Source organism: Gymnodraco acuticeps, unplaced genomic scaffold (assembly GCF_902827175.1).
Source record: "Gymnodraco acuticeps unplaced genomic scaffold, fGymAcu1.1, whole genome shotgun sequence".
In the NCBI taxonomy this organism is placed as follows: Eukaryota; Metazoa; Chordata; class Actinopteri; order Perciformes; family Bathydraconidae; genus Gymnodraco; species Gymnodraco acuticeps.
Window position 1 is genome coordinate 97,183 of NW_022990224.1, and position 72,089 is coordinate 169,271.

The following is a 72,089-nucleotide window of genomic DNA, read 5'->3' on the forward strand; positions in this document are numbered from 1 at the left end:
ACACAGGAGCTCAACGGAGTGTTGTTCCTGCGGGGGGACATGGACCGCGGTTGACAACGGCTAATTGCGACTCCATTCGCACGTATGGCGTGAGGTCTATGTGTTTGTGTATTGGAGGACAGCGGTTCAACTGGGATTTTGTAACGGCATTTGTATCCTCAAAAGTGGACCTGGTGCGCGGATACCACCAGGTGCCCATGCATCCCCTGGACGTTCCCAAGATGGCAGTGATAACGCCGTTTGGACTTTTCAAGTTCATGCGGATGCCTTTTGGGCTCAAGAACGCCGCTCAAACGTTCCAGCGCCTGATGGATTCGGTGCTACGGTACCTGCCGTTTGTGTTCGTCTACCTGGACGACATACTCTTCGCCAGCGCTTCGGTGGAAGAGCACCTGTCACACCTCCGAGCCCTTTTCATGAGGCTCAGCCAACACGGTTGATAATTAATCCTGCAAAGTGCCAGTTCGGGGTGTTTGACATCGACTTCCTCGGACACCGCGTCACTGAAGGCGGTGCAGCACCCCTGTCGGCGAAGGTTGAGGTTCAATCAATCAATCAATCAATGTTTATTTATATAGCCCAATATCACAAATGTTACATTTGTCTCAGTGGACTTTACAGTTTGTACAAAATATCAGTATGACAATACGACACCCTCTGTCCTTAGACCCTCACATCGTACAAGTCGGAAGGTTGAGGCTGTGGCAGTGTTTCCTCGCCCGCTCACGGCCCGGTCGCTCCGTGAGTGCCTGGGGATGGTGACATTCTACCACCGTTTCATCGCCCGGGGTGCCCACATTATGCGGCCGCTGTATGAGGCTTTGAAGGGTACGACCCCCATCCAGGCGATCGACTGGACGGCGGAAGCTGAGTCTGCTTTTACGGAGGTCAAGACCGCATTGGCTCAGGCAGCCCTGTTGGCGCAGGCAGCCCTGTTGGCACACCCATCGTCCACGGCTCCCATCTCCATTACCACAGACGCATCGGACTACGTCGTTGGTGCGGTGCACAAGCACTGGGTGGAGGGCGCTTTTTCAGCTGTCAGCTGACGCCCAGGGAACGCAGGTACAGCGCTTTTGACCGAGAACTCCTTGGACTCTGGCTGGCCGTGCGGCACTTCCATTTTTTGCTGGAGGGCCGTGAATTTACGGCGTTTGTCGACCACAAGCCGCTCTTGTTCACCATGTCAAAAGTGGCAGAGCCTTGGTCTGCACGTCAGCAGCGGCAGCTGTCTTACATCTCGGAGTTCACCACAGACATTAAGCACGTGGCTGGCAAATCTTACCTGGTCGCAGGTTGCCTCTCCAGAGTCGTCATCGTTGCCGTCCAGTTGGGCCTGGACTATACTAGGCCCTGAAGAAGGAGGGCGTGGGGCTGTGCTTGGAGGATGTGATGTTCGGCGACGTGGCTGTGTGATGTTCGGCGAGACGTCTCCTGTGTGACGTCTCCACGGGCCTGCCGCGGCCAGTCGTTCCCACCAGTTGGAGGCGCTCCGTGTTTGAGGCAGTGCACGACCTGTCACACCCCGGCGGTAAGCTTTCGGTGCGCTTGGTGGCCGCGAAGTTCGTCTGGCGGTGGCTGAAAAAGGACGTGAGGACTTGGGCTGGTGAGTGCGTGGCTTGTCAGCACGCTAAGGTGCACCGCCACACGAAGGCCCCTTAGAGCGTTTCCTGGTACCACGTTAACATCGACCTGGTTAGTCCATTACCCTCCTCTCAGGGCTTTTCCTACCTCCTCACCATGGTGGGCTGGACGACCCGTTGGCTGGAGGCGGTCCCTCTCGTGTCAACATCGGCGGCTGACATAGCCCGGGCTTTCATTGCGACGTGGGTGTGTCAGTTTGGCACCCCGTCAGACATTTCCATGGCGAGTGGTTTGGGGGTTAAGCTTCACAGGACTACCGCTTACCACCCTCAGGCTAACGGCCTATGTGAACGGTTCCATCGCTCCATGAAGGCGACCCTCAAGGCCGGCGACCCTCAAGGCCGGCCTGATGGACGGTAATTGGGTCGAAAAGCTGCCTTGGGTGATGCTGGGCCTGAGGACTGCGCCTAAGGAGAATCTGCAGTGCTCCACGGCCAAGATGGTTTACGGTCAGCCGCTGAGGGTTCCGGGGGATTTCCTCCCTAACGCATCGGCTCCCTGGTCGGCGACGGCCCAGCGGGCTTTACTGCAGGACGCCACTGTGGCCTTTGCTCCGATCCCCACTGCTCGGCACGGAACTCAGGTGTCCCGGGTTCCCGTGGAGCTCCGCTCTGCGGGGCATGTGTTCATCCGACACAACACGCGCAGAGGCCCCCTGCAGCCCCCTTGCGATGGGCCTTTCCGGGTCTTGGAACACAGGGACATGCACTTGGTGGTCGACCTGGGTGGCAGAGCCGAGCACGTCTCGGTGGACCGGGTGAAGGCTGCTCACCTGGACTTGGATCAGCCGGTGGTGCTGGCTCGACCTCCGCGACAGGGCCGCTCCACGGCCTCGACCCCTGTCACAGAATTGGGGCCTGCGGTTCCGGTCCCATCTCTTCCAACTGCCGCCCCTTCAGAGGTCGCCTCCCCGGCTCCCGTTCTTTGGAGTCGGGGTGGTCGGCCTGTCGTTCCTCCCCGCCGCACAGACTTTGTGTATGAGTGAATTCTGGGGGGGCTTGTGTGGTGACAGTTACGGGACATAATTCACTGTGTCATATAGTGTGTGTTGCAACCCGGACCGGTTAGTGAGGGTACCGGGGTTTGGGGTTATTCATGCTAGCTGGTTACACAGAGCAACACATGTACTCAAGTCTTCTGGATTAATGAATAATAAAGTGTGCCCTTAATAACATTAGTTTTCTGGGCTCAAAATGTGTCTTGGCTGTTTTCGTTGTGATCGCTAAATTCACCTTGTTTCCCTTTGTTTATAATATTATCACAGTTCCAAGCAAACGAGTGCTTTTGTTTTGAAATCACTTCCGTGAGTTTCGCCCCGGCCCTCGTTCCAATGACCATTTGACCATCTAAGCAAAAAGGCCTCTCAGACGCTCTTCCTCTTACTTGTGTAATAAAGACAAACAAATGGACGGTAGATACACGGATTTACCACAAGGAAAAATAACATTACCAGTGTACTACAAAGGCAATGATATTTATTGTAAACTGGTCGCTCACACACTTTTGCTTGCTGTCCGCTGAGGTAGAAATCTGTTTTTAATTTCACGATACTGTGTCTCAGGGAATCTTAATATTTAAGAACCTATTAATGTGTTATACCAGATTAACGGAAATAATCTCAGCTAACTGACGATACAAACCATTTTTTACCAAAACAAAACACAAGTCTTATAAGAAGCATCTAAATGACCGCTTAGCGAAAAATGCTAAGGGACATTGGCACAGAACTCAAGATAAAAGTACCCTTATTACTTATCGTAGCTACACATACAAGATATCCGATTAAACCTATTATTTAGGTATATAGTATCATCACTGAGTCATCCAAACTCGCGGGAAGCAAACACAAACATCACAACACGTACCAAATTTACAGAGCTTCTAGGGAGATCGTCAAACCGTAGCTGTCAATCTGATCAAAAGATATGTTCAATGGTATTAAAACGAGAAAAAACGCGGCTGAATCGGTTAATCCATAGGTTTTTAACGTCTCTGTATAAAAAAAATGATTTCATTTATAATCCATAATTAAATTGTTATGTAAAAATCGCAGAGCAAACGTTAGCTGCTAATGGTAGCCACCAGAGTGGCTGCTGCTTCCGGTCTTGGCTATGCAGCAGTCTAACCATAGACTGTATATATAAAGTCTAACTCACGCACATTACCAAATAAGGACCAGGTGGGAGTTCCCCTCAATTCCATTGGCTCTGACCGTCAGAAAGAGATGTCACATGTCAAAATCCAGCAAGGGGGGCCAGAGATATGGAACATCCACCCAAATGGCCCCAGAAGAGTTTTTTGTTGTTGCTAAAACTGTCTAAAAGGGTCAAATATCACTTGTTTTGCATCAATCTTGATATAGGGTACTTATTATATGTTGTACTTTGGATTCCTAAAGCTTTTAGTCTACTAACCCATCATCCAAGGTTAGTTTTCACCAGGCCCGGTTCTACGGGGGTGCATAAGGGTGCATCGCACCCTCAGTTGAGTCTTTATGAAAATAAATTCAAAGTGAACAAAAAGAAAATCTAAAGTGAAAAATATTACATATATAATAATAATAATAATAATTGTAGTAATAATAAGAATAATAAGAAGAATATAGTCAATGATGTACATCAGAAAATGGTTAAAACAACCAGCTCTTATCGCCAGCAGTAACACTGCATCTACTGCAGGTAACAGTTCAGATCATGGGGACATTACGTTACCCGCGGCCACTGTCGTGGACACTATCGTCCTCCCGCCCGACTCGCCGGCTTTGCCCGCCTCGCCCACGGAGGCGGAGCAGCCGCAGCCGTCTTTGTTGCCCCAAACACCACCACCCCTCGGCGGCCTGCAAGTGCCAGAGGACCTCGGCAAAACAGAGCCTGCCCAGGTATACAGTGGGGCAAAAAAGTATTTAGTCAGCTACCAATTGTGCAAGTTCTCCCACTTAAAAAGATGAGAGAGGCCTGTAATTCTCATCCTAGGTATTCAACTATGAGAGACAGAATGGGGGGAAAGAATCCAGGAAATCACATTGTAGGATTTTTAATGAATTAATTGGTAAATTCCTTGGTAAAATAAGTATTTGGTCACCTACAAACAAACAAGATTTCTGGCTCTCACAGACCTGTAAGAGCCTCCTCTGTCCTCCACTTGTTAACTGTATTAATGGCACCTGTTTGAACTCGTTATCAGTATAAAAGACACCCGTCCACAACCTCAAACAGTCACACTCCAAACTCCACTATGGCCAAGACCAAAGAGCTGTCAAAGCACACCAGAAACAAAATTGTAGACCTGCACCAGGCTGGGAAGACTGAATCTGCAATAGGTAAGCAGCTTGGTGTGAAGAAATCAACTGTGGGAGCAATTATTAGAAAATGGAAGACATACAAGACCACTGATAATCTCCCTCGATCTGGGGCTCCACGCAAGATCTCACCCCGTGGGGTCAAAATGATCACAAGAACGGTGAGCAAAAATCCCAGAACCACACAGGGGGACCTAGTCAATGACCTGCAGAGAGCTGGGACCAAAGTAACAAAGGCTACCATCAGTAACACACTACGCCGCCAGGGACTCAAATCCTGCAGTGCCAGACGTGTCCCCCTGCTTAAGCCAGTACATGTCCAGGCCCGTCTGAAGCTTGCTAGAGAGCATTTAGATGATCCAGAAGAGGATTGGGAGAATGTCATATGGTCAGATGAAACCAAAATAGAACTTTTTGGTAAAAACTCAACAAGACGTGTTTGGAGGAGAAAGAATGCTGAGTTGCATCCAAAGAACACCATACCTACTGTGAAACATGGGGGTGGAAACATCATGCTTTGGGGCTGTTTTTCTGCAAAGGGACCAGGACGACTGATCCGTGTAAAGGAAAGAATGAATGGGGCCATGTATCCTGAGATTTTGAGTGACAACCTCCTTCCTTCAGCAAGGGCATTGAAGATGAAACGTGGCTGGGTCTTTCAGCATGACAATGATCCCAAACACACCGCCCGGGCAGCGAATGAGTGGCTTCGTAAGAAGCATTTCAAGGTCCTGGAATGGCCTAGCCAGTCTCCAGATCTCAACCCCATAGAAAACCTTTGGAGGGAGTTGAAAGTCCGTGTTGCCCAGCGACAGCCGCAAAACATCACTGCTCTAGAGGAGATCTGCATGGAGGAATGGGCCAAAATACCAGCAACAGTGTGTGAAAACCTTGTGAAGACTTACAGAAAACGTTTGACCTCTGTCATTGCCAACAAAGGGTATATAACAAAGTATTGAGATGAACTTTCGTTATTGACCAAATACTTATTTTCCACCATAATTTTCAAATAAATTCTTTAAAAATCAGACAATGTGATTTTCTGGATTTTGTTTTCTCATTTTGTCTCTCATAGTTGAGGTATACCTAGGATGAAAATTACAGGCCTCTCATCTTTTTAAGTGGGAGAACTTGCACAATTGGTGGCTGACTAAATACTTTTTTGCCCCACTGTATTTAAAGAAGCACCCAACTCGCCTGTACAGTGGGGTAAGGCGCTCATTTTTATAGCTCATGGTTTATAAACAGAGATTGGCTGGAATATTCATGTTAAAAACATGCCATCTTCTGCTATGCATGTAGACATTTCGGTTCAAGTAGGCCTACGTCAGATGCCTTCACCACAACTGTACCAGAGTCTCCTGGTACTCATCTGAGTAACTCACTCACTAAAAATGAAATACTATATGACAGTAAAACAAGAATACAGTTTAAAAGGGGAGTGATTTGTAAAATATCCATAAAGAAAAAGTAAATCTGTTTACAGTTCTGTTTCATATCGGTGTTGAGATGTATCCATAGATCTCTTCATTTTGCTCTCAAAGTGCACCAGATTGATGCTTTTAACTTCAATATTTAAAAAAAAATCTTCCCGGGGGAACATGCCCCCGGACCCCCTAGAGGAGATGAGGACCCCCCTAGAGGGTGTTAAGTCCACTCCCCACTTATAAAAATAGCACTTTACCACTGCACCCTCTCTAATCTCAGATGCACCCTGAGTCATTTTGTTCTGGAACCGGGCCTGGTTTTCACTATAAGTAAAACATATTTTTTGGACGAACACTATAATTTACAGTTTTTTACCATGTTCAATCTGAATTTTCTTTAAAAATAAAAAGCATCTATATTTATTCTGACTTTTCTATACATCCAACTCACAGTTTTATCATTACTTTGAGAAAAAAGATTATTAATTTAACCCTTTTAGAAGGGAAGATATGGTCATTTGTTCTGGGAATGTCATTTTCGAGCCTGAAACCTGAAAAACAGGCTCGGGGTTTAACAGGTTAAGCTGGTATGAAGTAAGGGGAATAGTTATTTTTATGTATCTGTCAAAGGGATACATACCTGGTAGACTGGTTGGACACTTAACCAAAAATGTGTATTTGATATACAGAAAACAGCTTCAACACATCTAGACAAATAGACACATTCAATACATGTTTATTAATTAGTTACAATTACAAATGTAAAAACTACGATATGCTTGTTATTTTTGCCTGAAACGTTTGGAACTGTTTCAAATTTGACAAATTTAAAGGGTATAATAACCTTAAACTCTACCTCTACACTTTTACAGTCATTCAATTTTAGGACAAATTGATTACGACTACTGCTGCTACAAGGAATATTACTAACTTGAAAACATGAAACAATGAGTCAGTATTTAAATATCCTCACTCAGCTTGTTTCTCTCTTATCAGCACGCGCGCTATTTGACCCCACCCTCTCATGCAGCAACGAGCGCGTGCGGTGGATTGAAAGAGCTCCTCTATCAACATCTGCAGCACGAGACCCCACGGAGGCTTTCTATTTTTATTCCACAGGTCTGTGCTCCAGTCGATATATTGTCGATTTTCCGTGAAGATAACATTTTAGCATCCTACAAAAACATGAGCTGGTTGAGAGTAGGGGGGGAATGAAGGTGTGCTTTTTCGCGAACTATATGAGGAAATTGACTGGTCTGCTCATCTGTGTGGGATAATATTTTACACACGGAGAGATCTAGCCTTGAAAGCTGAAAGTACTGAAATGGATGTACGCACAGGAAAACAGGAGGCGATGGATGCTGCTGCCTTCACCGCTGAGAATGAAGCTGAGAGCAAGCAGGTGCAGGAGGACAAGTCCGCTGCATCCGGGCAGAATTACCTGGACTCTTGCCCCGTTTGCACTTTAAACTTTCACAGCCGAGAGCCCAAACTTCTTCCGTGTCTGCACTCTTTTTGTAAGAAATGTCTCCCTTCGCCCTCGAGGAATTTGGCCATGGCAGAGACGCCAAACTCCCAGGTGGACAGCGCGACCAAACCACGTTAGTCACTGTTTACAAACAATCACCCATTGATCCATAACATAGTCCTAATCTGTACTGCATGCAAGGAACAATAGAATCACTGTAGATCTATAAAGACTAGTGTGTTTAAGTGCGTACATTTACACACATGGATTGCCTTCGACTTCATATCTGGTGGCATCTCTCATGTTTTCATTAAAGCACATTTCCAATTTGAGTGATTATGTTTGCTTCCAGTGAATGTGATCCGCTGTCCGGTGTGCAGACAGGAATGTATGGAGGTAGATGTGATGGACAACGTGTTTGTGAGGGACTCAGTTGAGACTCCCAGCAGCACAGTGGAGAGGACAGTCCAGGTTAGTGATAACATGCGTTACCATATGGGGGCAGCCTTGTCACTAGTTTGTAGGGTCATGGATATATTATTATTTAATTATAAGCAAGGTTGTATGCCCTGGGCGTTTGAACAGGTTCAATTGGGTTACTTAACAGTATATAAGGTTAACATTATATAACATTATGGTAATAAGGTACTTTGATTTGTCTTTTGTCCACTTTGACATGGATTTTAATGATAATATTATAATTGAACTTGCTTGACGAAACAAGACCCAGCATGATACCTGACCACCTGTAATCTATCAGCCTCTGATGTTTACCTCCTCTTCCTGTAGCTCTGTATGACATGTGATGACAACACTGAGGCGGCTGGGTTTTGTGCGGACTGCGTTGAATACCTCTGTACCACCTGTGTGGAGGCCCACCAAAGGGTCAAATTCACCAAAGACCACACCATCAGACAGAAAGCAGAAGTATCGCAAGGTAGGCTACTTTCAGGCTCCTCCCCTCGCTTTTATCTTCTACATATTTACTAAAATAAGATACAATTGACCTTTATTAATCCCTGTGGGTAAATTCCCTAGTTCAAAAAGCAACAGCGTAAGAATAAAAAACGAGAGGGGTCTGCCTGCAGACCTCCACTCTCAGGACAGTTCCGGTGCAGACCTCCACTCTCAGGACAGGAAGTGCATGCTAAGAATTCCAAAATAAAATCACCACTATCAGTACAGTGCCACTTTCCAAACAGGAAATGCACGCAAATACAAAATAAAATCGTACTGACACTTATTATCTATATAGATATGTATTTATTTATATATATATAAATACGACATCTTGTATTTTAGTTACACCCGCTAGACAACAGTGGAAGGTTCGAGAAACAACCGTGTTTGCCGGGTGCACCGCGGCGGAGGTGGGGAGGTTCCAGCTGGGAACCTCCACCCCGCTGCGGGACCCGTGCGACCCCTGGACGGTGCGTCTTGGTCACGCTTCATATCGGCCGGCCCGGGAAGGAAGAGACACGCAGAGTGGGGGAAGTCCCCCACCCCAACGCAGCACACCCTCCCGGCCATCAGAGTCGAACCCGCAGTTCGGATGAACCGACCGCCAGAGCACCGGCACTAGGCCGGGCCGGCGTGGAGGCCCTCCGACAGTGGGTCGCGTTTGCCATTCGATCAGTGAGAGGAGAGGAGACAAATGCAACAAAAATGGTCAAAATCCGTTAATATATGGATGAGTGGGGGGGCTGGACACAGGCCGTGGGGGGACACCCGAGACCGGGCAATGTCCCCGGTAGAAACCGGGTGAAATAGCCAAAAAAAAAAAAAAAAAACGGGGAAAAGTGAAAAAAAGTGTCCGAAAATAGGCACTCGTGAGGCGGGCAGAGTCCCCTGTCAACTCCCGTTACATTCCTCCATGGTGTAATTTGAGCGAAACACTTTTACGAGAACCAGGCTGGGGGGGTCAAAAGGGCTTGACCAAGGCCGACCCAAAGTGCACGGTGGGCGGACTCATCACCTCCGTGATGAGTCTCCATTGTGATTTGTAAACTTCCATCAAACGAGTCGTTCGGTGGGCGGGAAAAAAACGCGTCAGAATCGTCACTTCCTGTACTGACAGTGGAGGTGTCCTGACTAGTGGAGGTCTGCATCGGAACTGTCCTGAGAGTGGAGGTCTGCAGGCAGGCTCCCATGTAAAAAACAGGACAGCACAGATTCACACAGATTCGAGATTAATACAATTAAAGATAAAATAAAAGATACAAATACAATTATATACAATTAAAAGTGGGGTAGGTAATTTTGGAGAAACCAGCTCGAGTGCGCTAGAATTTGAAAATACACAGCGGGAAAAAATCTGCCATTTCCTTACAGAGTCCCTCCTCCAACACACACAAACGCGCACATGACCAATGAGCGCACGAGATAAGTTTGTGCATAGATGGAAGGCTGACAGGCAGGTAGGCCATCCAGTTATTTTAGCCGGGCCGCTATAATGACTGGTCGTGCTTTTTATAGTAGGTACTACGGCTTCCACAGATGACATTTTTTAATGGATTTTTTGTCAAAGCACTTAAGATATTGCTATCGGGATGTTAAGAGCTTCCATGGAATATAACAAAAAGTGTATCTCGAGCCGGTTTCTCAAACTTACCTTCCCCACCTTTAAGTCACTTTAAAATAAGAAATGAAAAAGTTAATAATCTTGTGCTTTAATATTGTAACATATTTTTGGGGTAAAATGCTTCTAAATTGAACCTAATGTCTTCCTGGACAGTCCCTTTACATGACGCATATATGTCATAACGTTAATACCCTCTGGAGTTTGGCACACAGTTTAAAAACAATACTTTACATTCTTACACAGACCATTAATTATCTTTAAATACACTTTAAGCCTATTAGGCAATGATGGTAAAACTCGAACATTGCTCGTTTTTTTAATGACCTGAACGATAGATGACATTTTCTTTTACCCAGTTAAGAAAGTAATTAGAGCTAATTAAACACATTTCCACTCAATGAAATAATGGAACACATTGCTCAATAAACCCAAATCTTATTATTAAGGGCCAGAAATGACTTGTATGGTTCCCAGAATGAAATGAAATGATCTCTACCCTCCTATTGTTTCCCAGAAGTCCATGGGGTGTCGACTCAGAGGCCGGTGTTCTGTGAGATCCACAAGCAGGAGCCGCTGAAGCTCTTCTGTGAGACCTGCGACCTGCTGACCTGTCGTGACTGCCAGCTGGTCAAGCACAAGGACCACAAGTATAGTCACTATTTACAATATAACACAATATATATTATATTTGGTTCTTAAATTTCAGTTTTTTACATTACTACCATTAATAAACCACTATCACTTATCCACTCTAAAAGACTGTCAGTGTGTTAGTTACTATCACTCATTAAGAACGATTACTATTTATATTATTGAATCCACTGACTTAATGTTTTTTTTTTTGGAGTAGTTACCAGTTCCTTGAAGATGCTTATAAAAACCATAAACAGCACATGGAGAGCATGACCCATCGGCTGCAGGAGAAACAGAACATGATTGAAGAGGTATCCAACTCCATAAACAATGGGTATGTATTTCCCCACACCACAAGATATGTCAAGTGTGCAAATGTATACTAAGAGGAACGCACTTATAGTTTATAGAACTGCTGTTGCAACTTCCACATGTCTCATTACCACAAACAACTGTAATCATGCATACCTCCAGTAATAATGAGATTTCACCGAATATGTAAATACGTGCCGTTTCATTTATCAAATTGTAATATGCTTTTCAGACTCCAACAGGTTCATCAGAACCGTGCGACAGTTCACAATGAAATAGAGAAATCTATCTGCAGTTTGATTCTTGAGATAAACAAGAAGGGCAAGATGCTAGTTAATCAACTTGAGGTGAGACAGAAGCTTTTGAATAAAAAACATTGTTATTTCTATGTTGCATGCTGAAGATTGCTGTGTTTTTTCTAAAGGAACATTACTTGCTTGCAAACTCAGTTACCTGTCTCCCCCCCAAGGCCAAGAGCTCATACCCTCAAGCTGTTTAAACACTGCAGAGGTTCACTTATTCATGTTTTCCAGGCTGTAACAAAGGACCATGAGAGTGTCCTACGAAAACAACAGGAGGACATCGGCTATCTATCCAGACACCTGGATCATGTCATCAACTTCATCAAATGGGCCACAGCCAGGAATGGGGGCACAGCCCTGTTGTACTGTAAACGTTTGGTAAGGTTTATCTGATCATCCATATCTCAGTTTCCCAGCATGAAAAAGCTCAGCTCTGAAAGCCGGTTAGGAGAGTGGTCTCTGTGACGTGATGAAGTGGGAACATATGCCTGTTGTAACGCACAAGAGCCTTCCTCTGAAAATTATTAATAACTTCCCTTCTGTTGCAGATTCTGTTTCAGATTGGAAACCTCCTGCGGGCAAAATGTAGTACCTCGTTTATACCACAGAGTACTGTGCGCTTCCAGAGCCGATCCTCTTATTGGGCCTCGAATGTAGATCTGGGTAAGACATACACAAACATCTGTCTAAATTAAGATAATCTAGAGCCCTGAAAAAGGGTTTTGTTTAGTCTGGACTCTGTTTTTATTTGGCCTTTTTATGAATGAGTATTTTTTAAAACTTCTACTTAAGATGACTGACAAGTACTAGTGGCTCATTTTAAGACTATTGTTGGACTGGTCAACTGCCACAAAATATAGTTTTACGAGGTAAAGGCCATGCTGATCAGTTCCACAAAATGAGTTATTAAACAGGCATGACCTTGCTTATATACAAACATTGCAGAAACAGCATGATGCTCGTGCTAGTTCATCTGATACTTAAGAGTCTCCATTTTTTTCATTTTTTTTCATTTAAATTTTTTAAATTTTAAATGTTTCAGTTATAAGATACACACAGACATTGCCCCAGATAACAGAAAAAAACAACAAAACACGCAACAACAAGCAACTAAACAAGACATAACGGGGGAGGGGGGATGCATGGATGACTTCCTAAGACAGCAAATTGTTACATATACAGGGTATACATACACAAGACATTACACAGGAGATGCCATATTGACAGGGTCAGATAGGAGTGCTGCAGACAATGAACCGTAATCCTCCTGTCTCGCCTCAAAATCCCCCAACAGAGAAGCTGCACGCTCCATATCTATTTTTTACTTTAAAAAAAAAAGGAAAAAAAAAAGTAATTATACTCGCTCGATAGTTACACTGATTTTCAAAAAATCCCATTTGAATCTTGTTTCAATACCATGTTTGGGGCTTTTCATATCTGCATGCAAGTGACATAACTTGATATGTGGGTTCCCCCTTGTTTTATGGATGAAGGCTCGATGTGCCTAAAGGGCCTAAATGCTCTTCAGCTGCAGCAGTTTCAACTCTAGCCTGACAATTGTAATAAAATATTGCTATATTATAAAAGTCTGCTAAAATAAAATCCACATGAAAAGTTTTGACTCTTTTGATGCTTGTCAAAACAAGCCATTTGAAGACATTTTTCAATATGTTGTAATGACACTTTATCCAAAAAAATTTCAACGGATTAAAAGTATAATCAATAACTTATGTGAGAAAAGTGTCATTACAGCATGACATGGTTTCCCTCTTATTAACCCCCACAGTTTCACAAACCATCTACCCAAACGTTCTCTTTCCCACATTCCTCTGCAGAAGTTTTGTCTATATTATGTAATGTGTATCCCTGCTTGTTATGCTCATCCTGTCTTGGTGTGTATGTTCCCTCAGGCTCTTTACTGGTGGAGAGTGCACCAGGCCACCAGCTGGGCGGTTTTCAGGGTATCCCTCATCAGCTCCCCCACACTGCGCTGGGCCCCTCAGGCTCACCCCACAGCTTCGCCCTGGGAGCACCCCATACTACTCTGGCTCAGCTCCAAATGCAGGTGGAGAAGCTAAACCCGCAGGCCAACTGGCAGCCCCAACCACCTCTTCCACCCTGGCCGTGGTACCAGAGTGTCCGACTTCAGCGAACCATCCCTGGGCCCCTGCAAGGAGGCCCCGCCCCCTCCCACAGTATGATGCCCCAACCAGGCCGCAGGTTCATGGTGCCCCCTCCCAACCACGTCAGCCCAACGAGCAGCTTTGAAAGCCCTGGGTTTACGCCCCAGGTTAGTGTGTGAATTCTCTGTGTGTGTGTGTGTGTGTGTCCATTTGACAGACAAGTCCTCTTAACAAGCACCGACATTGGATGGTTCTGTCCTAAATAGAGCTGACAGCCTTCCCATCTTTAGCAATTTATGTCTCTCCTTGTCAAGATGGATTTTAGTCTTTGTTAAATGGATGGATTTGAGTGTAAAACGAGCTTATGACTCAAAATTATAAATTCAAACCGTTAAATCTGCAGTGCAACAGCAGCCAACATGTGACAGAGAGTGGACCCAAGACAGAAACGCTTGATAGTATCTCGTCATCCAAGTTGTTTAGTCTACTCCACAGGGTGTTTTGGTTCCAGCTCTCAAGTGTAGGCTCATTCACAGGACAATATTGCTGTGTGAAGTGCACACATACGTTGTGTCACACTGATTTGAACAAGATGTTATAGCTGCATGATGAACTCTTTTACATTCTCTGTAGTAAAGAAATGCACCAGGGTTTTGCTAGTTTCACTTCAAATCACATATAATTAATGATACTCATGATGATTGTGTTTCTTGAAGCAGACAGTAGTCGTTTTTTAGATTGTTTTCTGGGTTTGCTAATTTGTTTCTCTTAACTATTGTGCAAACAACTTAAAGAGAGATTTAGGATACTTTAAAGTCAGTTACTTTAAGTAAACAGGAAGTCTGCTTTTTTGTATAATACTACATTTCACAACCAGAAGGTGAGTCATAAGATATAGATTTATCAGATTTGTATCGAAATGTTGGATAACAAAAACTGTTCTGACTTTGGCAGAGCACTTTTTATTATTGTGTACCAAATTGTAAAAACATAGGTTTTCCGGGCCTTTAAATTATGTAATGTAATTTATAGTGATGTGTTATTTGAGTGTAGTGTCATGTGTTAAAATCAGTCGGTACACCCCTTTTAGGTGTATCCCAACTAAACTGCATTAGACACAGTAAATTAAAATATTTTATTTAAATGCTAAATGTTTTTATACATTTTGAGAAAGATTAGCTGCACCGGCTATTAAATAAACCAACAAAATATCTAAAATCAGCCTCAAACTTCCTAGTGTTTGGTTTATTCTTTAATCCTCTCTGTTCTGACGGTTGCCGGGGGCGTCAACCCACGCAGCCTCAACAGGGTATTGAAAGAGCACTGTTTCCTCTCCAGATCCATCATCACATGCTTACAGCCGCTGACAGGAATGTTGGATAAAAATGATTGCAGCAAGTCAATCCATCTTTCTGTTTCTCTGTCTCATAGCCTCTGAGGGGGATGGGAAGCAGCTACCAACCCAAACCCATGGAAGTCTTCTCCTCTCCACCTCTCTACACCCATATTACACCACTGCCCATCAATAGTGGCGTCAGCTCGCCTCAATCAGCTCAGACGGCAAGTGAATCCATATATCCATTAAGTATATTGATATATATTATGCTTACAGTGTAGTAAACTGATAAACTGGGTCAAAGTTATGGACCTTGGAAAATATTTCCCCAACATAAACAACATGCAATGATGTGTTTAGATTGAGCCTACATATCTGAATAGGAGGAATGATTCAGGTGGTCCGATGTACATGCTGAAACCAAACTATCCCCAGGGCTTGCCTCCATGTTTTCAACACATAAATGGTATGTGTGTGCCATCTGTCATGTTTACATTTTCAGACTGTATGTATTGCTGTGTTCTTTATAAATCAAAACAGATTTTTATATTTCTCTCAAGTGCAAGGACAGCACAATTCACCAGGGTACGCTGCTGTTTCCCAGGAGGAGAAACCAGGGTAAAGACACATCTGCTCACACACAAAAGCACAGCTTCTAACAATCTAAAACAGTGCTGCTTTGATATGACCCCAGTCCCTTTGTGCTGTTGGTCTCTCCGGTGAATTTTGATTTGACTTTGATTGGTTCATTATTTTTCTCCCAAGCATTGTTACCTGGAAACCTCCAGAAACACATCAGGCCAGTGGAGAAGTGGGCTCAGCTGTCAAGAAGAGAAGAAGGTTGTCACCAGGGCCCATCATAGTCATCAAAGATGAGCCAGATGAGGAGAGTGGCTACGTAAGCGGACAATAGATTATTATTACAATCTATTGATTATCATATTGCCATAGATGAGCATTTTGGTTTAATCTTCAGCCTGTTACTGCAGCAAGACTGCATTTTGGACTTACAGTGTATGATTTAAAGGAAAACAGTTTACTATAATTTGGCCATCTCTGATAACTGTAAATGCTATTAGTTGCCATAACACTGTACTTACCAGAGTTATTGATCTGAAAATGCAGAGATTATCTGTCAGACAAAGCAAGAAACATAAGTGGTTAGACAATTTGTTACCAAGCCAACAGCTTTGCAAGATTTTCTAAGCCTTTTTATCTGGAAGTAGAACCCAAAGCAATGGCAACTTCAACGTGAGTTAGAATACATTATCGGAAATATAAAACGGTCTGTGGCCTTACCACCAAGGTTAAGTATTTTTTTCTCTGTTTGTGGATTTCAGCTCCAAACCCATCAAAGAGCCAGCCTTCCTGACAGCACAGGTGACCAACCCCCAATCAGTGCTCCTCTTCAAAGCACAGTTGACAAACCCCATAGTCCTTCACAGCCTCCATGCAGCCCGCGGGACCAGAGTAAGACTAATGCTCAAAATCACATCCGTACCCTGGGAGGAGAACAGCAGGTAGACCAAGCCCCACTGGAGGACTCTAAAGAGGTCCTGTGTGCTGCGTGTTGGACAGGCGGAGAGCTGCTGAGCTGTGATCAGTGTCCCAGGAGGTTTCACCTTTCCTGCCATGTTCCAACTCTCCTCAAATCTCCCAGGCAAGCTCTGACTGCGGATATGTATTCATGGTCTCAGATGAAAACCCCTTCTTTTGATTTCGGTATTTATACAAATAAGAACGCTTTAGCTTTAAGAAAGAGGCTGTTTTCGGTGTGAGGTTTTCATCTGAGAGCAGCATTATGCACTTGGTGTATATGTTCCCTTACTGGCTTGTTGTGTTGAGTCTCTGGACTGTCTCTTTTCAGTGGGAAATGGTTTTGCTCATTCTGCCGTGATCTGTTGGTGCCAGAGATGGATTATGACTGCGAACCTGAAGCCAAAACAGTGAAGAAGGAGCCAGATTCCGAAGGAGGATTTCACCCTGTGGACAAACGAGTCAGTGCTCAATTTTTTTGTCTTTCGGAAAGTTTTCACCTCACCATTTTTGTATTTATTTGGAAGTTTGTCGTTTCATCCTTAGTCATATTTTACCAAAAATATTGCTCAATGCTCAAATTCTGTCTCTATCCCCACCTTACTATGTGCATTCAGGATAGTTGCATCGTTATAGCGCCCCACTCCTGTTCCTTCATTGGACGGAATCACTCAGAATCCTAGCTCACTCATTGGCTAGGCCAACAAACTCACTTTTTCCTTGTTAATTGGTATGCATTGGAACACAGGGCACATTATTTTACAATTCTCCCAAACAGAAGCAGGTGTTTCTTACACAAAGCACTGCAAATGGACAGTAGCATATGGATGAAGAAAGTGGCTTTAGTTTCTATGCATCATATCTTTCTATTTTGTTCTTAACGGTAAAAGCACTGCTTCTGTTGGAAATATTTGTAAGCTACCGAACAAAGCTTTCCACAGCTAGCAGGTACAAAACTACAAACCACCTTTCAAGTTTTAAGGTTGTGAGAGAGTGAAACTGAGTAGCACTGTTTGCCCAGAAACCATATTAGCTTTTACTGTTGACCAGCTGTTTTATGTAGTCCAAGAACATTATGAATTGATAGTAGTATTGTAACAAATCTCAAATGTATTACATTTGTGCAATTCTGTTTAAAATGGAGGGTCTTAAAATAGTTTGAGGCATATAAAAAAACAATATATTGCCGGACGCAGTGTGTTTTAGTGGATGTGTTTTTATTTTGTATTAGAACAGCTATAAATTGGTGTTGGACTTAAAGTAGATCAGCATCAGATACGTTCTGAGAAGCAATCCTGGTCATGTTAAACGTATTCAGATGCAATATACTATATAGATCGGTGAATTGTATATTCTTTATCAGTTGTACATTAAGACAATTGTCTTTTTTCCACCACTGCAGAAGTGTGAGAGGCTGTTGCAGCACTTGTTTTGCAGCAAGCTGAGTTCAGACCTTCAAGGCCCTGTATCCCCCCCGGTGAGTCTGGAAGCTTTGCTGACTAGGGGCAAAAGGTTCACAGGATTAATGTCACACAGAGTTACTGTGACTGTAATTCTAATGAGGTGTAAAATGCAGTATTTATGAGTAAATACAGAGACATTATGCAACTTTTAATCAGTTTTATAAATATACAGGAATTTGTCCTGCTGACACAGAGTTTGTAGTAATTGTTATTCTTAATGCAGTGCACCTTTTTGTCTTGAACTACCTCGATCTGCATGACACAATGTGTTAAAAATCCCTTACCTATTGTGCACAATCAAGGCATGTAATAGTTTATACGAGATATTACTCATGTGTTTACATCTTCCCATGAAGTTTTATTGTTTTATTATCTCTCTCTTTCTAAATACTGTAGGTATGTGCTAATAACAGGGTGACTATAAAGGGACCGATTCATCTTTCCGCTCTGAGAAAACGACTGGAAGCAAAGCAGAGTCTGTGCTACAAAAGCCCTGCAGAGTTTGTGTCGGACATCAGGCTTGTCCTCAATCAGGTACTGTGGAAATAGTTGTCAAAAATATTTTTTTTGTTCCCCTCACCTGCTAATATACTTCTACTTGCATGGCAGGTGGACGCAGAGGGCAGGAAGCTGGGCGGAAAGCTTAAAGAGCAGTTTGAGGAATACCTGAAGAGCATCTTCCCTGACCAGACCTTTCCAGAAATCAAACAGGAGATGATGCCTTCTGCTCCTCCTGACTCTCTTTTCTCATCTTTTGACCACAAATCCCAGCATGCAAAGGATCCATGTCCAGACTCCCAGGATACACCGATCTGTCCCAGTGGAGAGGGGGGAGAAGTATGAAAGAAAGACATATTTTGAAACGTTCGAAAACACTGCCAGCACCAGCTAATATTTGGTGTGTTCAACTTTATACTTGAACTTGATACACAATCATCTTCAGGCCACAACACATTTGTCCTTCCTTTTCTTTTTCCTTACATTTTCTGGACCAAGCTGCATGGCAAATGTTGCATTCACACTGAATTCAAAGACATGGCAGCTATATATTACTTCAGGCATAAATAATAAGATGTATGCAAAATGTACATACATGCAGAACATTTGGGTGTTTACAGGGTAAAGCGGAACCGGCTATTAAGGTAAGCAGTCTTGTTTTGGTTAAATTACGAGATCAAGTCATCAATTTACTTTAAGTTAAATACATTCATTAGCTCTGAGCTTGCACACTGTGGTTATGTCTCGAGTGTTTTTCCTGTTCAGCTCTCCATGTGTAAATACAGCAGTGTTCAGCGGAAGGATGATAATCATGCAGCTTTGATGTTTTTTCATATGTGGAATAAAATGTGTTACGAGGCCAGTCAAGAAAAACAATGGAGTCAAAGCTGTTTGATAAAACCCAAAATGATTTACGTTGTCAAATTGTTACACAATATTTCTGCTTTGTCTAAATAGATGTTATTTTCTCTTCTATTTATGTTTATTTTAAATAAGGGTTATGGCAAATGTAAGATAAAAGATCATTTTAATTCACTAGCATTTCTTTCCACACCACAGGATTAAGTAACAAACCTACAACTAATCTTGCAGGTGTTTACAGGGTAAAATAAAAGCGTGTTAGTTTACATCTGAGTATGATTAAGGGTAACCAAAAATGTACCACATAAACCTCCTTGGCTCTATAAATGCATGTTAATAATGTCCTACTTTAATATCATTCCTCTTAATCCAACACACTTTAAAGTTAAGCAATGCCACTTCCTCCTTAACAAGTTCCTACAGTTGTGTTGACTAACAGCACCCGGTCCTTTGGGCCCCACAGGGCCGGCCTCTGGCTGCCTCGCTGTGTTAGTGGCCCTCGGCTGATTGACACAGACGTGGCAGGACAAGCTTTGATGAGCTTCAAAGGAACTGTACTGCACCCCCCACAACAAGATTAACACTGTTTGAATGCCATTTCAATTTCCTCCACCTATGAGCTAAGAGGTCATCTCACGCTGCTGTTTTTCGTTAAAACCCAAATGTAGATTGGAGATGGTAGTTTCTGGAAGTTGCCCTCAGTTATTCACAGTGATTTATCCAGCCCTTATTTAGGGCTTTCTGCATTCATTACATGACCTCTAACGGTCTATTATCTATCACCTCCATACACTCAGGCTAAGATAAGATTAAGGACAGCAGTAAAGGAGTGCCTTGTGATGTAACTGTTACATCATAGAGAAGAGGAAGGGGGGGTGCCACATCCGTTACTGATAAATGTCCAGAGGAGTGGTATCTGTGCTGCTATAGCAAACGTCTACCTTTAACATAGGGCACAGTTCTAGGACCATGCACGTGTTTGTGCATCTTTTACTTACAATACTTGACATGACTTTCTCCGGTTTGATTTGTGAACAGTGTTTTCCTACACATCCAAACACTGTTTTTATATCGTCCTGCTAAGTGTTTAACATAAACATGCAAAAAACTGCTACTCCAATCCATGACACACCATGTCTGCTGTTGTTTTTCAGGAGTAAATCACATACTGTGGCATTATAAGTGTGGATATATATATAAAAACTATGGTTTTTACTTTACAATGTAAGTGTAAAGTAAAAGACAGACGGATTACTCCCTCAAGTTCTGGACAAGCTCACTTCCACCCAACAGTGCGATTTATTTCAAGTGGATTTTATTGGGAACAAATAATCCTGGATATCAATAATTACAAAGACAGCGATATCTTCCAAATAAGAAAGAAAAATAACATGATATTTAAACTTAAATCATTCAGATTAGAATGTTTTGAGCAGAGATTGAGACTCAATTTACTTTGACACAGTGCAGTTACCCTTTTATAAGTGCCATATACTTGTGGCCTTTCCTGTATGCCTGGTATCAAGTCTTGGGTGATGTTTCTAGACTGGCTAGACTGGTGGTGGAGACATGTGGCTCTGATTAGAAGATCATTTAACCTCTCGCTGTCACCATGCCCAGAATCAGTAGACTGATTGAATTTGCAGAGGGCTTTAGTTGGTACAAAATGTTTATAATGCAGTCTAGCAATTATTTCTCCGCTCCTTGCCAAATCCTGTAGACTTGTGTGTGTTAGTGTGCAGGCAAGTGTGGCTTCCTTTCACAGTTCATGATCACATTGGCTGACGGTTTGCCCACATTGTGTGGAACTGATACAAAAGCTTCAATTCATTAACTTTAAGGAAAATGCCTCATTTTGTTTGGTATGGCTGTGAACTTCGGTGAAGAGAAAATAGGATCAGCTTGGACGAGAGACCTTTAATACCTCTGTGCAGAATGCAGATACATCATCAATAAGTATTTAAATATAATGGAGTATGAAACAGCACAAAGCCAGTTTGATTGATCATCCTCTTTAAGGTGTAGTGAGCTGAAAATGTAGAAGTGAATAAATAGATATGTGCAGACAGAGGCAGTGACAATCTATTATTTCTTTATTCCCCCTATTTCCTCTTACTAAGATATCCAAAAAGGTTTCAAGGCTTGCAGTCTGGACATAGCCACAAGAGATTTTTTTAAATAACTCGAAACCGGCTCCAGATGTTGAGTAATCAGCACAATCATTAGTCACAGACAGAAAAAGTCTACTTTGCCATTGATGGGAAGACAATTTCCATGTGTGCATGCATACCTTACAACACAGTAGCCTGAAGTCACTTGCAATTCCTCCTGAAGGCAATAAACGATATTTCAGCCCATCTCCCTTGGTAGTATTTCAGGTCTTCTACTTTCCAACACACATAAATGTGTCAATCATATACAACATTTTTAGAAGGATAGGCTTTTTGTGCAAACATTCCTGTCCGAATCTAGTAATAACTTACAGTATAAATTAACTTCTAAGTGTTAAAACCTATGTGTAAGTAAAATATATATTGGAAAAAATATTTGTAATGTAGTTTATTGTAAATGTAAGGGAAGGAAGAGGATTAGGGCCACGTGAGAAGAAAAACAATTCTGGATACAAAAAATAAGAATTCTGAGGAAGAAAAACAATCAGGTATTTGTCTGAAAATGTTCAGATTTTTTTGTTAAAGTCAAGATTCTGATTTCTTTCTTACGGAAGAGGATTATGGCCACACAAAAATATCTATTTTTATATATATTTGTTTTTTTTGGAGAAAAAAGTCAGAATTCTGACTTTTTAGTCAGAATTCAAATTGTCTTTATTCTCAGAACAAACAAAAAAAAAACTTTTTATTTTCACATCCCGAACATATCTTTTTCACGGGGCCCTAATCCTCTTCCGTACATTCTGACTTTAATCTCAGAAAAAAAAGCTTTGGTCAGTTCTTCTTAAATAAATGTGTACACATGTGGCCCTTACCCTCTTCAGTAAATGAGATCACGGTTTCTCACAAAATCTCACAGAAGATTTAGAAATAGAAATAACAAATATGTCTGTCTGTGGCCCCAGCCCGCCCCTCACGGTGTCATAATTGGACGCTCGCTCGTGCACTCACGCTGTAACTGCGACTCTCTCAGCTCCATCACATCCACTTCTGTCCACTCCTGCGGAGTCCCTCTTCCTCTTTTTGAAGGAGCGCTACTGTTTTTGCACATCCTTCACAATAACCAGCCTTTCGGAGTTCTTTTTACCCTCGAGTCAAATCTCCTTTCATTCAATGGGTCCGCGTGTCGTTCTGCTGTGCTCTCTGTTTGGAGTTCTTCTTGGCCAAGGTAAGTTATTGTATGACTCTGCTAAGACCCTTTCTAAGTGTACATAACACAAACCGTGCCAAAGAACGGTGTGAGTATCATATGCTGGTGTGGGTGGGTTTTATATTGCAAGATACGTTTTCACATGCATGTGTGGTAGTAGTGAGATCCGGGGAGGTGATGAATTTGCCACAGGACTAGTCAGGGCATGTGATGAAAGCACAGTCCACAAAGCTGGGTGCTTCAAAGTGTGGCACTTCTCCTATTGTATTAAATATCCCATTATGCCATATATAACATTTAACCACTCATACTTCGATAAGATATTTTCTGTTTCCATTGTTTTGCATGCCAACTTAAAATCTAGGTAGTGATATTAGTAGCTATAAACCCCTTGCAGAACACTCCATTGTGTAAGGAACATTTCAGAGGCTATATTTACCTTTACCTTAAACATTTGGAATACCTATGTTGCAAATGTATTATCTTTTCAATTTACACACGGCATCTATTGCACGTCTGTCCGTCCTGGGAGAGGGATCCCTCCTCTGTTGCTCTCCCTGAGGTTTCTCCCATGTTCCCTTTAAACTGTGGGTTTTCTTCGGAAGTTTTTCCTTGTACGATGTGAGGGTCTAAGGACAGAGGGTGTCGTATTGTCATACTGATATTTTTGTACAAATTGTGAAGTCCACTGAGACAAATGTAACATTTGTGATATTGGGCTATATAAATAAACATTGATTGATTGATTGATTGATTATTACGTGAAAATACAATATAAAGTAAACTGTGCCATTATCATTTGTTTTTCATTTTGTTTATAGCCTGGAATGAAAGTGATTAAAGATGATGTCACAACACAAGGAGTGTTAAAATGATATTTTTTAACTGAAGTTATTAGTTACCCTGCCCTTGTTTCTGTATTTCTTCCCTGGAAGTCAAAGGCCAGGTGCCTTGGTATGCTGTGATGGTGTCAGAGCGACCCAGTGCCTCTCCGGGACAGGGTGGTCTGGACACAGCAGGGTGATTTATACAGATCCTAATGCTCATGGTTGCCTGGTCACACATGGGGCAACTTTCACAGTCAGCAGGGCCACTTTTCCCCAAGATGCCGTCTCAGAAGGGGGTCGTTTCACGGTCAGTTTGGAGTCAAATTCAGTCAAGCTTGGTAGGTAGAAACAAATCAGCTTCGTAAGTGTGTTTATATCAATACGATTGGAAGAAAGCTCTAAAATAAAAGCCTGTAGTGCAGCCTGTAAAGGAAATGCACCCTTCTGTTTTGATGTCTAGCTAAGGCCCTCCACTCTGGCTGGGCGGAGCTTCACCAGTTGATCATTAAGCCTTGTTTACATGAGGCGTCTAGACACAGGCAAGCCATGTGCTGCTCTGCCAAGTCAGAGTGGCCCTCACAACCAGCACCGCCATCCAAGATGGAAATCAGCCCTCTGCAGACAGACAATGCATCACAGAGACAGAGCACAGGGGCAGACTGCATCTCGGCCTCTTTTGATAAAACAGACACTTCTGGTCTTTCAATTTAGGTTTGCAAGATCAGCAGAACGTGGTTGCGTTGGAATGACTCCCTGATGCCTTGTGGTTTAGAGTTAGTTATCAGCAGAGTGCTACTGTGGCGAGGACCCTCTAGTACAGAGCAGTGTGACCAATGGAAATATATTCTTTAACACCTTTAAACTGTATTAGGCATCAATGGCACTAAAAATCCATATTATCCTATAACTAAATGTGTTGCTTTAGTCCTAGTGCAACATCCTGGTGTTCCTCTGCAAGCAGATTGAGGTTTCTAACATACAGACACAGAGAGAGTGAATGTGCGATGGCCCACTTGGTAAACTGATGTGAAAAACTTTTAAAATGCCATCTCATTTCATCCAGCTGCTGCAAGGTTTATTGGCTACAGGATTCTGGGATATGCCAGAAGTCAGTAGTGAGTCAGCTAATGTGGCAGTCTAGTAATAAATCCTCTGTCCAAATTCACTCCTTTCTGCCAGCTTAATCATCCTTTTTGTAGTGGCAGTGGTCACAATGGTTATAAAGCTGTGCTTTGTATTCCTGTAGCTTGCAATTGGGAAGTGACTTAATTTCTTCAGAAAATAACCCATATGTTGATTTAAAAAAATAAACCCTAGTCATTGTTGTGTCTTGCCCCTACTTAGTTCTGGGCTGAAGCCTGCCAGCTATTCTGAGAAATTGAGTTTGATTGCAATGCTTACATTGTGTTGTTACAAACATGATCAATGCTGTTTGTGATGATTATTCCTGTTTGTGCTTCGTCTTTGATTTACTGGTTATAATCAAATTCCTCCTGCCCCTCTGGGAGAAGGCATATCCATAAAACCGAGAACTGCTATTCCAGACACTTGTCCTCCTCCTCCTAACGTAATTTAACTTATTATCTGAAGTTGTTGACTCTTGCCAGACTGCTCACGGCAGACGCTGTGCCTCACACAGATGGATTTGTTCAGTGCATTTCACAATCACTATTTCCCAAAATGCAGGGCATTGTGTCTCTAACCAGCAACACCTCATATGCTATTACAATGGGTCGATTACATTTATTTCATGGTGAGTTTGTTTTCTTTTTTCCAATCTCCTAGGACTTTATATCAATTTTGCACACTTATCCTGGTTTGAGCCGAAGGCAAACAAAAGTAAAAGGAGCCGATCAGCCATAACTATTTCACGTTTGGCAGATCATACAAACCACAGGCGAATGAATGTGATTGGGACGGCTGGTTGTTTACAGAGTCGAGGCATTCCACGCTCTTTAATACACATGAATAAACAGCCAGATAACCACAGAATTGGTGTTGCTCCAGTAAAAAAAAAAAAAGCCTCTCTTGTGTCTGCAACAACAACAAGGTTTTGAATTGAATTGAACTCACCGTGAAGGACAGTGGCAATATCTGTTTTTATTATGGTTACATTTCAAAATCCATATATTCCTTAAGTCTTAAAACAAGAATCCATAATGTCATTAACCAATGCTTTGACTGTTTTATTTGTTATACTTTGTTTTGTCATGAACAAAACTAGTCTATAGGTGAGGGTTCAACACCATGTGAGTATGCCTAGACTGATTTGATAATAGCAGAGGCAGCAGTGTGCCATATAGTGATTATGTTGGTGGGGGTCCCCTCAATGCGGTAAACATATACAAATGTCCCCGTCAGAGTGCATAGTGAACGGGAAGTGCACAAATCTCCTACCTGTGTTCATACACCTTTTGTTGTTTTTTCAATGTTTGTAGGAATAGAGCAGATGTCCATAGAGGGCTGCTGTAAAGATGGCCAGAGCCGGGGCAACAATAACGAAGATTGTGCGGCCCTCCCTCTGATCTCCGAGTTCACCACATGCAGGTGAGCAGGAGCGATCCGCCACTTTGCTCTCACTGACCGCAAATCTATACACCATACGGTTTATAGAGCGCTCAGGAGACCAGTCTGGGGCTTATTCAGATTTACAAGTCATTAAATGCAGCGCCATTTGTCACAATCTTACATTTTCTATCAGCACCACAGAAGCTTATGCAGTATTGGCCCCGAGGGATCTGGCCCGTACCATAAATGGGATGTCTGAAGGCCTTTAATATGAGATTGCTTTATTACCGTCCTTACTCCTGTAAATCTCCAAGCACATTATTCACTTCACGTGAGAGCAGGAAACAGTAATAGTGATGGGATAATAACAGGCCTGCTGGTAACCCTAGAGGGTGTGCTGCCACAGGTTCAGGGACCATAAGCCGGGGAGATCTGCCGCTGTGAACACTGATGGCAAACACATTTACCGTAGCCACCCCAAGTGATCCCAAATTAGTCTAAATTATAGTGTGTGAGGGAAAGAGAGGAAAGGGCAGAGGTTTGTGGGGGTGCGGGGTGGAAAAGGGGTGAGGGGGGGTCAGTAGAGGGGCTGTTTCAATACCCAGGAAATACCTTAGAGGTGAAACGCAGCATGGAGTGAGGATGGAGCGAGGCAATAACAGGAAATCTGAACGATTACTTCAGACACCACAGGAAAAAAAAAAATGATGGAAGAGAAAAGAAAAACAAGAGCACCAATGTGTCCTTAAAAGGTTCGTGCGCCTTGATGTGAATTTGAGATCAGTAGTAGTTTATTTGGAAAAAATATTTCTGGTAAGAGTAGATAAAGAGGCTATTCGGAAACGAGAGTGGAGCAGTGAGTCATTTTTTTCTTTTTGTGTTGTATCATCGCAGTGAGACAGATTTCCAGACAGAGTATTAACTGATCCGAAAGCACTTGCTGACAATACAATGAAATCTGATCAAACTGACACGTACATTATATTTTGATAATAGTGGTCTCGTGTGAGCAGCTGTGCTTAATCCAGATATTGCTTTTGACGCAGGTATCATAGTCATACAGTGTTTTATTAAAGCCCTGCAGAGATATGAACTTTACGATCATCATAAGCACCGAGATCAGATTTGAGATCAGGTTGGATGTCCAGGAGGAGTTGCAGTAACAACGTGTTTCTCAATAACGGTTCTGCCCTGGTGATGTCATTTACCAAAAGCAAACTGTATCTACTGGCAACTGTTAGTCAACGTTTCTCACAGGACACATCATGCTTATCCAAAGGGAGTGGTTTGTTTTTATGATATTATAATAAGATCAATTCCTCTAAAAGCTACAATCCGTAGGGACATGTGGAGGTGGCCACTATCTTGGGACTGAAATGTTGATTTTAACTGAGAGTGCTGCTCATAACAGTTTAGAGTACAATGACGTCAGTAGTGGACTAGAAAAGTGCTCAAAGAGTAAAGATCCCTGCCAAGTGTGTCTCCTGCTCCTTTTCCAAACAAAGAAAAGTTGAATCTCATTAAATGGTCCCTTATGGCTCTCTTACAGTCAAGATGGCAACAAAGATAAACAACATTTTGATGTATAGGCTATTTATCTTGTATCGTGTCTAACTTGGAATATAAATGATCGAGTATAGAATGAATCTGCAGATAATTTAGTTTAGTTTATTTATTTATAGTGTCGTGGACAGTCCCCATCGATGAACTGTCACAAAAACAGTAAATGGTGCAGCTTTAGCCGACATGGCTAATTTCCAGCTGTTGTCCCGGGCCAGATGGTAATAGACACCCTTAAAATTACAATATATCAACAGCATTAGTTATAAGAAAATAATCAGACCAAACCTTTTGATGGATTTCAGATAAACAACAAATGTGGATTGCAACACACTAGGTATAGTCTAGATATTTTAGCCTACAGTAGGAAGATGCTTCGTGCTAAAGAAGCAGTTGTTTACGTACGTTACGATCCTTAACGGCTTGTTAAAAGAAGTGAATAGTGACGGTATAAAACAGTCAAATAAATAGTGAATCCCCACAATCACGAGAGGTCAGCATGCACACAGTCCTGCATTTCCATCAAAGCAAATCAAGATGATAGATTCAGTTTCATGCCAGATTAACTGTGGATAGATACAAGACCCACTGCAAGATCCCCTAACAGACGTATGCATTGCGGAAGACACTAAGACGCCTAATGCTAATCCATAGCGTTCTTACTGAACCCATTTATTCACACATTTTCAACTCTGAGATCCCCATCAGGCTTGCCTCAGGCTGATTTTAATGGGATACACTTTAAGGCAGAGTTGTTTTTCACCAAGGACTTACAGAGCTGGAAATAAATGCACCATCTGTGTTTTTTCTCTTGCTGACAGGATAGTGCAGGAGCAGTGCTGTGTGACAGTGCTTGAAGATAACATGTGCACCACTGGTATCAACATGGCGAAAGACCAAGGAGCCTGTGACTCTTTGTTCACCAACACCTGCGAGAAAAAGACCATAAAGGTGTGTTTGTACCTGTACACATACATACAGTACGTTTATGTTTGTTTACATTTGCCTTACAAGCTAAACATATTTGAAATAGATCACAATCTCCCTCTCCTCAATCACTGTCCTGTATATTACTCTGCCAGGCAGCCAGTTTGGATGCAAATGATTGATGAGATTGATCATTTGTGTGTGTGTTTTTGTATGGTGTGTGCACACTGTGAGCAGGATGAGGCATGTCACTCCACGAAGGAATGGAGTTTGTTGCTGTCAGATAGATTAAACATTTGACTAGAATCTCCGTCGGGCTCGCGTCCAAGCACTTTCCACATTTATATGTTATTCCCCTCATTGTGGCCCGATATTTCCACAACAGACTGCACATCATCACATCATTGAGATAAATGCTTGGCAGAATAGGAGGGGAAGCAAGTTGGTGCACTTTCTTAATATGATGAGATAATTGTCAGAAGCCAGCTTGTCTTTACTTGATCGAATTTGAAGTGCAGGTTGGAGTTTATACTTGAATGTAAGGGGAAACTTTGATGTGTACAGTGTTACAAATGTATTGAACATGTACAAACTATATACATAAAAAAAAAACATTTACAAACGTAACTTGACAGGGATTAACTCTAATAAATTACAGGTCGTATCCATAAACTAGTGGCGGTGCCAGAGATTTTCTTTTGGGGGTGCTGTGGGGTAGCTTGACGTTTCATAGAGGGTGCTCAAACATTTAGGGTTTCCCATTAATGTACCGGGTGCTACAGTGGAATACGCACCAAAATGCAACACAAACATGCCCATCCCTCACACTGCACTTTCATTCCCTCCCTGGCTGACATTACCAGGCTGCCAAAAAGATTGATTGAGCATGCTTCAGCCAGAGGGGATGATGTCATCTCATGTCTGTCTGTCTGTCTGTCTGTCTGTCTGTCTGTCTGTCTGTCTGTCTGTCTGTCTGTCTGTCTGTCTGGTCTGTCTGTCTGTCTGTCTGTCTGTCTGTCTGTCTGTCTGTCTGTCTGTCTGTCTGTCTGTCTGTCTGTCTGTCTGTCTGTCTGTCTGTCTGTCTGTCTGTCTGTCTGTCTCTCTGTCTTCCTCCTATTTTTGTCCGTCTAAAAACCTGTTTCATGTAACTCCAGTATTTTACCAACCAACATCATCCCACAATCTCCTTTTTCTTTCCCTTCAGTTTCTCTTCCCTGATAGTACAGATGGCATAATGTTTTTCCTCTCCTTTCGTTGTAAAAAGTCCTATTATGTTAACCCTAGTTATATTTTATAGTTTTGCATCGACTCAGTTGTCTTGTGTCTTATCTGTCAGAGATAAACCATTATTTATTTTATTTTATTTGTATTATCATACATTTGACCTCCTTGTGTCTATTAACCTGATACAATGTTATATATTTTGCTTTATGTAGCCTTCCTTTAAAAGTTCTTAACAAATAATCTGAGGGGAATTTCTTGTTGTTTGTTTTTAACTTGTTTGATGTGTCATTTTGTAAAGCACTTTGAGCTGCATGAGTTGTATGAAAAGTGCTATATAAATAAAGCTTTATTATTATTATTATTACTATTATAAATGGTTTTTTATTGTATTCCACTCTGTGTCCTGTAGATGTGCTGCGACTGTTGTCTCCTGGGGAAGACGACCCTGAAGAAGGGCCTACCCTGTGACCACACCCTGTCGGTGGGCTACCAGTGTGGCTTGGTGTCCCGAGCATGCTGTGTACACGGAGCCGCAGATAACCAGACCACACCTACACAAAAAACGGAATGTTAGTGAAATAAAATGAGTAGAACTACAGTAGGCAACATTTAAAAATGTAAACAAGTTTCTTTAACCAAAGCAGGCAATTTTCATCATGGTCGAACACATAAAATATCTGGAAATATTGGAGAAGGAGCATAAGAATGAGCTCACACTGCCCCCTGCTGGATGTATGTGGACATTGCTTTTAAGGCAGTTGAAAGTGTATTGCTCATGGGCAATCCAGCAAAAACACATTGTACTTTTTTCTCCAAGATTATATTTGGAACAATTTGTGGCTTTTATTGTTGTGTGGAATTGTAATATGAATACCTTTTTGCTTTGGACTTAAGGGTAGCTACACAAGACATTGAAGCTGCCACCCCTTTTTCTCTTTTTTCAAAAATGTCGTAGACTTAACAATTATTCAGTTGCAGCCCTAAACAAAGCATTATGTGAGAATGTCTTAGGGCTGCTTCTTATGATAGATGGATATATAATCATGTTTTTTTTCTCTCATGCAGTACCTAACAAGGATGAAACCCATGAAAATGGAGATAATTCAGTATTAAGTGATCAGTGCGAGGGTATGTTATATTATGGCAATAAACAAGCTTCCCTACACATTCCTGATTTTTAATCTAAAGAAATGCATCGCTCAATTATGAACGTGTTTGTTTTACATTTTTAGGGAAATGTGCTCATTCCTGTGTTGGCAATCACACTTGTACCTGCTTTAAAGGATACAAACTCAAACCAGATGGAAAGAGCTGTGAGGGTGAGGTCTTCAACTGAGAAACATATCAATTATTTTGACAACAATAAGAGCACAAAATAGTTGGGAGGATCAACACAATAAGAGAACCTCTGTTGTCAAACACAGATATCAATGAGTGTTTGCTGGGAGCCAGCAACTGTCGGGGGGGTGAGCGCTGTATCAACACTGAGGGCTCTTTCCGTTGCCAGAGAGAGGTCAGCTGTGGGACTGGCTATGAACTCACTGACAACAACAATTGCAAAGGTCAGTCAAACTGTGCTGTTTGCCTCCGTTACTAACTTACTGTGTATCTTAGCAGGTATTATCAGTGTGTTCAATAGCACTTTTCCCTTTTTTCAGATATAGATGAGTGTGAGACTGGCATCCATAACTGTGGCCCAGAGTTTGAGTGCCAAAACACCCAGGGGTCATTTCGTTGTTCCCCTAAGGTCAAGTGTGGTGGCGGCTTTATCCAAGATGCCCTCGGCACCTGCATCGGTAAGCACCATGAGACATTTGTGAAAAAATCCTGCTCCTTTCCCTCGCCAAAAGTGCTTCTAATGGCATTTTCAAAGATTCCACCATGCTCAAACGAAAACAACCATAAGAATCGAGGAGTTAGTCGAGTTCAACCACTGCTAGTGAACTCCCATCAAATTGAAAAACTGTGCAACCTTTATCATTTATGATTCGGTTAATGCATTGACAAAAATGTTTTAAGAAACCTATTAGTGATAGACACTCTGCTATAGACTCCTGGGTTCTGATTGGTTGTTTTTCCTTTGCCACAGGAATCTTGCATATCTGTTGCATGCATGACTGTCAGGAAATAGTGACATTTCAGCAAATATGCCAACAATTTTATGAATGAACAGTAGACAATCTATGAAAGACAGAGTGCAGATGGACCAGTAAATACGGCTGGTTGACTGAGAGGGTAACTGCAGGGCAAGAGGGAGAAGGTTCATATCTATTGAAATGCAGAGTTAGAAGGATAGGTAAACAAAAGGAAGGTGAATTCATGTTTAGGATCTGGCTGAATTTGTGTCTCCATGACTTCCTGGTCTTTGTCTAGAACCAGCAACAATGTCATCTGTTTCTGTGTTTTCAGATATAAATGAATGTGTCAGTCAGACAGGCCCATGCCACCACGGGCAGATCTGTATCAACACAGTTGGCTCCTACATCTGCCAGAGGAACTCCGTTAATTGCGGTCGAGGGTACCACCTCAATGAGGAGGGCAACCGCTGTGTTGGTAAGGCGGAAAAACTCACCATTCCTACATAACAAAGTATTTTCTAACTACCTGAGAAGCATTCAATGGTTTTCTTTCTTGTTTGCGTCCCTCACTGCAGATATTGATGAGTGTAAGGACCCTGATAAGGTCTGTACAGGTCACGGGTGTGTCAACCTGATAGGCTCCTACCGCTGTGAGTGTGTGGCTGGCTACATCTTCAACAGCATCAGTCGGATTTGTGAGGGTAAGCAGCGGGTCGACTATGTTTGGTGTTCTTACACAAATATAACAGTGTCCAATGAATAAATAAACATGCATACTGTACGGTTAATGGTCAAGATGTGTCGTGAACTTCTTACTGTGGACTGTGTTTTAGATATTAATGAATGCAGACACTACCCTGGCCGCCTGTGTGCTCATAAGTGTGAGAACGCTCTGGGTTCCTACAAGTGTAGCTGCACCACCGGCTTCAAGCTTTCTGTTGATGGCAGGAATTGTGATGGTAAGAAATAAAGAATTTATAATTACAACTTGTTATGCAATACACAGTATGTTTCTTGTACTAGAACAACATAAACCCCTAATCAGCTCCTAGTTGGAAGACCTTTTGTCTTTGATTAGAGTTGTTTTGGTTTAATTGGTTAATTGATAACATTCAAATATATCTTTTTAAAAACAACTGATCAGAGACAGGACTGTAAAGCCATATTCACATGGGCCTAATATTCCCTGGAGACCTCTACTGTAGTCATTTGTCATAAAACAGCAACATCACTGCCTAGTACTCTGTGATGTATTTATAAATCACATGAGCCCCTATTGTAATTGGGTTTAAGATATAATCCAGATTCACAAGAACATTTACCGAAATTGAGAAATAGAGTATATTCAGTGTATGAAATCAACAAGACACCATTGTACTTTGTCAGACCAGAAAACTGTGCAAGCAAATGTTGATGTGGGACATATTGAAAGGAGGTTTACTAATTTTTAAACCAGTAAGATAGAGTTAAAAATGGTCTGTGATAATTTCTTCTCTATAGATTTGAATGAGTGCGACAGCAACCCGTGCAGTCAAGAGTGCGCCAACGTGTACGGCTCCTACCAGTGTTACTGTCGCCGTGGCTACCAGCTCAGTGACATAGACGGCCTGACTTGTGAAGGTAAAGTGTTTTAACAGCTACTTACATGTAGAGGAATACTGGAATATTAAAAAATAATTGTGTTAGCACTATAGCAAACTGCATTATATATTAAACAGATTAATTACAAGCAGTTCAAATTTGTATTTCTTAGATTTCCATTTTGGTTTGACTTGTTTTATCTGTCTCTGTTGCATATTTAGATATAGATGAGTGTGCACTGCCTACTGGAGGTCACATTTGCTCCTATCGCTGTCACAACACCCCTGGCAGCTTCCACTGTTCCTGTCCTGTCCAAGGCTACACCTTATCACCCAATGGGCGCAGCTGCCAGGGTAAGCTATTCTTCAAATGAAGGCATATGTACATTTTAACACAAGTTATCTTTGTGAATGTATTGAAATCACATTTTTCTACCATTGTCTCTTTCGCTCCCAGATGTTGATGAATGTGTAACAGGAACACACACATGCCTGGTGGATCAGAGCTGCTTTAATGTACAGGGAGAATTCAAATGTCTTTCCTTTGTCTGTCCGTCCAACTACCGACGCGTGGGAGAGACGTGAGTTTTCTAGATTTTGTGCACATTTTTATGAACATGACACAATACTACTTTAAATGTTCTCATGCCAATGTGATTGGACTCCTTTGTATAATGTAATATAGTGACATCACTATGTTACACCCGTGCTTCTATTGACTAGCACTCCAACACACAGTACGTGATAGGCTAAGGGGCGGGACAGCTCTAAACGGTTGACCAATCACAACAGAGCCGGCCGGCTAACCAATCAGAGCAGACTGGGCTCTGGTTTCAGACAGAGGGTGAAATGAGGTGCTGCAGCACAGGCAGTATGAGAAAAATAAAGACCTTTTTGAACATTACATAATGTAAACATGTGACAGTAGAGGCACAAAATATCATTATGAAACCTAAAATGAGCATATCGACAGAAAAACTCACACACATCCACAGAGCAAGGCCCATGTTCCTCAAAGCCATATCAGATACGTCACCCTACTGAAAGATCAGAGTGCAACAGTAAACCATGTCAGGCCTTTTCAAACCGACCCCCATTCATGTCATTCAAGGCTGTGCATGTACAGTATGCTCAATGCTGGAATGACTTTGGAAAAGATCCGGCATGTTCTGTTGTTTCAGAATGATGAAATGCATATGGATATTTTTACATTGGCTTGATTACAGTAGAGGCTGTGTATGACCTATGCAGGCACCAGTGATAGGACTTCTTGCATGATCCCACCATGACTGGCCTGTGAAGTGTTTTGCTGCAGAGACTGTTGTTCCTTCCACTGCATGCCATGCACGGGCAAATTAAATTTACACCTGGTCTCTCTCTCTCTCTCCTTCTCTCTGTGCCTGTTTTGTTCTGTCTTGTCCTGCCCTGCCCCCCCACCCTTTCTCTATTTGCAGTCGATGTGAACGCTTGCTTTGCAATGAGTCTGACGAGTGCCTGACCATGCCCCTGAGAATAACCCACTACTACCTCACCTTCCCCACCAATATCCCCGTCTTCACCAACATCTTCCGCATGGGCCCCTCCCAAACCGTGGCTGGCGATGACATCCAGATTGTTATCACCGCTGGCAACGAGGGCGGGTTCTTCAAGACAGAGCAAGTGCCCAGCGGTGGCGTGATGTCGGTGGCAAAGCTCATCAACAAGCAGCAGGACTTCGATCTGTCTCTGGAGCTGAGGCTGCGTCGCTACGGCACGCTCAGCACATACATGGCTAAAGTGCAGGTGTTTGTTACCCAGGAGGAGCCCAGAGTACCTTACAATCTCCTACTAGAATAAACACAACCAATATGAAAGGTTACACAAGTTACTAAACTCTTTAAAAGGATGTGTCATCTTCAATGCAACGTCTTGTGGAGAAAACAGGACTTTTTAACACAGAAGGTATGTGAGATGAGCATACAGTATTTTTCATAGCAAAGCAAGGTTTTGCAATGTCGACTATCCGGGCAATTATAAATTGATAACTCCAAATGATTGATCATTATCGGTCCAGTATGCATGTTTATAACTAAAGATTATCAATGTTTCTTTCATTCGTTGATTTGTGCCACTAGTTTAGGTCTGCCTAAAACTGTATTGGCCTATGGGTTCATGGCCTCGACGCCAAAATGAGCTGTGGGCACCTAATGTTTGCTGTATCCCTTAAGTGTCTATTCAATTTCCGTTTTTCCATCAAATATATGCAAATATTTCCAATGTGGACTGACACTTAAAAAAACAGGGAAACAATAAGCCTCGATCTGACACTCAGAAAGAAAGTGAGTTTGAGTTTCCTAAAATGTCAAACTATTCCTTTCTACACATTAGCAACACACTTACAGTGGGAAATGATCCAGCCTTGTCTATTTCCTTTTCTATTTTGTAAAAAAATACCCCAAATATGTTTGTCACTAAGCTCATGTTAAAGATGACACATCATTTTTTTAAAGAGTGAATTTGACATAACAATACAACAAACTAAATCAGAAAACATAAGCACATGTTTTAGTACTGTAGCATTTCTCATAATCAACTTTTTAACACTAGAATAAGAATCTTTATTGAGCAGTATGAATAAGGTCCAGTTGAATGTATCTTCTTGGAGGTAAGGCGCTGTGCTAGCCGCTAGGTGGCGTTCTAGGTCAGGGTAAATCATAAAATGGTAACGACCCATGTCTGCCTACTACTGAGTGTAATTTGATGATGGTTGCATGATAAAGTCTGACGTTTTGCAGCATTTTATGGTTTATGTGTTGGATGAACAGTTTTCTATTAAAATTGAAATAGAAATAACACATGTTCAAGTAAAATCCAGTTCTTGATGATGGTGCATTGTGGGGTTTAATCAAGGCCAAATCACAGATGGAGGCATGAAGACTTCAACACATAGTTTCATATTGCTATTATCCAACAGCCTCAGTGAAGAGGAAATCCATTAATACATGTAGGCTACTGCACATCTCTAGAAATGCATATGAGTTAAAGTTACCCGGCTACAAGCATCTATACACTATATAGAATTGTATTACACACTAAAATTGGAAAAATCATATATAAATGTATTATTAATAGTATTAAAACATATGTATGTCTTCCGATGATTTGAACGTTTTTCTGCAATCTGTCATTTTTGTAAACTAAGAAACCTACCAGGCCAGTAATTTAAATCAACCATGAAACACAAACAAGTCACATTTCCCATCTATAAGTCAAACCATTCAGTTATATATAGTTTATGGTCATTTATGTTAAATTGCACTATTTATTAAGTCTATAAAGTAATCCCCCACCTCCAAATTCCGGTCAGAAATCAGCCAGTTTTTGTATTCATTATTACTCCTGCTCCCGAAACATCAGTTACCTTTCACCGCAAATACGTCTTTCTTTGGCAGTTATTTCCATACACATCTCTTTAGCTCCCATTACATTTTAGGCTTAATGTGAAATGCACAGATTTCCACTCCATACTGCGGCCATAAACCCCAAAGCAGACAGATAATCCAAATGAAGGCTGAGTAAGTGACACACGATGGGATGCAGTGGCAAAGAGAAGGAAATGTGCACCAGCAGGGGAGAGTATAAATAGTTTGACATGCTGTGAGGCTGCAGCCCGAGGACTGTGGCTTATAATAACTGTAAATTCAGATGTCCTAGGTTCCTGCTGTCCTGAGCTGTCAGGACGGTAAGGATGCACTCGGTCCCTATTGGGGATATCCTTAAAATAAGAACATAGTGGTGCACATAAGGCTTTTTCCTCCCCTTTGACATTGAGTTATGGGCCTCTGGGCTCTGGCCGGTGGTCTGAACAATTTGTGGTACAGCAACATCACCGCGCTCAGAATGAATGATGCCCTGCAGTGTTTGTGTTGGGGCGTTATCAATGTGCTGACTATAAATAATAATTACCAAAAAAATAAAAAGCCCTGTGCTTGACCAGAGGACTTTCATCCAAAAAGTCTGTTTTTCTTTCTGGTCTGCAAGTATTGGGGTTTTTCTCTTGGGCTGGGCCACGTGAGTCATTGGGGAGATGAAGAAGACGTTCATACGCACGCACGCACACACACACACACACACACACACACACACACACACACACACACACACACACACACACACACACACACACACACACACACACACACACACACACACACACACACACACACACACACACACACACACACACACAACCATGTTTGCATGTGCGAAGACACAATTGCAGAAATACACATAAAAACGCACGGTATTTTTGCTACAAATAGGCTATACATGTATTGTCCTGTATTTAGCTCTACTTGCTTCCCCTGCTTTGAGGTGTTCATCCATGTGTAAGGGGCCAGTTAAGTTTGGATCATTATTTTCTCGTAAATGTACTCTATACCCAGACAGATCTTTCACCTTGTCCTCCAGAGCCCCGCTCGGGTCTTTCTGCAGCTCAGGCCGTGGTATTATAAACTAAGAGACCATTTTGTGGGTTTGGCAAGGGCCAAAGCAAAACTTGGACGCACCCGGTAATTGCTAATTACAAGCCCCTACCCAGTGGTGGCTTGACTTTTTGTCAGGGGCTTCTCTCCTCTCTCCCCATGGAAGAAGCCCTGCAACCCAAGCTGTGCCTGGGTTTTGAGCTGCAGCCTATAGGTCCCCTGAGGAGAGCCAGTGATCCACGGCCCATGACTCACAATGTGGCTATATGGCTGCCATGCACATTAACTGGTCTTATACATGGCAACTTGGCTGTTTTCATGACCCAATATAACCGTGTACTGACTTGTCTCCTTTGTGAAAACCAAGCTTACATTTAACATCTTGGATGTTGAAGTCAAGGCTTTTATTTAGTTTCAATAGCTCTCTCGTGATCGCGTCTCCCATCGTTTCAAAGACAAACCCTTGATTTATGGGGTTGTTAGTGACTTAGAAACCTCTCTCAAAGTCTTATGTAGCAGACAGGTAGTGAATAGTTATACTTCAGGTGGCGTTAGCCTTAGGAGCCAGCCGAGGCCCTCCATTCCCGTCGACCTGTCACTGATTAGTCTGTGGAATAAACAAAGCTCTAAATAATAGGATGAGAGCTGCCCTGGGGATAGGCTGGGGAGTTGTCTAGTCATGTTGCTCACAATTTAGGAGTCTTTTAGAACACTCCCTTGCCCCATAAATCCTCCTCAAGAGATTATCTGATGTGAAGCAGGGGATGCTCGGCAAATCCAAATATTTTCCTGAGCAGGTTGTGGATCATTCTTTGTGAGTGTAGTAATTCATTTCCCACACAGCTTGAAAACATGCATCATACAGTAAAGGCACCAATGGCATCACTAGTCTCCACAAACTACTAAGTTTGGCTTCAGCATGATATGGCAATTATTGTCACCACCCAGAATTTGAATGTTATTTATTTTTGACTGATGTATCCAGTAACTTCTGTGTTGTCCAGATATTGTTTGTGGCCATTGCTGTTGTCCTCACTGAGTTCTTGATTACACAGAGGGCTGCTCCCAAGGATGCCCTGTTATTTTAGGCTTTAGAAATCAATGGTGGTTAACTCTGACGTCTTAATATAGATTATTACCTAAAGGTCAGAGGACGTGTGTGTTTGTGTTTTCTTTTGTGGGTGTGTATGTTTGTTCTGTCCTTTAGAGTGGCGAGGCTTCAACGCTCTGACACGATTCGCTGTGTAAAGTCCTGTCAGCCCAATGACGTCGCCTGTGTCCTGGACCCCATGCACTCAGTGTCCCACACCTTCATCTCCATGCCCACTTTCAGAGAGTTCGCAAAGCCAGAGGGTAGGTACAAAGCATGGTTTAAATGCATACTAATAATGGACTTTTGGGTTAACATGCAAACATGCAGCAAAAGTATAAAAAGGGACAAAATATATTCAAGTTTCAATAACAAAAGATTTGTTATAGTTATAATAGTTTTGACATCTTGGGAAATAAAGTTATTCCTTTTGTATATCTTTTTTCAGAGAGTTAGATTAGAAACTACTCTCATATGTTTAGGTCAATTATTAAGCTTAAGCTAGCAGCCGGTTAGCTTACTTTAGCATACAGATAATACAAAAGTTAGCTTGACTCTGTCGTAACGTAATGAACAAAGACAAAGACCAGAAGTAGTGTAAAAGAAACCATTTCCACGAGCCATAAAGATTCTGACAAATGTTCCGCTTTGGACAGGCTAGCTCAACCTTTCCAGTCTATGCTAGGCTAACCATCTGCTTGTTGTACTGTAGTTTCATATTTGCTGTATGCCACTATGCCCTACTACAGATATAAAAGTGGTAGGCCCAATGGTCTTCCCAAAATGTCAAACTTTTAACACAAGGCTTACTTTATATTGCTGATCATCTAAGCTCCTTTAAAGATTCCTGTTAACCCTCAATCCAATAAGCAGGGTTGCCAACTTTGGGTACCTGGCTGGAGTGAGATTTTGATATCATGGGTTTAATTACACATATGCGCACTAAATGACTGCTATCGTGTCAGCAGCGGGACCTTAGCATATATGATATATATTGATATTGTGTATTAAAATATACGAATACACAATATTGGACAGACTATAAAGGGCACACAGTTTCATTCACTAATGAAAGTCAAACACATGCTTGTTTCCACTGTTTTATTGTCTGCCTGTCGCGATAAGCAATTAATTGACTTATCGTACGATAAATAAAAATGAACTCGATACATTTCCATTTACATGAGGATGTGACTAGCAGTTTGAAAGGATGTCCTTAAATTATTATTATATATTATCATTATGTCAGTGGTCTAAAATGGTCATACAACGGTGCCGATAATATTATCGTTTATCGCAATAATTTCCGGGAAAATGCATCCAACAAAATTAATTATCTTGAGAGGCCTATACATGAAACACACACACACAAACAAATCTACAGACTTACTCCAAACTGCCAAATATATGAATTAACACACTCTCACTCTCATATACTCTTTGACTCTATTTTGGCCTAGTAGAACGATAAGCAGCAGACTTTTACTTTGTTATCATTTCTACTGGATCTTAGATCTGCGCATGCGCAATACGGGTGCTGTCTGTTAACGTTGTTAAGAGTGGTGGGGGCGGGGAGGGAGTGGATCGACAGCTTGAGCTGTCAACTCAACATTGCAATTAACCAACCAAAAACGATTGCCGGTTCATCTTGTTTTTGGCGTGAGAATAGTTTGGGCAGCGTGAGAGCGTGAGATTGAGAGTGAAAGCGTGTGTCACACGCCAGATGCGTGAGAGTTGGCAACCCTGCATAAAGGTTAATAGTTGAAGCTTTATTGGGACATAACGTCCTGTTAAAATCATGGGAAACAACAGATTTGTTGACAGCATGATAACTTGTTGGGTTTTTATTTGTACCAATGTGTTCCTCAGCCATTTTGATCTCTCCAACTTTACTTTATCTCCATTAATCTCAATGCATTTTACTGCAGTTGTCAGAATACACATGACTACCACTGACCACCAAATAAGTTATTTCATGATGTTCTCCATGCAATCCGGGCTTGGCTGGCCTACACCAGAGAGAAAGAGCCATGTTTGTTGGATATGAGTAACGGTGGTAATCACTCGCAGACAATGACAGCTGACAAGCATCTATTGGCTGGCATACAGTGCATGTTTCAGACACACTCATGATCAACGTCACGGAGAGTTAAGCTCTTGTCGTTTCTCATAAACTCTGAGTTGGGGTGCAAGGGACTCGAGGCTCTTCAGCTGCACAACAGCATTGCAAAGCCTCAACCTTCCAGTGACCCTCTGAGTGTACAATAAACACAGACCATTTTATTGTCTTTCTCTTGGAAAGAAAAAAAGAAAAGCAAGAGTTGGCACTGGCTTGGCGATGCAATCCCAGAGTGATTATGAGCGTTTATGCTCCAAAACTTTGTTGTCTAATTGTTATCTTCCAACAGAGATTGTTTTCCTGAGAACCTCGGTGCCAGCTTACGGTGACTATCACTTAAGCAGTTATGATGTCAAGTTTGACATCCTCGAGGGCAACGTGGAGAACGCCTTCGACATCATCAAGCGGGTGGAGAATGGAATGTATGTGGGTGAGTACCAGGATTTTACTTTGTGTGTAAAGTCTGGATGAACCAAAGTAGGGCAATCATTTGACAATAGCAGTTTATCCATGCAGCCTTTACAGTCTCTGTGACTGGAAATTGCATTTTCTCTTTAAAGGAGAAAAGGGTTTTAGGTCTCATTTGAAAAATGTATGAAATATATGTGCATTTTTTTAATGCAAATCAAAGTCACATGTGCGCTAGAGAAGGGACAAAAAGAAACAGAAATCTCCCATAAGGAATGTCTGGACGGCCTGTCTGGGCCGCCCGACATAAGAACATCTGACACAGGCCGTTATCGTCTTTGCAGTGTTGTGGCATCATGTAGCTGTCATCATCTGCATGGGGGCTCTTGATGTCTGTGTCTTTGGAGAGCTGTCCTCTGAGTGGCTCTTTGAGATGGACCAAGGCCTGTTTCTGTCTCACCAAATATTTGGCATCGATTTCCACAGTCTTGTGGTTAAACAAAGTACCATTTCATTCACTTATCTACGCCTATGCTTATCCCTAGCAGATTGTTACTTTCCACTATAAGTTATTGCGGTCTCAACAGAGTGCATAAATGACTTGTGTTTTCAAATGCACATGCAATGCACACCAGTGATTGCAGTTGACAAGCATTTCATTACAACTACCTGTTTACTGACTGCCAGCATGCAAAAAGAGCCCTAGCAGCAGATACCATCTCCACTGGTTTGTAACAACAACACATGTTTGGGGAGAAACCATTCCCATCTTTGCGTTTGGTGGTGACCCAGGGCTGCTGCACGCCTGTGGGAGAGCTGAACTGAGCCTTGGCCATGGGAGGATGAGGGTGTTGTGAGCCCAGGGATGACACATTTTTGGGCCCTTCTAGGTGTTTTGGTTTTGTGTAGAGATGCATGCAGGGTGGTAGCGGAAGGACAGCGTCTTGTTCTTCTTCTCTCGCTGATGGATGAAGGGATGGCCCGTCAGTATGAACATCTGTCTTTACAGAATGAAAGCGAGAGAGTGTTTCACTGATTCAAGCAGGATTGAAGGCGCACGCAATTGTTCCTCTCTTGTACACTTGTGCAGAAACAGATGTGAGCTCATCAAACGTACCCAAATTCACACACAAAGACAGACAACTGTTTATAACCAGCAATAACTCACTGTTTAAGCTGTTTAATTATATTGTACTGTATAATGGTATGTTTTTGTTGGAATGTGCAATTGTGTAATTCTGCATGAGTGATTAGCCTTATTTTGTAATACATTGTCAACTGTGTGTGTCTGTGTGCCTATGTGTAAGGAGGATTTAGGAGAAATTCCCTGTTTATATCGGTGCCCATTTGCAAGGGCTTGTATGTATGTGTGTGTGTGTGTGTGTGTGTGTGTGTGTGTGTGTGTGTGCAAGGGAGGGGGGGAGAATACAATTGCAGAGGGAGAAAGACAAAGTGAGACACTGTGATTCAATGAAAGAGGAAAGACTGAGAGAGAAAATATGTGCAGAAGTAATCCTGTGCGCTTTGCTTCATGTGGTTAAATGTATTGTTCCATTTCCCCACGCTAGGCCTCAGTGTCTCGCCGAGCATTAGAGCACTTAAACTCACTACCACATGAAAGGACTGTTTGTGAGGAGCCACTTCTCTCCCAAACCCATTGGATGCTTATTGGATGCAGCTCTTGCATGTTTGCACCAGTTGCCCATCACTTTTCCAAATTGAGGCCCTGTGCACTGGAGCCTTTGGCCACTGACTGCTCGCCGTGAAGTGTGGCGTCCACGGTGTGATGAAGGCCCTCTTGGTTTTTATTTAGTGGGTTGCGCTGCTGGTGCTTTGGCCCGCAGATGCTGCTGTTGCGTAACCATTGTATGAGGCTTGCTGACGTGTCACTTAAGGAAGCTTGGTTTCCAGTATCTCCAGTGTCTCCAACAGTGGTATTACAGCTTGGTGGGATGTGAAGAGAAGCAGACATTGAGGCTCCACTAATGAACAAGTGCGTGAACTTTGGCCATTATTTTTGGCCACTTCTTGTGTTTTCGAAAGGGAAAAAAGAGGCAATTAGGAATCCTCAGAATTCGATGTCTTAAAAAAAAGAGATTCTTGAAATGTTTGATTGGCTGACGCTCTTTTCCGTTATGCTCACTTACTCTTAAAACCAGTCAAATGCACACACAGGCATGCAGTGTTTGCACACACACACATGCATGCACACGTACACACACACATACCCACACCCACACCCACACTACCACAAGAGTAAGAATTGCAGTACTCTTTCCTAGTTTCTGGTCATCCATCACTGCCTTTCCCAGTACTGTCACATCTGGAAGACAACAGCCTGACAGCCGTACGCATCTGTGCAAACACAACAGGCCCTCAGCACTTGGAAAACATGATCAGAACCAATCAAACACTTTCATATTCCAGTGACGTCCCCAGTAGCACAGCGGCGACCGCACAACATCCCTGCAGGTATGTGGGCACACGGCAGAAGCGATATATCATCCTCTCTAAAGACAACATTTGTCATACACATATTTGGAAACTCAAACATCGGAGGAATGCATTGCTCATGCTAGTGCTGTCATAGACTTTTGATTAGGGACAGGTTGTTTGAAAAGGGTTGATAATGGGATGATTGATTTGGACAGTCAGCAGGTGGATATTCCTCCCTTAGAAATCACTGGCTCTGTGGTCTCTGCTGGAAGAATGAGTGCTGCTGAGTCTCTCATCTCTGATACAATGCTGGTACTTTCTTTGTTTTGTTATCTCTCAGTGACATACAGTACATCACGGGGGGATCAATATTGTCTTTTACCCCTCCCATTGAGGGTAGGTCTAGAGATCAAGGTGGGCCTGCTGAGGATGTATGAATTCTTGTAGATTTACTTAAGCCGTTACATATTAGCTGTTTAAATGTAATACGTTTTTGATATAGGGTGGGGACACAATACCAACAATAACATTTCCTCCTGTATGCAATGTGTAGAATATAAACCAAGTTTAAAGTTAAAAAAGCCACAAAACGTGTTTATAATGTGACTTATTTTTTTGATATGTCTAAATCAAATGTACAATACAATCAGAATCCCACTGTGGAATCAAACGGTCAGGACATGAATAGTCATCCCTTGAATGTGTCCAAATGACATCTCTTCATGAGTAATAATTTGTCATGGAAGGATTTCAATGTGTACCATTAATCACTGCTGTCTTATTCTTTTTAGCAGAAAAAACTGATTTATGTAGTATTTATGTTTATCTTACTGGACAGCAATGGATAATAAAGCACCCTCTCTTAATGAATCATAGCCCTTCTCTGGAGAAAGTCTGAGACGCCTGAGCTAAATTCCATTCATATTTGAAATGCAGGTGGAAATATGCCTTTGCGGTTTATATCCTGTGCAGAGAATAAATACCTTATGCATTGCCATTGACACGGGGCTGGCAGCCAGTGAGGCAGACAGTAAGATGAATGGAAGAGGAAGTGGACAGTTTGTCTCTATGCAGGTAGTCATGGTCGTCAGTGCGGCCGTCCACAGTGAGCGGTGGAATGTGAGTGGACTGTGTGAGACATGACTGCTTCAGAGCCAGTGGAGCTTGTGGCTCTGGCTTGTGGCTGTGCTGGTGAGGAGTTGAGGACAGCAGTGGAGATAAGCAGACAACTCGCTCCGTTTTAGAGGCTGTCATCTGGATGAATCATGACATGGCAGCAGCGAGCCCACTAGAGCGCGCCAAGCCCATAAGGAATCCTTGTCTGCCCCACAAGAGATTAGTACAGCTAATCAAAACATGGTCTTCTCCACCCAACAACCACACTGTCAAAAACACAACACTCCCCCAAGGTGGTCCTCCACCACCAATGTGCTGATGAAGAGATAGTGATGCCGATATGTCACGCTGAAAAAAGGTACGCATACTTATAGCACACATTACTTGCAATAAAGCTGTCTTAATAATTTATCAAATACACTTATCTCCCCTGGGTGGGTGATGTATTTCATTTATACTCATCATTATTCTTTGCTGTCTGGCACTGGGATATTTGGAAAATGTAAAACGTGATAGCTCAGTTCGTATCCATTTTCATATAGTAGCGAGCCAAAATAGATAAGAAAGTACTTAAAGGTCCCATGTCATGGCCATTTCTACTGATCATATTTCCATTGTTGAGGTCTACTAGAATAGATTTAAGTTGTGCAATTTTCCAAACTCACATTGGTTTCTCATACAGCATCTCTGTAAAGTATGTGTATTCACTCTCTGTCCTAAACGGCTTGTTGGAGCTCCTGCCCCCCCCCCCCCCCCTCCCTGTGAGCCCAGTGTGTTCTGATTGGTCGGGATGTTGCGAGGCTCGTTGCTGCTCGCCGCTGCTGCGAGGAGCGGACAGGTTTCCGGGTCGGCGATACAGCGAAAACAAGCGAAACTCATCCTGAGCACACACAAACACTCACAGCCGAAGTAAAAACAATAAGTGTGGCTTGATATTGAGAAAGAAAAAGGTTTATAACGCTGTGAGAATGGGTCTGCGGAGAGCATTTCTCCGCCATCCCAACTCGCCTATTACCAGCGTTCAGGGAGCTCTATGCAAGTCAATGGGATGCCCTGTTAGTTTGCCAAGGGATCCTGGTGTGTGAGGTGCTCCGCGGATTGGTCCATTTGGGCCAATCCGGTCATTTGTTGTTGATTTGGGTGTTCACGCGTCACAGAACCCAGGAAGCAAACAATGGAAAATGAGAAATCTCCAACGAGGCGTTCTGGGGCAGCATAAACAGGTCTTCTCTGTGTTAGAGTTTTACTCCCTACAGGGTGTACTTTGAGGGTTTTTCACTCTGGAGACCGTTTACATGCATAAAAACCTTCATAACACACAAGGGGACGGGTAATAATCGGAAAAGCATGACATGGGCCCTTTAAACACCTTATCACAATGCTGTATACTTCCTTCCATTTATAATGTGGAAGAAGATTATTATAAAACATCCTGATTTAAACTCCAAACCATGCAGATCTGCATAACCTTTCAATTCAGTCTCCAATGTCAAATCTATACTTTGACTCCTTAGTTATGGGTTTAGCTTTGTAAGGTCACTTGTAATACAGTGCAAAGGTTGTGGTAAAGATAATGGTGCATGTTGTGTCATCTCAGCTGCTCTGACCCACAACTGCTAAAACAGAAAGTCCAAGAAAAGAACCAACCGATTCCCTACGGCTACTTTTCAATGATGTCACTACCCAATGTGCGACACTGTCCAAAATTGACCCATGGGCCATTTGAGAGATCTGTAAGTATGACTCGCTGTTAATTGACCTTAAAATATCAAGCCACATGTGCTGGCCTTTCAGAGCGAAGCTTCCGATCCCTCTTTGGAGTGGTCAGTCGTGTTTGGACAGCCTGACCCGACGAGCCAAAGTTGTACCAGTGACCATGCCGTAAACACAGCATGGAGTACTCAAGGGGTCTTTGCACTCAGTCTCTGTACATTTATGTTGGCAATTTGAAAGGATTATATTTTGGCTTTGCTGTCAGGTAATCAAAACTGAAATTGCTTGCTTTGCTTATTGGGTAACAAAGGTTTATGCCAACATAGCTCAGCAATATGGTTTGATACAAAACATATCTCAGTTATAGCCATAATGATGATGAAGATACCCTCCAGTACCCTCTTTGCATACTGTAACTCTGTACACCACCTGGATACTCTCCAATGGTTTCACTGGAGCGAGCATGCATAGCACCACAACCAGTGTGTCATTATACAATACTGTGGTGAGGCCAACGCATATTTTTCATTTGTCTCTGGTGTTAAACCCGCTCATTTTGGATTTTGTCATACACTTCCTCGCTGAGTTGAAGAAACCAGAAAACCCAGAAATTGTACTGTTTACATGTTACCCTTCAATATTGCACCGCTCGTGGCCATGAAGGATGACAAATGCCTTCTGGCACTGGCTTCACTTTGTTTTGTGGCAGTGTCTCTGCTACTAGCATGCATTTATTTAAGGCTATTTTTTACTGAAGGGGCTACTTCATGGTGTAGGGAATGTTTTGGAAAGCGGACAGATTGTACAGCTGTTTGTTTGATGGTGGATTTTAAAGCCAGCGCAGTCACCTTTGCACCCTGTGGCAGATACCTCAGTGAGATGGAAAGACACCGCAAACCTTTCCAGCACAACAACTAAATCTCAGGAACGTCAGCCCTCAGATTACATGACCTTGCAACCAATTTGAAGAGCAAATTGTTTTGTTAACCTCCCCGTGTTTATTTATATGAATCTCAGGTTGTAGCCAATCAAAGTCAACCTGTTTTGTGGCTGTTGGCTTTTTGCCTTACAGCCCGGATGAAATGTTAAAGATGAGTATGCGGTTGTGGTTTCACCTCAGGTTCACTGTTAGTATGTTGAGGCCCAGCTGTTAGCTGATGATTTTCCCTCATTCAGGATACCACTTTGCTTTGATGGGAAGCTTACGGAAACACATACACTGACCTTAAGCTCCTTTGTGCAGAATTGGGCCCACATTTAAACAACATAGTTACACTTTTCTCCCTCTCAAGGCTGTGCAAAAAGCCTTAAGTCAAACAAAGGCTACATGTAGAAGTTGAATAAAACATGTTTCGACAATTCAACAAATTGGTAAAGTAACAGTAACACATCATACATTCTTTGGTTTGTTATCACGACCAATTGCGTCCCAAAGGTTAAAGTTGGGTGAAAGTGAACTGTGTTTTTTTTTATTTCACTAGTTTCTAACCATGAATTCAGAGGTATTAGGCACTATAACACCATTTCTGTTTCTCAGAGAACAGTGTAGCCATTGTGCATGTGCTAATTAGACCACAAGAAAATGTACAAAACAAACAAACACATTCCACATATTGCTCTATTTAGAAGTCCTTAATAAATGTTCAGTCCAGACGCAATATGTGTTTTTGTTATTTATTCATGCCGTGAGATTGTTTAGCTTATTTTCGTGGAAAATATTTAAAGGATTTTCAGTATAAAAACCTACCCTGATTGTAGAGTGTTAAGCAGCCCTCATTAGATACAGGCTACACACATTTAAAAGAAAACAGTCCTAATAAAGACTGAATCCAAGTCGTCTTTGCGGTGGTCTATATTGTGCTCATAATATTTTACACATCTTCATTGTGTGCTTGCTCAACTCATCAGTGAAGCCTATTCATTTATTTTGTCTGAGTTAAGTCGACAAATCATGAACCTTCTGATCTCACTTTAAGTTTGCGTTGGTCAACTCAGGAGTTGAGTGCCATAACTTTTTTTATTTCATGTTAGTTAGTCTCTTACTGTTGCTGCTGCTTTTAGGTTTAAGCAAAGGTTAGTTCTTCCTGATGACTCTGACGCTTTGGAAACAATAAAATCTCAGTCCCATTCCCCTCCGTCTGGTGTCACTATGCAACAGAGTCCCAAAACACCAAAACAAAGGGGCACCCATGGTCGAAGTGGGCCCCATTCCACACTCCTCCAAGTGCTTATCGACCGGATCTGCTGGAATCTGCTGTGTGTCCACAAATCCGACTGGGAGAGAGTAAGAGAGCTAAGAAAGTGACCAAGAAAGAGTGAAAGACAGCAGTTTACTTGCCCCTTCCAGAGTTAAAGATGGATTCCTGGAGGAATGCCTCCATGGCTGTATCGCGTGACTGTGACTGCTCCCCTCCATCAAACACATGGGACTCATTTACCCTTGTGGGCCACAGGGATGGTGCCACAAACACCAGGCCCCCTCAAGAAGGGAAGAGAGGGGAGAAAGAGAAGAAGGAGAATGAGTGGGTGGGGGGGTGCCATCATACAATGCCAGTGTCCCAAAGGACGCAGCGGATGGCGCATAATGGATCATCATCTGCCCTGTGGTGAACGACGACCAAATGGGTTTTACTGCTTTATTACAAGTACCACAAAAAGGAGCCTCATAATTCAGAGCGATTGAGGCAATGATCTGTCGTCATTTTGATCCATGTTGAGTTAAACCAATGAGTCATAGAAGCTTGAACAGTCTACTGACTCACTTGTGAATAAGACAGGAAATGAGAAAAACAAAGAGGACGGTCGTAGGTGTGATAGGAGGACAGGGTGCTGATTGTGCTGCCTGCCCGATGGTTGTTCAAACAGGCCAGAGCTGAAATGTCACCAGCCCTCTGCAGAGAAAAGGCCCGCTGACAGCCTGTATAAACACTGGCATTCCCCCCCCCCCCCCCCGTGTAATCGCATGTTCACTTAAAAAGAGTACCCAATGAATTCCATGGGCGTTCAGTAATGCTCCGTTGTAGTATGTTTACTCTCCCATCTGTTTTACCATGATAGAGGGTGTCCATTTAAAGGGTGGAAGGTGGGAGGGGAGAATACAATCCAGATCACTGGGCTTCAAATCAAATCAAAATCATTGTCTTCTGAGAGCGGTTGGTGTAAGGGTCAGCATTAAATACAACTATTTTCCACCAAAGAAATACCCTTGCTGGCATTTATGATGCTGGATTATTCGCAACATCACATATTTTATACACCAGCTAGCGTAAGAAGTTCATCAACATCGGAGCATCTTTTTGTGGCAGCGCTCAAATCCCGACAAACAACCAATCTAACAGCCAAAGAAAATGGTCTTGAAATGTTATGGGACGCGTGTGGCGCAGTGGGTTGTGCGTTGGTGTTCGGTACAGGTTCAAACCCCACTGCAGTCAGCATGTCGTTGTGTCCCTGGGCAAGACACTTCACCCCAAATTGCTCCTGTGGTGATTGTCCACAGTATTGAGTATGTAAGTCGCTTTGGATAAGAGCGTCTAACAAGTAACATGTAATGTAATGTTAAAATACACGCTGGTTTCTATATGCAAAACGCAAGCTGTTACACAACCAATGTAGACAGCTGTATTGAATAAAATGGAAGTTAATACATTTGAGGGAGCTGTCAGACATGCGTGAGACGGAAGACTGGAGAAGGATCCTGAAATGTGTCTGGTTGAGACAGCCTGTGACCGGGACATTGTGAAAGATATATGTAAATTATAACTGTGCTGTGCACCAAAAACAAAATGTTATTATCCTCAATTGTCTTGGGGTGGCAGCAGAAATAAAAAAGTCAGCACTAAAAACCCAAACTATCTGCTTAGCTAGATACTAAGGGTAAGTGAGAAAACATGCTTTGGGTAACCCTTTAAACCTCATGGCAACGAAAAAATAAAACTAATGGAAAAAGTGGAAAAAACAAGCGTATTTTTGCTCACTGCTGCTCTAAATCAACCAATAAGGAATACGAAAAACGACAAATGTATATTGTTGTCAGTCAAACCAAAACCAAGACCAAAAGTCCATAAACGAGACATATATAAGAAATTATCTCAGATTACATTTAATTCATTTCATTGCCAACTGGAGCAATTTCAGGTCAAAGGTCTTGCCCAAGGCCACTTTGACATGGGGATCGAACCAGAGAACCTCCAATTGATAGACCCCTTAAATCACATCCACTCTGCTCAACGTGACATGACCCAGCCAGCAACAAAGTCTTGCCTCTATTGTCCCAAACTGTGGTCTGATATTGATGTTTCTCTTTGTCTTATTCAGGTGTTGTCCGCCAGGTGAAGGCCCTGATTGGTCCATTGACTACGGTACTGAAACTCTCCATGCGAAACCTGACAACTCAAGGTGACTCCGGTCAGAACATCATCAACGTTCATGTCTTCGTCTCCGAGTTCTGGTTCTGAGAAGTGGATGCCAAGTGTTACTATATGTATTAAGACATCTATTGTCAACACTTAAAGCATTGGTTTTGTTATGTCAATGCAAAGATCAGTGTCAAGGTTTTAATGTTATGTTTGACTATATATTTGACAGTTTCTAAGATGAACGGCTACTTGCTGCTTCTGATGAGTTCACTATACCTTGTTTGGAGGACAAGCTCACTCTAACGTACACTCCTGTGTCGCAACTAGCATAACAGAGCTACAAATTGAACTTTATATTATTAAATATCTTTTAAGAAAAGAGAAATCAAGACATTTTTGTTCAAATGGAAAGTGCATGCGTTTGGAAAGGTCATTAAAGGATACGATGATTACATGATTCAACACTATTCTTTTCATGACATTATAAGCCTTTTGTTTTTGTAGCATTCACATTTCCTTTCTTACTGTTTGCATTGAATGAGGTATTTTTTCTATGGAATAAACACTATTTTAGTTACAGTATTTGTCAATTTTATTTATTTATTTTGTATATTCCCTACCATTACAATTTAAAGACGAGTGGTTGAATTTGTTACTGAATTTACACTTCAGGAAGTTAACTACATCCAAAAGTAAAAAGCCATGAGAACATACATATGGAGAGAAGTGAAGAAGCTAGCTGTGATAAAAAAATGTTTTATAAGAAGTGGTTATTTTGTAGAGGTTATATTTTTTCCAAATAAAGTTAAACAAAGGGTAAAAATATCCAAATCAGGAGCATATGAAAATGTTTGGCCACTTCAGTTCATGTGCACTTCCTCACGCTACTCCCTTACAGAGACAGAGGTCCAGTTTTTCACAGTTTCTCCTCACACCACAATCCCAGTTCTCGTTATGCCCCATTATTTCTTTCTGGCCTGCTGATGGTCCATTGGCACGGTAAAAATAAGAAGCCTGCAGTTTGTTAAACGTGAATAAGTACTTACTTAATATTTTAAAGCACATATGGCTTAAGGAGATCTGTCATTATAATGTTGTACATCTGGGTTTGGTCCCTCTCTCCTATGAGACGCAATGTTCTAATATTTCCGTCTTGAATGCTAATCGCTGTATATGTTAACAAGCTTAGAAATATATTCCCAACGTCTTAATGATGACAATTCACCATTAATGTTTTAAAAATGCAAACCTTAAAACATGCCTATTCAAATGTAAGTATATCAAATGGGTTTGTATGACATTGGTAACATGCAGTGTTGAAATGTAAAGAAGTACATTTACTCAAGTTCTATTCTTATTTTGATGTTTTTCTTGAGTTTTTAAGCTACTCTATTACTCCTCTACATTATCAAAGCCAATATTTACTTACTTTAAACTAACTTTATCCGACAGGTATTTACAGATTTAGTATAGTAGCCCATACAAAATATTAATAAACTAATAAATAAACATTGACATATAAGTGTAGGTTAAAATATCCAGAAGCAGAAGGGGCTAAATTAATAATCTTTTTTCTCAAAGTAATGATAAACCTGTGAGTTGGATGTAGAAAAGTCAGAATCAATATAGATGTTTTTTACTTTAAAGAAAATTCAGATTGAACATAAAAAACAAAAAACTGTAAATGATAGTGTCCGTCCAAAAAATATTGATTACTTATAGTGAAAACTACCCTTGGATAGGTAAGGTAGACTAAAAGCTTTAGGAATCCAAAACAAGTGACATGTGACCTTTTTAGAGAGGTTTAGCAAAAAAAACTCCACCTCTGAGGTGATTTGGGTGGAAATGGGGTTTTTACCGTTTATCTGGAACCCATTGGTCAATTTTGGTGATTGACCTCTCTTTCTGACCGTTAGAGCCAATAGAATCGAAGGGGAATCTCCTCACTCACACACAGTCTAAAACAAAAAGGTGTGGGGGCTTCGTTCACACAGTTTTGCACCAGAGTGAAGCTGTCTCTAGGTCTGACTTCTAGAAACGGAAACGCAGGTTTATTGCTTATGGATTATCAGAAATCATTTCAAAGGGACACAGACACATTGGATTAACCTATGGATTAACTTCAGCAGCGTTTTTATCGTTTTAATGCCATTGAAGACCACTTTTGACCAGACTACGACACAGGTGAGCCATGTTAGCGTTTTTAGCTACCTAGCGCCATATGTTTTGATGTCTGTTCTTGTTATTATCTCTGCGAGTTCGTATAATTGAGTGATAATGAGGGTACCCTTCGATTCTGTGTCACCTCACAATGTGAAACGATGGGTTGGATGTGCAGCAAAGATACATAATAAGGTTTTGTGAGTGAATTTCGGTGCAGTCATCTGTTGTAGTCATCATTTTTCGCTCGTTGCTAATTCAGAGGCTCAGCGTTAGCATTGTGGGGTATTTTTTTGAAAAAAAAATTAAAATGATCAGTTAGATGAGTTTCTTCCCGTTACATGGATATAAAACATTCATAGTTTATTAAATGAACATGCCCTCAGACACTGTTTCCTGCAAGATGTTGTGGCAGTGCCCCGGTACCGGGGTCTCTCAGGCTTAACAGGTTAAGATCATAGGCAGAGTTTGACATTTGCGCTTGGGGGGGCAAACCTTTTTTACTGACGTCAGTACACAGTCCCAACTATTGCGTGGGGTGCTACGGATACAGAAGCAATAAAACCAGCGTTCACCGCACTGAGTATGACTTTTCCACATACGAACACAACTCGTCTCGTCATGCACGCCTCATGCACGCCTCATGCCCGCCGTACACACACACTCATATGGAAGGGGCGGTCTCCCCCCAACAACAGTGCATTACATCTGTAAAACTTATCATAACTGTGCACATCTTATACTTATTTGATAACTACTATATCCCTTGGTTACTTGAACACGCTACAATATTATTCAGTGTCCTACTTAGTGCAGAAGTAGACGCCTTAAACGTCCCAGAAATTAGACGTTTTAAAAATCGCCGCATATCTTATTGTAATATAATAGCTGAATCACTTGTATGTAAAAAAAAGCGAGGGAACTTGTGTTCTTAACCTCATACGTCACACACACACATCACACACACACTTGTCACAACATGCGACTGCTCAAAAATGAAATTATTTCAAACAAAACATGATATTATTCAGATTTGTATTGTAACAATCATTATATTACATCTATTAAAATATTGATATACGAAATATTTGTATTGGAACAGTTTTAGAAGTAGTAATGCTCTAACATATTTCAGCCACTAGGGGGGCGGCAATGCCCCCCCTGCCCCCCCCGCAAAATCCGCCTATGGTTAAGATAATACATATTATTCATTAACAAGCCATAAAGAGTACTTTTGCACCATATGTTCCACTTTTACATGGTTAACCCCAGACATGAACACATTGTAACTTGTGCAATACCCTAAATGAAGTCACAACTCATTGACAGAAAACCTGATTATAATAATTTACACATTTCAATATTAGCAGCCAAACAGAGAAAATGTTAGCAAGTTTACTTTCATTTATGGTGGTGTGTTGAATGTCAGTTTCCATGGTGACATTTAGAACATTCTGTTTACGTTGCAGCCAATCATATCTGTGTATTGACAGCCTGTCCTCAACATGCCCTCAGTTGAGTTTCCGTAGGATCTACTCGAGATACTCCGTGCATGCGTGTACATATGTTGACTGTGGGTTTTACTTGTGGTCTTTTTGTCCTGCTTGTAGCTTGGGGATGTAAGATCTTTATAGAAAATCCCCTTTGGTAGAGTGACAGATTGGGGGAGGGGTAAAGGTGGCAGCAGCAGTTAAAGACCATGGGCATGGATACTCGCAACCACATTCCTAATTACATTTATCAGTGAACCAGAACTGCCCCCTCCATCAAACATGCGGGGACATCAGACAAGAGAGCATGCTGAACACATGTCAGTGACGGCCTAACTACGAGACTGCAATCATCACTGTGGCCGGCTCAGCCAAAGCCTCCCAACGCTTCAAAGACAATGGTGGAGGAGGCGCATACATCAGGATCTGAAGTCGTCTGCGTGATGGATTTTAAGGCTCTACTGAAGGGGGATATCCTCTTCAGAGGAAATAGAGGCCAGCAGGTCAGCCTTGTGGTTGACATGAAAAGAGGAACGAAATGCCGTGCATGTTTGTGTGTGTGTGTGTGTGTGTGTGTGTGTGTGTGTGTGTGTGTGTGTGTGTGGTGTGTTTGTCCTAAAAGCAAACTTTCAGCCAATGTTTTTAATATTGTAAATGTTTTCTAATTCTTCTTATACATTTTCTTTGGTAATGTAAGTCTGAGTCTTAACTTATTTGGAGGTAACAAATTCTTGGTTGGGAAAAATGTGGGAAATTGGTTTTCCATGGCATTTTTGCACATCCTTATATCTTTAAATTGCGATGCAAATCAGTGTCAGTATTTATATTAATTGTAAAGGAGAAAAAAATAGTATAATCTCCGGAAAGAGCTTTGCACACTAAGAAGAAAAAGGCCACTTCCCACTGTCCAAGTGAAAAGCGGAAAAAATCAGCACATATATACAATAAAAAGTATGTCTATTTTATCAGTATTAGCATTTCAACCACAATTTGAGCCAAACAATGTAAGCACGTAAACAGCTGAACATGAGAAACAAAAAGCTGCATAGCCAGACTGCGTGGGAGGACATTATCCAGGAAAGGCCTCGCTGCTCTGAATCTGGACAATAAGAGGCTGGGGCAGCGTTACCAAACCACGTACATGTGTGGGGACAAATGAGCAAATATCTTCTGCCAGATTCTCCGTCGCAAGCCAAGCTGCTTGCACTGGAAGCCGTATTAGTATGACTAAGCCGAGTGGGCTTGATGAGTCGACGTAATGGCAGTGGAGCAGACCTGTGTGTGTCTGCACTGTTTGTTTGTGTACTCTGCTGTGGCACAATGGTGGTCAGGCCTCTCAATGCAAGCGGTCATGGCGGTGTCTGGCTCGGAGAAGACGGGGTATGGGGCTGATGGGAGTCTGGCCCAGGGGCTGGTGAGGTGGACTGATCCCAGACCAGAGGACCTCAGGAGGCACGTGCTCGGCCCACTCCTGCACTCACCCACTCCCTCTTTTTCCTGGCGTCCTACCCCTGCTCCCACCGCAACACATGTTATAGGATATAAGTGAGTTCTTTTAATAAGTTTGGGGGTATTTATGTTTTTCCTCTATTTTACAAACCACTGTTCCTTATTACCATAAACGCTAAAATGTTTCTTGTAAATGGGTACAACCAAATTGCTTTGGTTAGTCATCTTTGCGGTAAATGTCATGTTCAGGAAGATAATGGGTTGATTTACATCTATCACATAAAAAGGTAATATGTTTTGTCTAGATGCAGATTAAGTGCAATTGTGTCTCATCAGTCATGCATTTACTCTGAATAAACCTCAAACAAATGACTGCTAATATCTCCACTGATAAGGGCTTTTAACATATTTCACCTGTGTCAAAGAGTCTTCCCTTACAAAATAATTGCAGAGTGATGTTTCATGGAAGTCCAATAGATGGCAGACGCATACAACACAATGGTGCACAGTTAGTGAGCTTTTACAATGTATTTCCCTGGACAACTGTCACCACCTTACATTACAATTTCAGAAACAGCCAACCAAAGCCCAGTGCTTTTTTCACTTTTCAGTAAAAATCCCTTCATGAATATAACCATCTATCCAGTAGGACAGATTTTCCAATAAAGTCTGAACTCACTAAAATTGATGGCCATCATTTTTAAATATATTCCACTGGGACCTAAATAGCACAACATTAACATCCTGTAAGATTCTGACTTAAGCCTGAAAAAGGATTCGATTGCACAAAAAACTATCTGATGTGAACCTTACGGAAAGTGAACTTGGACCGAGAATAGGATCGTAAATGATTGGCTCCACGATGCTATATTTCATGACAAGCTTTATGTAGTATTTTTGATATAAGACTCCTACTATTGCCTCCTGTAAATCAATGAAACCTTTTGAGGCTTAGGTTGATAGTCAGTCCCCCAATTACACTAGGGCTCAACCTTGACCCAAAGAGAAACACAAGAACACAAGTGTGCCCCTCCATAACTTATAGATTTTAAACATGACCATTTACAACCACTACTGAACTGGACCTGTTGCCAGAGTACACAGTGGATCATTCACATTTGGGAATATAGTCCGAGGCTGTACTCATGAAAATTCAGCGTGCAGTCTCTCTGTTGTTACAAGCAGCTCAGAATACACTGTGACGTCCATGGTGCTAAAGTGGATGCATATCATAGTGAAAGAAGGGAAACAAAACCAACCACATGTTGGTGTGATGGCAACCTAAAAATAGTCCCTGACCTTATACTGTAAAGTCATCTTTTCTGAAATGAAATGGGTGATTTTGATGTGGCATTTATTTTGTTCATATTTGGTCAATTTTGATTGCCTGTTGCGACATTTAAAACAAATGTGCAATACGAATAAAAAGCATATTGTTTATGGAGGAAAATACCCATATTCCATGAGGCACAAGCTGTGAGATTTTAATATCCAATAACAGGAAATAGCAGTTTTATTAAAAAAGTAAGCGGTTTCTTAAATAACAAAATTCCTACAAGAGCTTGTCTGAAATACTTATTATAAAAGTTTAAACCAAAGAGACGTAATTGCATTTTATTAGGCTCATATTCCTTTTTCTCTATTGCCCAGTCATTTTCCTTCAGATTGAAGGATTTTAAAGAGATTGTAGTCACATGTAAAACCTACAAAAAGCGTTGTTTGCAGTTTAAACTGGTCCAGGGTAAGATCTGGCCCATAAATTCTTAAGCTATGCTCCGAAAATCACTGTGATTTCACAATGGACTTTCTCAGAGGCTTTGTTGACAGAAGTGGCCTCTAGCACTTACATTTTTTAAGATAAGGGGAAATAATCTGGGAGTTTGCTGTGTCTGCAGAGGTGTTGTTTTGTCTTTGGCTAAGTAAACACACCCAACTTTCTCCCCTCTGTGGACACCTTGCACCGTCTCAGATGTCTTTGGGTCTCTGAGCAATGATCAGTCAGGGAACAAATCAGGAGAAAGTCGTTTTGTTCTGTAAATACAGGGAGTTTTCAGTGGATTTTGGCATTTTCTACAAGGGAAATCATTACATACTGTATGTTTTGATCTGACGTGTCAATTGTCGAGCATGTAATTGTGGGGAACTTCATTTGCACTTGCTCTTTGAGTTTGACACTAAGAATCATCACTTACAGTGGTCAGAATCACACCCAGTAATCCATCAGTAAATCACTCAACAGAGACAGACTGTAATGAACCGAGCTCTCACTGCTGAGTCCCTTTTACCCGAGAGATATGTTGGGTGAGACCTTACAAACACAAATGTGTGACGCAGATTTCTATGAGAGAAAATGTGACTGCAAAAAACACTCAGTTTAAACTATTCCTTGACTAACAAGAAAAGGTCTGAGAGGATAAATCAGCCGCTATGAGAAATAAAGGTTTTTCTTTGATAGAAATACTATTTATCATTTTGCAACTGCGAAGTTTCATCTTTCAGAGCACATCTGTATGTCGTTCTTAAACCACTGTGTACACTCAAACTTTAAGAAAAGTATTAATTATCCAATTGTTCAGAGGCATCATCATGGGGAAAAAGACTTCAGGCGTCAAAAGAAACATTTTCAATTTAGTGACAGTCACAATGGGTTTGCCTGTTTCCCCTTAACATCATTGTATCTCTGCCCGCTATGCTCCATTTGACTCTGTGCATGACTATTGGGTGATTTAGGTTTCCAGGAACCGCACTGAGACAAAGGTCACCTGCAATATGAATGAACGGAAGGCCTTTGAATCTTGCACGCTGGCATGGAGCTTTTCTGTGTGACTAAATGTAGCTTACAATTGCCAATGATAATTAATATGTCACTTTTTGTTTTTCAACTGGGTGTTTTCTTCCTTTGTAACTTCAGAGGGCTGGGGAAATCCATCAAACTGTTTCTTGCATTGGTACTTGGTGACACACACAAAGTAAGCTCGGTTAATGGTTACCCGCTACAGTATGGAACATGTAAAGCAGGCCTGTGAATGTTCTGCTCACAACAACACAGTCTGCACACCATACGTGTGTTGACATAGCAGTCACCCTTGTGAACACACACACATATCTACTTCACAAAACTGAAAAAAAGGCCTTCTTAATGCACATATGGCCTACATTGTTGGTAGACCGCTGTGATGATGTATTTTTCTGTTTCCTCTCATGTCTGGGTGAATTAAATAGATCAAGCCTTCTTGATTCCGACCTATTACTGTAAGGTTCATAGAAACCAGACTGGATGTTAGACACCATATCCTGTATGTGTATGATGATGTTGTACAAACTATGTATAACACAGCCTTGACTTGTTGTGTGGTAAGGACAAAGCAGATGCTACAGATAAAGTTAGGGTTAAAATACAGTTAAGCCAGAGGAGACTCTGGAAGCCATTGAGTCATTGATCTCAGGGTTCTCCAATCCACGCTGAGCCCCGAGTTATTCTCTATCCCCTCACCCTCCTTCCTTTTTACCCTTTGTTGTGGTCACTGGGACAATCGGTTACAGCCCAGCGGAATGGAAACCACTCAGTCAGTCCCCTGCTACAGCAAACTATTAAACTGAGGATCCAGTTACTATGATCAGTCTGGGAGGAAAGGCATCTTTAGGGGAGATTTTGTTCAAAATGCTTCGCTATAATCTCAGCCAGCAGAATTTTTTTTCATACATGTTATTCCAATCAGGAGTTCGATTGGTTGAAACAACATTTCAACCCAGGAACTCCTCAAATTAGAGTAGTACTAAGAAATACGCTTTTACATAAAGATCACTCTTCAATGGTTGTGTTTATTTCAGTGTAAATGTTGTGTTTGAACCAACTCTTCCCCTGTACGTCTTTGCATTTGGGATTTCACGTCAGGTTGGAAGTGGCTTCATTCCTAAAGTTTTGAAAGAAACGGCAGAACACAAACACAACAATGATGATGGAGTGGATAAACAACATTCCCCCGGAAACCCAATACAACTTGTTCCTGTGAAATGGTCTGTCTGTGTGTCTCGCTGAGGCAACAATAGTGATTTCTGTTTGAGTCTTGTGGTCTCAACCCCAGACCCTGTCAGTTGGAGCTGCAGAAATGGAGGGTCGTGGTCGCCGCGGATGCTTTGTTTTCCACAGTCGCTTTTCACTGCCGTCCCGCCCGAGAAGGGACCATTAAAAATTCTCAATTAAAAGGCATGTTTGTGCTCCATATTTGTTTGTGCTCGCAGATGATTTTTGTAATAAAACTCAGACTTTTTGGTATTATTTGGATTCCTGGGTGATGACATTGCGCTTTGCTCTTTCGGGCTTGTGGCTGTCTCCCGTGGAAAATGTTGCTTGCAGAAACTACTAGCTGTTTTCTGGTGTGTCTGTGGGTTGAAATGAAGAATAGAATGAGTCTTGCCGATGTTCCCACTGCCACAATCAAGAGCAGACCCGCTGTGTGCCTGGGGAACGCACAAGATGAAGAAGCAGGCTTTGCCATCTCCTCTGAGACATGACGAGAAGTATTTCAGCCCAGAAAATGTCATCATGATATTCTGCTCCATTGTTCTGTCTATTCATCACTTAGTGAGTTATTCATCATCATGAAGTAAAAATAATGTCTGTGTCAGTGACTGTACATCAGAATGTGAATCGGACGAAAAACACACTTTGTTAATTTGTTAAAATTGTTTCTTATTCTAATTTTGTTGCAAAACAGTGTCTTTAAAGGGCAACAAGAGAAACAATACATTAACAGGGACACGAGAGATGGCAAAAGTACACACATCCTCTACTCAAGTAGAAGTACAGATACTCGTGTTTAAAAATACTCTGGTAAAAGTAGAAGTACTGACTAAACTCCTTTCCTCAAGTAAAAGTAATGAAGTATGGGCTTCGAAATGTACTTAAGTAAAAAGTACCCATAACTACCATCTGTTTTAAAGAGTAACTGACCTCACTTTATATTAATAGAACAATAATGTCATTGTTAGCTAATGAATGTTTCGATGCTGAACAACGGCAAAATGACAACGTTTTTATTGGTCGATCTTCTTTAGATATCTAGGCATTATCCTTGACACTACTCTATCCTTCAAAAAACAAGTGGGAAAGGTAATGCAAATAACTAAATACAATCTAGCAAACTTTAGATATATAAGGAACTGTTTGACAACACCTGTAGCAAAACTCTATATGACTGCCAAGATCATTCCCCACCTAACATACTGTATGACCAGCTGGTCCCAGGTGAATAGCACAACATTAAGGCCTATCCTATCACTTCACAAACAAGCTCTCAAAGTTTTGGACAGAAAACCTAAGCTATACCAGCATTGCAAAATCCTGAACAAACATAACCTGCTCAGCTGGGGAAATCTTGCATGTTTGTCTGTTCCTATTTATTGTTGTACTGCTGTTCCTATTTATGTATTGTTGTACTGCTGTTGTCTGTTATATTCTTTTAAATTATGTTTTTATTTCTCTAGTCTTGTTGTGGTTATTTAACATCTTGCCAAGGACAACAGTTGAAAATTAGCCTGCTGGCTAACACTGGCTCATTTACAGCAATGTGGATTAATGTGCACTGTCCTTTAAATAAATAAACAAACAAACAAACAAACAAAGACCAGGAAATGATGGATACACGGATCGTGTTAAAATCAATAAGCACGCAATGACTCTAAATAATGATGATCACGCCACCAAACACAGATTAAAACTAAATAACCAGCCTGTTTTGAAAATGTAAGAAGTAGAAAGTACAGGTATTTGTGTTAAAAATGTAAGAAGAAAAAGTAAAAGGTCGACAGAAAAATAAGTAGTGGAGTAAAGTACTGATACCAGAAAAATGTACTTAAGTACAGTAACAAAGTATTTGTACTCCACTACTTCCCACCTCTCAGGGACACTGACACATGTGCAAGCCAATGATAAAAATACTCTACATTATATTCTTAAAACATAGATGTCCTTTTGTATATTCTTCAAAAAAGAATTTCCCACATTCGAGGAAATGTTATAACGCTTTTACGTACATTGTGGATTTGGCATTGGCTTTCTTTTGGACAACACACTGTCGTGGGAGCTCCACGGACCACACACAGCCCTTTACCCAGAGCACGTTCTGGCTAGTGCCCACTTGCCTAGACACCAAGTGTGGGAAGAGGGTGGTACTAACTGTGACCACCAGTCACCCTCCAGATCACTTCTGCCCAACAGATGGACCTGCCAGGAAGCCATCCGATTGGTAGGAGGAAAGGCTGAGAATACGTTTGAAACTTATGAGAGCAGACTTACCATTTAAATGTATTGCTTATATTAAGTCAACGACTAAAGAGAGCTTGTTTGAAGAGAGCGATCAGCTGTAAAATATATTGTAATTTCATCAGACTGTCAAGGTTCCCATATTGAATGACCACTTGAACAAGTTCAAATTGATTTAAGGGAGCTTTTTATTTGAAAAAGAGCCTGTTGCCATCAGTCAATGGTTTCTACAATTTATGGATGCCTGCTGTGTTTTCAAATGGACTGTGTGTCGTATATGGTAATTGAAGAGAAGAACGAGAAGGCCCATTTTGAACGCATTGTGGATTCTGAGAAGACATGGCGTTTGGTTGGCCTTTGCTAAGCTGCCACGGAGGCCTCTGTAGCTTAATCTCAAGGATGTGCAATTGGGTTGCATGGTGAGGAGCAATAGTAGTTCAAGCAAGGGTCTGTCACCAAACCTCCCACTAGCACAACTCAGTGAGCAGCAGCATGGATAGATTTCTCGTTTGTGCTTGGTTGCAGTGGTAAGGGGTCTTACACTGTAATGATTTTAACATGTAATTCCAGAGCTGTGGCTTTTTCCTGGAAGACAGTCACTGGTGTAAGACCTCCCTCAACACTTCAATGCTTCAAGTCTCCTCTCCTCAATTATGAATGAAGCATGGCACCATTTGGCTCAGAGGATTAAAACCATAATTTTTCCAACAATTTTGCACACCCAACCCTCGAAAACAAGATAGAAAGAAAACATCTAGTCTATCTCTGGTGATTTTCTTGATTGTCGTCTATCAGCAGTCACTGACTGAAATGTATAAACACGCCAAATACTTGGCAATTGACACCTCCTTAAAAGTGCAAACCGAAATACGTCAAGACTGTGTTTAGTACTTCCACTGTCTTCTCAAAGCCTGATGAAATCCTTTTTAGATGGTCGAACACACCACTGTTTTGTCTTTAGAAAAAACGTAGAATGAATGCTTTCAAGGTAACTTATGTACATTTGGACCATAGATTTGGACACACATTATGCAGGCTGTCATTATCATGTTATACATACAAAAGGTATTGGATTATAATATGTGTGTAAACCAGGTAATCAATTTATATGAATCCCACGTAATCCTGAAGCCAGAATAGGTGACGTAGAATTAACACCAGCTCACTGATCGCTAGCGTTGCTGGATTCTCAAAGAAAATGTTACGAAAAAGTACTTTCGTAAAATATAGCGTAGCATCTAGACAGGAACGACGATAACGACGAAGGTTGCCTTTTTCAAAGATGTTAATGTAAACATTGTGTTAAGGATTGTTTGCTGTGTTGTTATTGTACAATATATTAACAAATATATATAACTATTGTATCAGAAAAATTGTCTACTTAGTTCTCCTTCTGACATGTAACCGTGTCATTCTTAAATTCGTTTTGTCAAACACCTTTAAGCCAAGAAACATGTCTCACAGTTGGTTCTGAAATTGCCATATGGGGCATCAACTTTCATCCTTGCGTGTAGTAACTCCTTCCCTTGGAGGATCTACAGTTACATAAACACAGAGTGTCTTATGGGGTTTTATAATTGTGTTATTCATACTGCATGATACAATCAACCATAAGCTAGGCTGGGTGCAGTGCCATGAATGGTAAGAAGAATATGTGAGCAGTAAACATGAGAAGGTCTGCTCCATTGACAGGAATTCTACTTTCTGCTGCTGCTGTGAAACATGGCATACCTAATTGTACAGTGGTCACCCACGAGGTCTAAATAGGGTTCAAGACCACACAGTACGATACAGACCCACTGTAGGAAACTCTAAGAGACACAGGAAGAAGATGTGAGCTTTTTTACTGATTTTACTTTAAGGTGATCCATCTGCGTCTTTAAATACACCTTTTCTCCATTTATATCTTTGCTACACATCCGTTTTATGTATACCAACAATGGGACGTCATGCCACACACTTTGGAGTATTCCGTGTGACCAAAGTGTTTTTTTTCCTCGAAACACCTGCAATAATCATATCAGGACACATTATTGTGAAATGAAGAATGATAAAACAAGATTTCAATCAAGATTTGGATAACCCAGTCCACTCTTACTAAAAATCAAGCACATTCATATCTTGGGAAAGTGATGAAGACGTGAGAAGATTTATGGGGTGATAAGTAGTGTGATTACTGTCAAGGCATGGTCCCGGACTCCCTATGGTCCACCTACAAATCTCCCAACAAAGAAGAAAAACAAGTGGTATCTTCAGGAGTATGTGGATTTCACTCCATCAACTGCCAGCCCACATTTAGATCACCCCCTCCTGATAATGACACATTCAAATTAGCTGTGGTTAGGGTTTTCTCCAAATACACAGCTAGATTCACACAAATTCTTCTCCCCACCTCACCTCTCTATGGTCTGGCCTAAGAAAACCACATGCCGGGGTCACTGCGCTCTCTTCAAGCCAAACCAGACCCATAATTTTGCTTTTGTTTCAAATGTAGCCTCAAAGCCTGAAATATAAAGACCCAGGCCAGCATGGGAAGGTCAGTATTTAGCAGGAAAGAAAGAGATAGAGGGAAAGACTGAAAGAAAGTACGAATGACAGAGGAGGTAGAGAGAGAAAGAGGGGCTTAAGAGGGCTGGTGAGAGTGGAGTGGTTTCCAATCTGTTGAGGAAGTTTTTATTATACAGCGTGTGTGTGTGTGTGTGTGTGTGTGTGTGTGTGTGTGTGTGTGTGTGTGTGTGTGTGTGTGTGTGTGTGTGTGTGTGGACAGGAAGAGCTGTGTCACAAGGAGCAGATCTGAGCCAAGCCACAGGCCATTACTGACCATTACACCCAATGAGATTTAATGATATTGGATGTGTGCTATCTCCAGGTAGAGTACATCCAGAGTGCATCCACACTTAAGTGTAATCTCTCAATTTGAATCGAGAGCATCTTACAACTTTATTTATCACTACGTCTCCCTTTGCCAGCCACTAACTTTAATATAGTTTAGAAAAACAGAGCTGACATCTTCTTTTGGATGACCTTATAAAATAAGAGGACACCGTTTTCTTTCTTTTTTCCCCACAGTGTTTGTGTAGATTCAGAATTATTGTCTTAACTTTTCTCAGTGAATTTGAGTGATTTGTTTTTGTCTTTAGAGTTAAGCCTTTTTGTGAAATGTGCCCCCCTCAATGGCTGTTTTAACATGCACAATATGTTTTTATTCTGTCCAATGTTTTTAATGTCAAAAGCCTACCCAACAATGGTACTATGTAAACAATCCACTCTTTACCATATTTATACACAGCTGACATTTAGCTGGGCCAAACCAGAGCTCCAGTCATGATGAAACAAGTTTGCTGCCAATCACCACCTTGTGTTAAAATAAAAAAAGGTCAAAATGCACACACCATAAGGCTCCCATTGTAACAAATGGAGAGGAGTGGAGGTGGTGTGGGGGTGATGGACTAAAACCCCAAAACCTCAACCTCCTTTTAAGAAAAACAAACCAGTTTTATTTGAGAGCCAGCTAGTGCTTTATACTCCCCTGACCTCAGGAAGCTTTGCCTCTCAGTCCACACTGTTCCACCATCAGGGGACCGGCATATCTATGACACATGTGATGGCCAAACTGCAGTGTGGCCCTGGCCGCAAATCCAGCAGTATTTGGCCCTGGAGTATTGTTTCGTGGAAAGCCGAGGCTCTGACCACAGATGGACAATAACATGTTTTTTTTGTTTGGCGCATATTGGCTTTTTGTAAATACCTTGACATATTGCTTGGCTTTGTATAACCTATTGAGAAACTATCCACAATCATTCATGGTTAAGTTGTTGAGTAATGACAGGCAGTATGGGGATTTAGAGTGACATTTACAGTAAGTATTTGAGGTTATATAATAGAAGAATACAGCAAGAAAATACCTGGAACTTAAATAAAAGCTACTACTTATTCTTCGTTTCCCACAATACACCACATGGTAGAAAATTAAATTCTGCCAACACCTGGAGGGGTTGAACAGGTTTCTATACAAATTGTATAAGAATGTGAGGGTAAAATGTTATAAGTCAAAACAGAAATCAAACCCCAGCATGTTTCAAAATGTCCCCTCCCTTCAGTCAATTTAAAGAGGAAGACATGTACAGATAATTGCATGGTAGCAAATACCTGTTTTCATAGTTGTTTAATATACTTGTTTGTTTTGTTCTTGATTGGCAGTTGTATATGAGCAGCAGGTTATTATTCAGCAACAGTTTTTTGCGCTTTTCACCGTTCTGTTCCAAGAAAGCCATGCATACCTCTTCATCAGACAATGTACTGATTTTATCTCTTGCTTGACAGAAATGCCATGGACTAAAACACATTTTTTGTCTATGCCTTGTCCAGCCTTGTGCTGTTGGATCAAGTTCCTTGAATACCTGCTTCATTGAGAGATCTGCATTGGTGCCTACTGTTTTCATAGTTTATCTTAATGTTTTGAGACCAATGGTGAGTCTAATCTTGTCATGTTTTATTAAGACCTGAATTAAATAATCTACAGTGAATTGTCCATGTCATATACCTGCAAGATACAAACAATGGGGATTCTTGCAATAAAAACTTGAATACTTTATACTGAAAAGGAGTGTTACTGTATACACTCTATGTAGGGCCTTCAATATTGAGAATGCAACAAAGACATGTTGGCATTTTGTTGGTCAGGCCATGTGTTGTATCCCAGGTCAGTAAAATTGCCAATCACATTATTCCTCCATTTTGCCCATACATTGCAAAATAAACAACATTAAATGCATCCCAGAGTGCATCAATGTAACCTCTGTTGTGAATTGTTTATTTCGGAGAAAAATGTTTTCTGTACATAATTACATCTGACATGCCCTGTGACAAGAAACCACACAAATACATGATATGCTTGCATTGGAAAGAAATGTACATTTGTCAGCATTATGATTTATGTTGCCTGACTATGGTAAACAAGGCGAGACAGGCAATTCCTTCCTCTCTGAAACCAAGCATATCAGGCTGGATTCCATTCTTCTCCCGTTTCATTTCATATTTCGTACAGCACATTTGAACAATTGTGTTATTATGGCAGTGTAAATAGACCTTTGCACTGGGCAAGCATTCAGGAATGCTGATGATGTGTTAGCTGACACTATTCTGGCTGCAGGAAGCTAAAGCATCGTTTATTGTAAATTGGTGGCCCTTGTTAGGTGAAAGGTGGGGGGTGTTTTATTGGCGGCCGATCGTCTGCATAGGCTGTCACAAAATGATTGGTAAAACGGTATCAGTGTCAGCATGAATTGAGCATAATGACCCGTTTGAAATCCAAAATATGTCCAGTCCCGCGGCCAAATAGCTGCCCCTTGAATCCTGTGCTATTTTTCCATTACAGTAAGGCATTCTCCAATAATTTGTATTTGCATTGTTATATAACACGAACCTCCGATTTAAGACACACTATACCCCAATATTATAAAGAAAGGCCAGTTTTAGATTACATGACTGACTACACATGTATACACAATGTTGCATCCAACATGAACATCTAATAAAAAAAATAAAAAAACGAAGCTTTTGTATTAATATTTGGTTTTACGGATAAATAGATGTCAAAACATTGACGGTCATTTATTCTCCTTTTATGCTCAGTTGCTTTGAGTTCGGTCGCTGCTTGCAAAGTAAAACTTCGTCCTATTATTATTTTCTTTCTCTTCATTGCAGCAATTTACATTACATTACATTACATTTCACCTGCTAGACGCTTTTATCCAAAGCAACTTACATACATTCAGTACTGTGGGCAATCCCCACAGGAGCAATTTGGGGTGAAGTGTCTTGCCCATTTAGTGAAATAAACTGTGAAATTCAGGTAAAAAACGCTGACATTTAAAGACTTTGCGTAGCAGTTCTGCTCTGGTCCACTTTGGATGCAGTCAAAATACTTTCCAGATTCTTGCAGATGTCTACAGATTTTAAAATGATACAGCCACAAAGTTGATTGGTTTTAGATATTGCCTGTAAACTATACCCAATTTTTTTTTTATCAGTACCAAACTCGGCTATGCACCATCATTTTTCACTTCATAAATTCTGCTTACACAGCTGACTCAGGCCACAGTGATAGAGGCCAATGGAGTATACTTAACCTGGATCATGTGCTGGGCTTGGATTAACCCCCCCCGCTGCTTCCTCCAGTGCCCTGGCCTTGGCTGCCCTCTTCAAGCCCCCATTAACCTCCACCTAAGAGCCAGCTATCCCCCAGCCAAAGAATACACAGTGTGTATCCATCTCTTTGTTATGTTTTACGTTTTTTGAGTCTGAAGAAAAGAGTCACTGCACAGTAGTTTAAAGTTTGACATTTCTATGAAGGTACTATACAGATATTTTCCAGCTTTGCTTTTTTATTCTGTATCAAATTTTCTGTAAAAAGTCAGGGGTGTGTAGGCGTAGAGGCTCCAATGCTGAACTCTTATGGTGTACCTGAAAGCTAACCACAGTGTAAATCTCCTCCCCTGAGGATGGAGATTCAGGATGTGGCTTTGAAGAAAAGCAGAATTGTGTGTGTGTGTGTGTGTGTGTGTGTGTGTGTGTGTGTGTGTGTGTGTGTGTGTGCGTGTGTGTGTGAGAGAGTGTGGAGAAAGGAGAGTCTTGCACTCAACATGCATATGTGTTTGCGTGAGTGTGTGTCTGTGTATGTGTGTGTGGTCCTTGTACTGAAGTGGAAAATTATTTCTAAGTTTTAGTTCAATATTTGCTTTTCCTTCAACTTTCCAATGACATTTTTAGAGCCGAAGAAGGACTTGACACTCGTGAAAAGCTAAACTGAGAGTGGATGTTAATGTGGGATCCTATGAATGAGCTAAGGCATTATTACTCAATGGGAGATCTGCGGCCTGTTTACTACATGAGAGAACAACACATTATAAGCAGTTAAAATTGTGTTTATTTTCATCACATAAGTGTTTATACTTTTCCCTGTCTAGAAGTTACATTGAGAAAATACACAGATACAACTGCAGACATCACAAATGAGTAACTTGGCATCCGTGACACCATGGCAAAACCCAAACAAAAACCCAGGTTTGTTTAGTCATCCTGACCAATATTTTGTATTGTTGGCAACACTGTATAGCTAGGCTTAACTGCAGGAGGTTGATGTAGAATTCTAGTCTTGTGAAGGTGAGCCTTGTAGGGAATAAGTCATGGTGATGCCTCAATGTCACAATCTTCATGAAACATGTTGAATTAGCAAAAAGAAAGGGTTTGTCAGAAGTAACAATTATTTCATAAAAGACAAGAATCTTCAACATTAGCTACTTTTTATGTGAAAACCGCAACAAAACATCAAGGATGTGATGTGGTTTTGTGTTAGAAAAGAAAGCAACCAATCAGATCTTATTCTGGGTCTCTGGGTAGAATATCCTTCAACCAAGGTATTCTACATCCTTGATCGAATGCCCTGGCCGTTGCACTGAATGAGAGCGTACGTTTGGACTGACAGTTTGATCAACCAATCATATATTGATTTGTAGCCAATGGGCGTATTCTTTCAGAGTTCCCCTCGGTTCCAGGGTGCTCTAGAAGGCCCGCTAGTTAACTGGCTCCTCGAGACAGAGGATCTATGAATGCGACGAAGCAATTCATGTCGTTTTATTGTTTTTAACGTTGAAATGGCAAGTGCAACAGGTGAAGATGAAGTTGTTGCGGAATTGTTGTGAGTACCCTTTTCAAGACAACAATTCAGTGAAAAGACGGACATTATAACACTGTGGGGGGGGGGTGTGTGTCTACAGAAGGTCCAGTTGTGATAGACACGGTTCGCCACTGTTAAATACATCAACCAATCAGTTAGCAAGAAGAGCCAAGACTTAGTTTAGTCAGTTCTGAGATCTCGTGGTTACTTTGTGAATAGGAAAAGGAAACTCTTAGCTCAAAACACAATGACATTCATAAGAAATTCTAGAAAGGTACTTTTTGAAAATGGCCTGTGGGCTGTTTACGTTATTTCTGAAATATAAAAAGAATATGGTTTGGAATTGGTTTAGCAAAAGAGGTTGAAATGTTTGTTTCTAGCTCTCGAATGACTTGTTGATCAACACAGCTTGTTTCCACAGTTATTCCCCATTTCAAGCAACTCAACAGCCTTGGCGCTGTCACGTTGGGAGGAATGTGTCCTGTTAAGCCAGTCCCACTGGTTCAGACTAATTCTTTGTTGGACAGCTGTAACAAATGTAAAGAGAGAAAGCTTTAATCTGTTTTGGCTCATACAAGAAAGGCCCAAGTGAAGCAGACATTTGAGAAAGGATTGTCAAAGACTCTTCCAACTCAAGCTGAGTTTCAGTGTTAGTAACAAAGTGGTTAACTATGCTATCATTATCAACTGTATGGTGGTTTATTCAGTTAGTTAGCAGTACATTTTTAATGTATTCTATTATTCCTTTTTTGGTAGTGTTATGCTGTGTTCGTTATTCACGCGTCCAGGAGAGAAGTTTTAAAAGGAGACTAAATGGAGTCTCTGAGAGGTTTCAAATGGGTACTTTAATTAATAAAAAGGCGTAGTAATGTTACAAGCAGAAGATTGTTCAGTGAGGAGAGAAAGGCTGCAGCTTCCTCTCGCAGTGGCGGCCATGCAAAAGAGAACCCACAAGCCTTCGTCCTTCCCGCTTGCTGGCTGTTTGCTCCTCCCCTCTGGGGGCTGTGGTGACAGGAGACTTCCCCCTCGTTCTTCTGTGTCCGATATTGCGTTAAACGGAGGATTTCGACATTTTACATTCATTGCTTACTTCCACATGCCTTTTCTCCTCATTATCTCTTTCATAACTGTATATGTAATACATGTTAACGGCGTTAATAGCCACTTTAATGACACTAATGGACGGTAGTCCCGGATGTCGTCATGAAGGATTTTCAGAATAAAAGTTTGGTATTGAGAACTTCCGGTTTTCTCCAGAATAAAATAGCATTTAAACTGACGGTATGTTTAAGGTACATTATGCTATCAAAACATTGATTTTAATTTCTAACAGTAGCTAATAAACATTTTATATTCTGGGCTAAAAATCAAATGTTCCAGAAAAGACTGGAAAATATTTTGTTGATCATTTCCAAATAGAATATCCCTAATTTTGATCATGCACCAGCTCAGGTGTCGAGCTTTTTTCTCTTGTTTTTTGTATTTTCAAGATACTTATCAATGGAAGCAGACAGTAGTACAACCCCCACGCCTGCAGGTCATGATGTTAAACAAAACAACTGAGATCCCTTTGGGAAAAATGATTCCCAGCTACCCTTCAGGTCTTCCTGAACTCCCCACCTGTGAGGAAAGGTACCAACTTCCTCTCTCTCTACCTGCTGCCTAAGAGACCCCGGCTCTTCATTCCAGCGCATCTCTCAGCACTGCCTCTCTTATCCCTACTCTACACTCCGCCAGAAAAGCACCTGAGGGTCTGCACTCCTCCACAGGTATTTCTGCTGAAAGCTATAATAAATCATTTGCCTTTTGTGTCTCTCCTTCTGCCTATTTTGCTAATGTG

At 41.6% G+C, this 72,089-nt stretch overlaps 2 protein-coding genes across 5 annotated transcripts; both read left to right on the forward strand.

Moving 5' to 3' along the window:
* Nucleotides 1–7,389: 7,389 nt before the first annotated feature.
* LOC117547796 (transcription intermediary factor 1-alpha-like) lies at nt 7,390–19,748 on the forward strand. Of its 3 annotated transcripts, none has more exons than XM_034218618.1 (18): nt 7,390–7,970; nt 8,190–8,308; nt 8,627–8,774; nt 10,933–11,065; nt 11,269–11,385; nt 11,596–11,710; nt 11,897–12,043; nt 12,214–12,328; nt 13,576–13,955; nt 15,220–15,348; nt 15,485–15,590; nt 15,685–15,742; nt 15,890–16,022; nt 16,465–16,784; nt 16,992–17,121; nt 18,063–18,137; nt 18,520–18,657; nt 18,733–19,748. In XM_034218618.1, the coding sequence occupies exons 1-18, from the start codon at nt 7,694–7,696 to the stop codon at nt 18,964–18,966; spliced, it is 2,874 nt and encodes a 957-aa protein (XP_034074509.1). In that variant the 5' UTR covers nt 7,390–7,693; the 3' UTR covers nt 18,967–19,748. The 3 variants fall into 3 exon arrangements, with proteins under 3 accessions (XP_034074509.1, XP_034074510.1, XP_034074511.1); XM_034218619.1 differs by having other exon boundaries at nt 10,936–11,065; XM_034218620.1 differs by lacking the exon at nt 18,063–18,137.
* Nucleotides 19,749–22,766: 3,018 nt separating this feature from the next.
* On the forward strand, nt 22,767–51,786 carry fbln1 (fibulin 1). 2 transcript variants are annotated; one of them, XM_034218788.1, is made up of 17 exons: nt 22,767–22,821; nt 26,069–26,177; nt 28,520–28,649; nt 30,259–30,418; nt 30,915–30,977; nt 31,082–31,168; nt 31,274–31,411; nt 31,508–31,645; nt 32,259–32,402; nt 32,503–32,628; nt 32,761–32,886; nt 33,428–33,547; nt 33,730–33,861; nt 33,965–34,088; nt 39,178–39,323; nt 41,469–41,609; nt 51,167–51,786. In XM_034218788.1, exons 1-17 carry the CDS (start codon nt 22,767–22,769, stop codon nt 51,304–51,306), a joined length of 2,079 nt encoding a protein of 692 aa, XP_034074679.1. In that variant the 3' UTR covers nt 51,307–51,786. The 2 variants fall into 2 exon arrangements, with proteins under 2 accessions (XP_034074679.1, XP_034074680.1); XM_034218789.1 differs by lacking the exons at nt 39,178–39,323; nt 41,469–41,609; nt 51,167–51,786 and adding an exon at nt 34,962–36,339.
* The last annotated feature ends 20,303 nt before the right edge of the window (nt 51,787–72,089 follow it).

Coding starts and splice junctions, on each gene's coding strand:
- fbln1 (XM_034218788.1), top strand. CDS start 22,767: ATGGGTCCGCGTGTCGTTCTGCTGTGCTCTCTGTTTGGAGTTCTTCTT. Junction 30,978..31,081: donor ATTAAGTGATCAGTGCGAGG/GTATGTTATATT, acceptor TTACATTTTTAG/GGAAATGTGCTCATTCCTGT. Junction 31,412..31,507: donor TGACAACAACAATTGCAAAG/GTCAGTCAAACT, acceptor CCCTTTTTTCAG/ATATAGATGAGTGTGAGACT.
- LOC117547796 (XM_034218618.1), top strand. CDS start 7,694: ATGGATGTACGCACAGGAAAACAGGAGGCGATGGATGCTGCTGCCTTC. Junction 11,386..11,595: donor TCCAACTCCATAAACAATGG/GTATGTATTTCC, acceptor TATGCTTTTCAG/ACTCCAACAGGTTCATCAGA. Junction 15,743..15,889: donor TCCCAGGAGGAGAAACCAGG/GTAAAGACACAT, acceptor TTTTCTCCCAAG/CATTGTTACCTGGAAACCTC.